We start from the raw sequence: 72,089 nt of genomic DNA on the forward strand, positions 1-72,089 counted from the left end.
TTACAATTATTTTTCTCTCATTCTTTCTTCTGAAAATATTTAATTGCTGTACAAAATATTAAATGTTATATCACTAAATTAAAAAAAAAATCTATTAGTATCACATATTGGTTCATGGTTGTAAAGTGTTATAATTAAAACTATATTAATCTTATGAACCAAATGATAATTATTTTTAATTAAATTTTTTTTTTTTAAATTTATGATTTTTTTGTTATGCGAAAAATTGATTTAAATAACAAAAGTGTAAATAAAAAAAAAAAGATTTTCTTCAATAATTCTGAAAGCTTTGATTATTTTCTCAATAAAAAATACAAATAATCTTCGAAACGCCACCTCGCATCAGTTGAATCGTGGAAATTTGAATTTTTTCCTTTCGACTTAAAATTAGTAAACTTTCATTATATTTAGTAGACAATTCAGCACAAAGTTAGCTGATTGCATGTCCAGTAAACTTTATAATAATATTTAAAACACATCCATTCATGGAGCGAGATATTATAGTTTAATATGGAGCAATGACATAAGTAGTTATGGTTATATGTGTTATAGTTATATATGCTTGTACTTAAGTATTTATCTTTTTGCATGAATTATTTAGATTTGTCTACTCCAAATGAAATTATCGGTAGACAAGCGATGTACCAGGATGACAATCACGTCACCAGCACCCCGAGAAATCATGTTTCCCTGATGCAGGAACTATGCCAAGTATCTCTACCTCTGCCTTGCTCCGATACAACTAATTATGATAACTTCAAGTCTTCCTTGCGAGGGACATATCCACCGAATTGTTTAACCTACAATTTGGAAACAGATGATGATATTCAACCATTCGGCAATACCAGCTTTTTCGCTGATGGGAACACTAACGAGCACACTTATATCGATCATCTAAAAAGGGACAATGAAGATTGCGTGGGGAAACTAAATTTGCTAGAAACAGAGCTGACAGAACATAAAGTAACGAACGCAAATCTGGTTGCCGAATTAAAAGATAGTAAGGCCGAAATTCTTCAGTTGAATCGCATTATTGAACATCAAAGCGAGAGGATAATCGAGATGAGTAATCACCAAGCATTGATGAGTTTACAAAATCACTGTTGGAATAATGCTATGAAACAAACAAAGGTAAAAGTCAAGATGATCCGGGGACTGATGGGCCTTAGGAGCAAGTGGCTAGAGAAACGAGTTCCGGGAACGGTACAAAATATCCAAACGCAAACGGATGCAGAGATAACAATTGGTAATATAGCATGGAGTGTGCAGAGTATAACTATGGATACAAAAAGTATTTCTGGTAAACATACGCAGTTTTAATTTTAAAAAAATATTTGGTTACGATATGTGCCTTATACGTAAATGCTATGTACTTCTTTGGCTACAGATTGGGATAGTATTCTCAGTTTGTATTTCTTTCCAGCTTAAGTTTTTTGATATCGAATTGTCAAATTTGCAAAATATGTAACCAAATTTGCCAACTGACTAGCGATGATGATCAAATCCAAAAACCGAAGTATTTAACATTGTAAAAATGTTGTTACTCAATTCATTTTTTGGTTTCCATCCCCCGTCATTGGATTGTATGTTCTCTTCTTTCTGACATAGCAAATATATTGATAAAATGGACCATAATGCAAAAGTTCTGATATGAAGAAGGTTACTGGGGGACATAATATCGTTTAATTAAAAATGCCGTATTTTAATATAAGACTAATGGCAAATTAAATAGTGGTATCTACCACATATAAGTGAACATAAAAGCGTGGCCATAATGGCAAGCCAGTGGTCTTTATGAAAAATATGCAATCCGATAATATGTAAATTAAAATCCTAAATTACTCTCTTGAGTTGAATGTGTAACATATTTAAAGATATTAAGTTGGTTTATAATTGTTATGTTTAATCTGACAGTTAAACTTTAGTTCTTTTTATTCACATTCAATAGTCTGATGGTTTTAGTTAACACTAAACTTTTCATATCCAATTAAAAAAATCATAGAAGCCATATAAATACATACAAAGTATTTTGTATCAAATATACTTTTAAATTGAATTCTGTATCAAATGTACTTTAAAAAAAACTAGATAAATCAGGGTAACATTAAAGTATCATGAACATTATTATATCTCCTAATTAAAATTTATAGTTTTACTAATGTAAGACAAGAAAAGAAACAAAACAATTAGGGGGTTTAGAAATCTCATTATTTAAATATTTTTTTAAAATAATGATAATAAATAACAATTAATAAAAATAATAATATTTTGTATTGGTTTGATGCATTTAATAATTTATATTGGAATCAGATGACTGCATGATTGAGTGAATAACCAAAAATGTAAATCTATTTTCAGAGTTAATCATTGGCATGTTTTCTTAAAATTATAAATTCAGTCGAACTCGGTTATATGTAATGAGGATGACGGAACTCGTTATATCCGAGTATATGTATTTTTTTCATAAACTTATAACCGTGCTCGTAATAACCGAGTTTGACTGTATATATATATATATATATATATATATATATATATATATATATATATATATATATATATATATATATATATATATATATATATATATATATATATATATATATATATATATATATATATATATATATATATATATATACATATATATATATATATATATATATATATATGTATATATATATATATTTTTTATTAATTAATTAATTTTTCATTTTGTTGTTTTTACTGTATTTTTTTAATGCTTCAACTATTGCACGGGTTTTAAGATGTTTTTTTCTAATTTTTACTTTGGATTAAAGATTAAACCTTCCATATTTATACTCTGCTATTTGCACTTTCATATTTACATTCCAGTTTTATCTTCATAAAGTATGTATTTTCCAGAACTAACTATAAATGACTATTTACTTGTATACTTAATAGTTTATTGTATGCTTAGTATAATTAATATTCACAAACTCATTTTAATGTTTACAGATAATAATGCTGTTGTTATTTACACACGAAATTCCGAACCTCTTTCAAGAAGTAAGATTCTCCAAAATAAAGTTATAAGAAAATTCAAACGTATTTGGTGAGTTTTTCATTGAACCTGATTAAAATATAAATTCATGATTAAAAAATAAACTATTCATGTTAAGAAGATACTACTACTACTACTACTTCTACCATCACGCCGTTTCTCCGCAGGGGTAGGCAGAGAGGATGGAACGCCACACTCTTCTGTCCTGACATACACTCCTCGCCTCCTTCACATCCATACATCTAGTCATACATGCCCTCCGATTACGCAGACTTTTGACACCGCCAGATTTTAGGTTCTGATTGATCTGATCGTGCCAAGTCTTTTTCGGTCGTCCACGTTCTGTTTTCCCTCTCACATTCGCCACATATATTTTCTTAGTCATTCTCTCGCTATCCATTCGCTCCACATGTCCATACCACCGCAAAGAGCAGGTCCTAAGAAGATAAAGGTCCACAATTTTGATTTTAGACCCATTACTACGTAGTTTACAGTACTAATGATGCTTCATCAGATAATAAATTACTCATTTTCAGATCCTAAATTATTTGTGTAATGTGTTAGTTTCGTACCCTGTTATGAGGTTATCCATTAGACTTCTTACACGGTGGGCGTGTATTTTTTAGAAGTTTTTTTTTTAAACTGACAACATTGTTTCTACAGTCTGTCAATTTGACGGTTGACAGTTGATTGATAGCCAGTACGTTTTGCCATTTCACCATGAATAAACTGAATGCATATTTTGCGCGTCGTAGGTTCGGTAAATGGGCCGAAAACAATATTCAGCTTGATCCACTTTTTCAACACAAAATTTTGTTCATCGATGAGGCACATTTTTGGTTAAATGGCCAAAGTAAAATGAGCAAAATTGCCTAATTCGTAGTGGAGAACACCCAGAAACCTTTATCGAGAGGTGGAGTCATTGGCCCATATTTTTTTTAAAGACGATGCTGGTCAGAATGTTACAGTCAATGGAGAGCGCTACAGAACCATCATTATTGACTTCTTCGTACCTCAGTTGAATGGCATTGATGTGACAGAGCTGTGGTTTTAATAAGATAGTTGAACATGCCACACGGCGAGTGCTACCATCAATTTATTGTGGGAAATTGATATTTTTTACCTCCAAATAAAAACACCCTATATTATCAGAAATGTTAGAAAACTAATATGTAAATATATATTATTTATATTTCTAGGTCTGCTACACTCAGCAATGTATTATTTTGGGGCACATTGGTGTGCTTCTCTTTGGGCTACGTTCATCTGTTCAACACAATGAAGTACTGTAACACCGTGAAGAATGGCTCCAATGTCCGATTCTATCCCTGGGAGTGGATTTCCATTAACGAAATAGTTTATTCTGTGTTTGACTTCAAACGCAATGGCGCCGTGCCTATATGAAAATTTGTACAATATTTTATTTCAACTCCTATGTATATTATCGTATCAAAATGCAATTTTACAGGAGACGAATTTGAATATGTTTTGTCGGTTATATTTTTAAAGAGTCCTCATAGTTTTTTTAACCAAGAAAAGAAAATTGTTGGTTAGAACTAAAGAAATTAAACAAATCAAAAAAACTGTTAAATTGACAATTTTGGCTTATAAAAGTATATTTAGAAGGGGTCGATCTCTAACTGTTGTTCATCATATTATTTAAAATTAAGAAATTAAGTCAGGATTGTAATATTTTAGCCTTTTTATAAATGCCAATTTTAATTAGTTAACTTACAAAGAAGTTTTAAAAAAGTCATTCATACGTGCCACAGAAAATTATTGTTTATATGTGTATTTATGTTATATTTTCACTTGTTCATGGATCGCACATTATTTTTCTATTGCTTAATTATTTTTTAACTTAAATGTGTAGTTTGTCAAAATAGAGAAGAAAATAATTGAGTGTGCTTGTGTACTTCTTATGGCAATACTAAATTATTTTAAAGATATTATTCAATAATTTCTCGAATTTAAGAACTCAAATTAACATGTTCATGGTTATTATTTCTATAGAATTAAAATTGTTTAGTCAATCATTTGGGAAATGACATTGTGTGGAAAATACAGTAATAACTGATGTAAAACTTAAACAATTATATGGTGGAAAAAAATAATGTGTCCCTATATATAATATGGGTATTAAAAATGTCTTAGTGAAAGTAATTTTAATAAAAAAGTGTCTAACGAATGGTGGGTATATTCTAATGGCTTTCTAATAACAATAGCAATTATACTGTGAAAACATTAGCAAATTATTATAGTTCTGATATATTTAATTTCATTGAAGTACTTTAAGTAAGTAGGTTTAATATAAAACTATTATTTTAAGTCAGCTTATTTAGATATGGCGACTTGCAACTTTTTAGGGAAAATATTGTAATGCCTGATAACACATTTGTTTTATATTTTTGATAAAAATTGTGCCAAAACATAAATACTAATAAGTGTCACTTTAATTATTCGGTAAACAAAAATACATTTTTCAGGCTGATAAATATTTATATGAATATATTCGCCAGTCAAAAATATAAAATTGGATCGAATATTTTTAATAGTCATTTGATAAAATAAGATCCAAGGAACCCAAAAATTAACTTGGGTTTGTACTGAAAACACTTTTAATTTTAGTTTAGGTTTTTCCAATTCATATATGTTATATTTTATCAAATAGATCTCTAATGTTAATTTTAAAACATTTGTAGAAAATGTATGATCTGATGTGGCATAGATATAAAAGTGGCCCAAAAATATTAAAACTGTTCTTGAATCTTCCTTAAAAGGGGCCAAATTAAATATTTGTTTAACTACTGATAAATAATAATTTTATTGTCATTATATATTTTTGTTTTTTAATTTTATTACTTGCATTTTAAATATAAAATTTTATAAATATAACTAGGTTTATCCCTTAAATGGATAAAGGTATATGTAATATATTCATCTATAAAATTTCTCTTTCTCTTTGCATTATTGGTGACTGACTACATTCAAATTTACAATCATTGAACAAATCTCTTTGGGAAATACCATAAGGGCATTTGTGCATTACACGGAATTTTACCGTCCGGCACGTCAGTTAGCGTTTTAAAACGATGATTGGCTTAGATTGGCTTGTGCCTTTGTCCAACTTTCTTCGGATCGGTGCTCTTGATCGGTGCATGAACACGTTGCGCGCAAAATTGATCACGCTAAACTGTCGTAGTCGCTTTCATTTTTCAAAACCGGATTGCCAAACAGCAAAATTACAGGTAATGCACTAATGTCCTGACACCACTTGTATCACCCAAAATTCCACTCTTTTGAGTTTTTAAGATAATTTCTTGCATTTATCACAATTTTTAAATACAAAGTACGTTTATGTAAACATATGTATTCCTTGGAAAAATTCCCTTTGGTGTTATTTTATTGTTTTAATTTATTTGTTACTATATTAATTATAATGTAAGCTATCAATATATTTTATTCTATCCATTTCTAAATGGAACCTGCCTGCAAAGTTGGTCAGAATCAACATCAACGCCCGACCAGTTTTCATTAATATCTAGTGATTATTTAATTGTACAATTTGTCTTCTTTGAGTTATTTCTTAATGCCTAAAATGTAAAACATGAGCACATTTTAGAAAAATACTATAAACATTTATTATCAAAATAGCACCATTCAATCCCGGATGGTGATTGTAATAATTGTTGGGATATGCTTAGCACAACTCATTTATCATAAAATATATTAATTTGTGGAGCGAAAACGGATTAAGTGCTTTTGAAATTTTAAAATAATTTTCTTTTATGAAACTTACCAATGTTAAACCTCGTGATATTAAAATATGTGTAAATTTGGGCCTAACTAAAAGCAAGTATGTACTTTAAAAGTAATGTGACCTCCCATCTTAACTAATAATACATACTGAGGCACTGGAAAAAGTAGGAACTATTAGCCAGTGGTAAGGCAAAATGCCACTTTGTACTTATAAACAATAAATATAAGATTTTGTTATTTCTTCAAAATTTTATAAAAAAATACATTACAGTACCTATAATTATTTTGTTTACTAATTTCTTACAAAAAGCCTCCACAAAAAATTAATTGGACTAAAAAGTGGTACAGAAATATGAAAATGGGACTATTCTTATATAATTCAGCTAATTATTTTTAATTATGTATATGTTATGCAAAAAAAACCTGTGTGTATATATATATATGGTAGATATTACTTACAATGTCGTATTTCATTATGAATCGTCACCACTTATTTATTGCTTTAAAGTTTTATGTTAATATGTAATTATATTGTGGTGCTGTATAATAACAAATAATTATAACTTAACTCTTCAGTTTTTATATTTTTTATCTTGTTAATTTTAGTAATGTTAAATACTAAGATAGATTTTATTCTTTACTTTTTTCAAAATGTTGTGTTTTTCAAATAACATGTCATTATTCACATGAACATAATTGTCTTTTAAAAAATAAAAATATTATTATAATTTTTTTATGTAATTTCTCATGAAAAATTAAATAAATTAATAAAAAAAATTGTTTTTATTTTGTTCATCAATTTACCAGTTTGCAAATATCCTTTTTAAAATTAGTGTATTTTACTGAACGTTGAAGATTTTTTTCCGACCCCTATATACAATGATGCATTGAATCATATCGACATTACTGGTATTTACATATATGGGAAAAGAGAAATAGTGGATACTATTAATTGAGAAGAAGGATGGATATATGGAATAGCTAGTAATAGCTAGCTTAATAAAATAATTTATATCAAGAACAAATTGATTGACTAGTATTTTTATTTGATTAGATTCGTTCATCTCTGTGGTGTAATGGTTAGAGTATTTAGATACCGTGCTGGAGGTCCCTGGTTTGATTTCCAGGGGGGTGAAAATAAATATTAGTGATTCAGTCTAATATTACCCTGAGGCGCAGGAGTGATTACCTTGCCTTTATGGAAGCAACAATCAAGATAACATGTCAATATGGTGCAGTACTCTATGCACCATTGGTTGCGGATAAGGGTTGGAGGAAGATTTATTATTGTGTTCTTTGTCTCTTGAGGTTCGGTGGATGTTTCCTATAGTCATTTAATAAATGAATACGCCTAGCCAGATGGCGTCTAGTGAGTTCGAAAAATACGTATGGAATGAAAAACATGACATACATATAAAAAGAATTTTTTATAAATATTTTTTTTTTAAAGTCACTCTTATTTTAATTCCTGAAAATATAGCTTTCTCATGGAAACATATTTACCGATTTTTCTGCTCTTGTATACTGACTTTTGCTCCGTCCATGTTACTGGCATCTTCACACAGGTACCTAGTAGTTTAAATATGATGATTTGAAATTATTGGTAAAGTAAATTTTAATGGTTAATAATAATGAAATAAAAACATGCGCAAAATATATATAAGAAAATTATATGTTTTGGACATGAAGCACAAATCAAATACTGTTATTTTTAAATGTCTTTTTTTTTATTCAAGGCTTAAAAAAAATAGTCTTTTTTTTATTTATTTAAATATCTGCACAGGTATTTTCATTCTTTATGTTAAGAATATATTTAATAAAAATAGAAAATGCTGCAATTATCCAATTATGTTTGTACAAATTTATTGAACAAACAATCTTCCAAGACTTGTTAGTATAATATAGTACCTACATGTTTACATCCTCACTCTCACTACTGTCAAAATTGGTAAATAAATTGATACAAAAAAGATATTCTGATTACCTATATATAAACAGCTATTGATCTCGATTTTCGCTAGTAAGACAGACTATATAATTTTATAAAATGGGATCAATGAGTAAAACAGGATTGATGGAAAGTTTGCGAAAGCCAGTAGAGGTTAGACAAAAGGTAAAAATTGTAATTTGTATTGTATTTTTGACTGTCAAAACCATAATTTAAAAAGCTGCTTAGTAAAGTTTCTTTCATTTTTTTAAAATAAAGAAATAGGTTATGTAAAAAAAGCTGGCACCACTTAGTAACGAAATAATAATACAAAATACTCAGCTCTGGTACTTAAAGTGCAATATCATTACCTTGCTTCATTTTAAGTAATGTAGTATAGTACTTTATGTACCATTGGGTGTAGATATAAGAAAAATATATTATAATTATTATACATTTTAGAGTAGTTATGTTGTATGATTTTCAAAGATTGAAAAAAAAAATTTTGGTATCATGAAATTTAAATAGACATAAAGTGATATTAATCAAGAAATATTTATTATCTTTTTGAGACAAAGAAAGAATTGGAAATGTGCTGTTGGCACCATTGACATTTTAAGAATTTTAACATTTTTATTTTGCTTGACATACCATATGTATGGTAACTTCTGTTTTTGACATTGATAAATATAAAATAATAAAAACAGTAAATATATTAAATAAGTAAAATATATAATACTATCCAGAAAAAAAATGTGCATCTAACTTATGTAAACTCAATAAGCAGAAACGTTTAGGGAAAACCATTATTAAAATTATAGGATGTGTCTAATATTTTAGTTAATATGGACATATCGACTCTCCCTACATATTCTGCATTAAGTAACAAATGGAGAATTTTTTGTGTTTAATAAGTATTTCAATAAATTTGTAAATATCTCCAACTAAGAATTAATAAAAAAACTTTGCAATACATTGCATTTTTTCTTGGACTGTATTACTTTGATTTTCTCTGTAAAATAGGATTATGTGGCTTACGATAAGTACACATAGGAAGGGTCGATTTAAAATCTGTAGAGCCAATAACTGGGGGAGGGGGGTGTGTCCATAACATCCCGGTTTACCCTACTCAAATTGTAGAACTGAAATGATGCTTAATATATGTTGCCTGTAAAAATCTACTTTATATTGTATTTGTAATGTTGATTTGTTATTTCAGACTCCTGTAGAGTTATCATGCTTAACAGCGCCGGCACCATTTGTACTCCGTCCGTTTGCAGGCCTTTACAATCCATTTTCCTTTGGATGTTCTATATTGTGTAACCATCCAGCAGATGCAGAAATCAAGGATGTAGTGAAAAGAGCTAAGGATTCATTGGTCAGTCTCAAATTTTGCTCCTTTATAGAATTATTCTAACAAATTAATTTCAAAGCAATCATTTGACAGTTTGAGGATCAAAAAGGTAGGCTTAGTTTTAAACTTATTTATCTGGCTTAGACAGTACGTACTTTACACACTTCTGCTACGGCATAGCTTGCATATCCTGTTCCAAGTATAATTTAGAACAGAAACTGATGCGAGTGAATTTAATTTAGATATATATTTTTTTTAGATTTCAGAACATAAAATTGAATTCTTAGCTGAAGAAATGGAAGCGCTGCGTGCTTCGATGCAACAAGCGGAAAAATCACATGTTAATGAAACTACAGTTGATTTTGTACCAGAAGAATTATTTCGTAGGTATGTTATGAATATGAAACTAGTTTACTCATAATTAAAACTTTTAGAACAATTCAATATCGGCATTGTAATATTAAAAGTATGCCTACAATTCAGAATAGGAGAATATTAGCTGATTCATTACTGTTATACAAATTACTTAATGGCATATGTAACTGACTTGATTTGTTGGATGTTCCATCATGCTGTACTAGGCAAACCCTTATTCTCCGTTAGAAAATTCAATACCAATGCTAAAAATAATTCTTCATTGAAAAGATTTATAAAGTATAATCAATTTCTAATCTAGATAAATTACACAGTTTATCATGTCCATTAAAAAAATATATAAATTTCATTTTATAGTTATTATCATTGTAATTATTTTATTTATAATTTACTTCCAGTCATACTTTTAAAAAAAAAGCAATAACCTGCAAAACCTCTACATTAAGAAGCTTGTCTGCAGGTACGATAGTACGGATAAGGAAGGTAAATGTGAAAAATCACAAACACCCAAACCAAATGAAAATAAATATTTCTTAGATTTATTTTGCACATGACGGGAATCGAACCCGCTATGCCAGTTTCGCAGTCGAGCGTCTACCCAACTACACCTGTCTTGATTAACCTTTTATTTGGTGTCCAAGTCTACACACATTTACATGTAATACTTATCTTACAAATATCTATATACTTATCTAACATATCGCTCACTCCTTTCAAGAACGTCATAAATCAAAAATTGTCAATTTTCAGTTGTGCATGTTTTCGGAATGCCCAGAAAATGTTATATATCCCAGCAAATAAGGCATATTTTTGACTTAATATTTACCCGCTACAGGGCAAACAATGTTGTTTTTGCATTTTAAAGAAAAAGAATTGTTTAATTGTTTTTTTTAAATATACTAAATATTTACAAACGGAGAAAAAAACTTCAGGTTTTACCTAAAAATATCTGTTGCACAGTAAAAAGATCAACAAGTGGCTTGATATTTATTTTTAATACATTGTGTTATATTTTTAAACTTTAAAAACGTTCTCCTGAATAATCCAGTTTTTTGATTTTTGACGTTCTTGAAAGGAGTGAGTGATATATCAATACTTTAAATTAATTAAATAAACTTCATTTCAAATCAAATTTATGTCTGTCTTTAATTATGAGCACTATTAGGATATATGTATTGTATTTCATAGTTTTGTTTAAATTTGTAATTGATAAATTTATTATGGCTCAAAAAACATATATTGGGGGCATCGGAAAGACATTGAAAGTAAATTAAAATGACCTGACAATAACATGACTTGGTTATATGTATCATAGGTATACACAGACGGATTCTCGCCCCTTGACACCTGCACCGACACTAGCAAGCGCAGTCTCCCGCGGGTCCCTCAGAAGGAGATGTTTGACTCCCGATAATCCTCCAGCAACGAGGCAGAAGCTCGTACTAGATCTTCGCAGAAGCCACAGTCAAGTAACTGGTTTTAACAAACTATTTTTTCAATAGTTTACATCAATCCATATTAATTTGTTTTTATTTTTAAAAGAGTAATATTTGTGTTTTTATTATTTACAAAAATACTTCAATTTCATACTATTTCTGTGAGCCTGAGTGACTCATTATTAGAAAAAGGTATAAAATTGTGATGGAGTGGGTTCAAACCGAGAAACTCTGACTCAAGAGTCCGCGACACCAACAACCAGATATTTAGGGACATTTATTTATTTTGTTTATCTGCTCAACCTTTAAAATCGTTATAAATAATAACTAAACCTGTAAATGAAAATCAATTTACTCAACCTTTTCTAGTAAAAAAATTGCTTAAATTTAGAGCATTTTGATTTAGAGTACTTTTTTTTCTTCATATTTGTTGCATAATTTGAAATCTGAATATTTTTAAAGTTTTGCTTCCTTCAGTTTTAAACTTATTAACTGACAGATTGAACTGTAGAGTGAATTGGTCAGTAAAAGAACTTCTAAAATATATCATCTTCTTTCTGGCATTGTTTGATGGTCGCTTATTTAGTGCTAGAGAAAAAATTACAGCATATTTTATTACAATCAGCATCTCTTTTCTATTGATGATGATAGAACATATAGATTCAATGGCACTTTCCATTTTCAGGAAACACTTTGTTGGCATGGTTTCCAAACATCAGAGATCAGCAGCGGCCTAGGACTTGGAAGTAGTTTAGGGGCGAGTACCACTCCTGGTAACACAGATCCTCCCAAGAAGTTGACTGTCGGAGCTGCTCATCAGATGCCTCCCCTCGTGTCCCCCGCCACGCTGTCTGTGAGGTCCCCCAGAGGAAATATTACTGATCGTACTTCCAGACTTTCAAAGGTACAAATTTTAATTCTTCTTAAGTATTTGTCTAGCTCTAATTCATTGACAGAAACTAACCCTACTGATATTTTTTAATTATTGGTTGGATGATTCTAGATCACTGTAAATCAATCACGAAAATGCATCATAAAATCTATTGGTTTAATTGTATACTTAATATGTACACTGTAAAATATGTAAGTCCCTTGAGATCTTATCTAACAATAACAAGTACACAGGTATCATGTTTATTTTATCTTTTTTGTGACTCTATAGTGATTATCTATAAACATTGTTCTATATTGATCGAAATTTACATAACTAATTTATTTGCAAAGTAAGAAATTCATTCAGTTTTAAAACAACCATGAATAAATCTAACAAAGTTTTAAGAAAAGATATTTCTTCAACGAGTAAATTTGAATTTTATTCACAAACTAAATCATTACAAACATCGAAAATAGAAAAGAAGGACCCAAGTCCAAGTAAATCAATAATTATTAGTAAGATTTCAACTAAATCTGTGTTATTACCCGAACAAAAATCAAATAGCAAGAAAGTAAATTTCTCCGAAAAGTCAAACAATATAGTTATACCTGAAGATGTTAAAACTGGAAAGAATCCTAACATATCTAAAAGTAGTGATGGTCCTCTTAGTAGTGGTGGGAAATTAAAGAGAAAAAAGAAATCAAACAGGAAAAGAAAATCTTCTAGGAAGTCTAGACAAATGGTAAATGATTATCAGAAAATAGTTTCTCCGTGGTTGGATGAAACTTCAAAAGACTTCTTCACTTACCTTGAGGTAAATTTTGCGATTATGTGGTATTTGATAATGTAAGATTTATGCAAAAATGAATGTCCGGAAAGAGTGAAAGAATTTCTTGAATGTATGTTTTTTTAAGAGACATAAAATTGGATAAGGATATTGAAAGAAGAGTAAATATAGGAAACATAATGAAATGATTGTTGAATATATTGATAACTAATAAAGGTATATCTTTGGAAACTTTACTAGCAGTACATAACGGAGTTCTAATGTGTGTGAAAATCATCAATTCCCAGGGAAAATCCCAGGGAATGATTAGTATTTTGGAGTAAACACAGTCAACTGATGATATTTTGTGTTATTTCAGAATCAGTTAAGAGTATTACAATCTAGAAATGTTCAAATTTCTACCAAGTCTTTGCCTGCTAGAGAAGACAAAAGTGATGGTTCAGAAGATGTCTTACAAGGAGTGACTGAAGATGAACACGAGTTGGTGGACGTTGCTTCGGGAGAGATGAGAAGGAGAGGAAGAAAAAAGAAGAAAGGAAATCGAGTTGCATCTGCAGTCTTGGTGTCTAATACAAACGATCCCGAGACACAGGTGATTTACTAACATCATCTTACCTTTTTCTATATATGTATTAATTTCTAAACTTTTTTTCAACAATTACACACATAACTTAAATCTATTTATAATGAATTAAAAGAAGAGACATGCCGACAAAGTTCTCTAAAATCCTAGAGATTATAATGAACTATATTTTTTTTCAGTGTACAAATCATGTATATTTATATATCATGTACTGATCATTAAAAAATTCACTTACTACATAACAGAAGAATCCAACTTTATTGTTTGCTTTAAAAAAATGTACTTGCTTTCTACATATACTGTTTGAAATCCCCGCAAGGCTAAATAGCAGTTATGGAAAACAATAAATTCTTTATTTATTGTAACTGCAGACAGTTGGTAGAATTCTCTATTGAATTGTTGGATAATATATCCAAAATAAAACAAGGTTTTTGTTGGATTGAATTCTACATTTATTTATGTATACCTTAATACGTGACGCGTTTCGTCTTCTTAGGACATTATCAAACACATTCTTAGGACATTATTGTGTTTGATAATGTCCTAAGAAGACGAAACGCGTCACATATTAAAATATTCATAAATAAATGTAGAATTCAATCCAACAAAAACCTTGTTTTATTTTGGATATATTACCCAACAAACAATAAATTCATTAAAATCATAAATTGTGTTTTGACTGATATTAATTATAAAAGTTTATGAAATTTTACACATCAAATGTCAATTCAATAAATATTATCATTATGATTATTAAAAAAATTAATTAGTCTTAATTTATAGATTGCAGGAATCGATTCTGAATCGCACAATCCTAGCGCAAGAGCATCTATAGACGGGTCTGTAGAAATAGATCACAACTTACAGAATACTTCTGCAGGTAAACAGTCCAGGGTGGTTATACAAGACTCCTTTTTAGAAGCCAGGTTATTGAAACATATTCAGAGAGAAGTAGACAATTTAGCTATCGAATCGGAATTTGACCCCAAGGTAAAAAGTCTTTTAAGTCTTATTAAGTTTTTAATCATATATTTTATCTGTGTTATAACAATTTAATAAGGTTATGGTAAATATTTTAGCGAAGATGCGTTCTTGAGGAAGCTCTTCGTACCCGGCCTGAAAAAGAATATGGCAAAGAGATGTCTCAACTTATGAAAGAATTTAAGCTTCCACCATTGAGTTTGAATAAATGGTTGCATCTGCCGAGAGTTTTTTCTAGAAGAAATGCAATTTTTTCTCTCCCTATTGACCGCAGAGATCTTTTAGGTATGTGTGAAATTGAATTAATATTTTTTGAGTACTTTCTTATTTGTATTTATTTATTTTATAGCCATTAAAGCCTTTTTACTGTATAAACAATTAAAAGAATACACAAATAACAAATTATACAGTAGTGTAAAGACATGATAAAAGTATTTTGATAAAACAGGGATAGAAATATAGGAATAACAGAATATAATACAGAAATAAAGAGTGTAATAAGAAAAAGAGTTAAACAGAATTATGCTTTCAGCATATGACATACTAATGTCAAAGTAAAATCAATGTAAAGTTTTGAGAGGGATCAGGTGTTTCCAATCGAGTTTGCATTTAAAAGTTAGGTAATCAATTTCAATTTGCAGCCCATTTTCCTAAATTGTACCTCTTAGATCAGAAAAATTACAGCAATTTGTCGTTTTCAAATTTTGTTCTTATTTTTTATTTTAGGTCTTTTGCCAATGCAATATGTTTCAGAATATATTAACGTCTCAAGTTCTAAACAGTTACTGTATCAAACAGTATTAGAACAGTTCAATCCGGACTCTTTTTCAATGCCTTTAGAAGTAAGTACAGTTGAAATTCCACTCTTCATAGTATACAATTTATTCCAGAAGGCTGTTTGAATTTAGAGATGTATGAATACTCTATGAAAAATTTTCAATCAAAGGAGTGTATAAAAATATAAGTAGTTAAAAAAAATAAATATACCAGTAATTATTTATTTATTTTACATTATTCATTACAATTTTAGTTGATCAAAGAAGCTTTACAAGTCATGATGGGTGAAACCCTATCGGAAGATATGGCAGAATCATTTAGATTACTACTTCACTGGGATAGTCTTACTTTAGAAAATATTAACAGCATGACTAATAAGAGCACTTTGAAAATAGATGGTTCAGAAAGCATGTCCATGGGAGATAATTTGGACAAACGCGATGTCAACTTGTTTGCGGAATTTGATTTTCAAGATAAAGAGGGTGTAAGTATTATTATTTATTAAGTTAATTGGAATAAATTGAAAATAAACATAGTTAAGAATATGTATTGACTTTTAGGTGAAGGAAATAGAAAATATTGGGATTCCCTTTAGGTTATGGTGTGGAATTTGTGCTCTATGTGAAAGACTGTACGCTCCTCTTCCTCCTATTCAAAGAGATCCCCCACACGAGGTAAATATATACGCATGGATTTTTTTATATGAAGCATTGAAGGATGATAAAATGTTTTTAAAAAAAGTGCCTTTCAGTTCCATTAAAAAAATATATGGGTATTCCTTGGTGATATTAATTTTTTTTGTTGTTGATAAAGTAGATACCCAGTTTAATATACCATAGTTAAGTTTATCAAAAGATTTGGTATTTTATTACTAACTGAAAAAAATATGTTTTATTATTTCAGGTGGAGGTGGCTGATTTTGATACATTGCAAGGAAAATTACAATCACAGAAAATAGATGAAAATCTTTCTTATATTCTATTTGCAATTCAAGTTTCACATGTAGATGAAGATAAAGATATTTGAAAATATTGTAATAAATTATTATGATTTATAATTTCATCACTTTCTTCCTCCATTACTTATTTCTTAAGTTATCTATGTACAATACTACATGTAATTTCCTTTTCCAGAGACTATTTGAAATTACAATAAACAGTCATATTTAAAAAAATTAAATCCCCCAATCATTCCGAGTTTAATGGTATACCATGAGGTTCAGTCCTAGGTCTTCTTTATCTTCTCTACACCTAAGATGTAAAAAAAAGTCACATGGATTGTGGTCTTACTGCTATGTGGGTGATAGGCAAATTTATTTTTATTGTCAATCAGGAAAAAAATTAACGTGTTGACTGTATTAATAAGTGCGTTGAGAGAATAGGAAAATGGATGGCTGAAAACAAATCGACATTGAACCCGTCAAAAACAGAACATATCTGGATAGCCACACCTAAACAACAGAATAAAATGGATGACATGACACTACCTAATTCAAGGAGCACCACTTCTCCAGCTTTCAAGTTCCATGGCGTGTTCTTAGATTTTCATCGCTCTTTAGAGACTCAAATCAGCAAAACAACAAGTACCTTTTTGTATCAGCTTAGGTATTTGCCTAGCCTTTTAATTTTAAAAGCATTCTCAAGAATCTTCCAGTTGATACTGCCTGTCAATTAATAAATGTGTTCGTATTATCTAGAATTGATTATTGTAACATCGACTGCAATCAGTGTTAAACGCTGCAGTGAGACAAATTTTTGAAATTCCTAAATTCAGTCACAACACCCCACTACTTCACCAACTGCACTGGTTATGCTTTCCCGAATGGTTTTTTTTTAATAAAATCTGTCTACTCATATATAAATCAATCCATAAAATGGCTATAAAGTATCTAAAAGAGCTGTGTATTCAAGACGAATGGACATCTCATGCTTCGATCGGCTACAACAACTGTTGTGGGTAGAGTGATCTTATTAGCTTGCAACCAGCGCACTAAATTTAGCAAGTGTGACTTTGCTGTTGAGGGACCGATGTCATGAAATGCTCCTCCACCAGTAGTTAGAAATATTGGAGTGAGATAATCTTTGAAATAAAAATGCGTATTTGTTTGCTAAATCACTTGCACTATCTCCTTTTTCCCAATTTATTTACAGTGAAGTGCCTTTGAGTATAGGTAGTATTTACGAAAATGGCGCTGTATAAATTATCCAAAATTATTATTATTACAAAACTCCTCCAAGTACAGTAAATCCTTCTGTAACGCTAAGATAGGTACCGCGTTATCGGAGGGGACGTTATAGAGAAGTTAGTGTTTTAAAATAAAATTTCTAATTTAAATGACTCATTAGTCATTTCCGCTAGTTAAAATGTAAAAATACAATTTAAAACATTAACCACTCACAAAATTCCCTAAGATAAAGGGTTACCTATATCAACGTTGTAGGTGGGTTTACTGTATACTAATAATAAAATTCAATGCACCAACACTTTTATGATTATTTAATATGATTAAAGAGAGCAGAATAATAATAAAATAATCTAGGATTCTGTAAAATCATTTTCTGTTCTATTAAAATAATCTTTGAAAATTACAATACATATCGGAAACACTAAATAGTAAAACAACTATGTATAAAAAAAGTCGCTGGTTGAAAATCAATAGCAGCCGAAAATAGAAAAGTACCTACCTTCTGATCCACAGAAGGTATTTACGTTGCGCCGCATCAGCGTGACATATTTAATATACTGGCAACACTTATGACACGTCCCGTCATTCGTGGCGATCGTGGATATTTTTTCGTGCGGCTGGTCTTGCTGATTTCGGTTGTGGTGGTTGTGAGTTTGCTCTAGTGAGTGTACGATTTTAAGTGAAGAAACTTTGTAGCAATTATAAATTAAAGATGACCACTAAAACAGTGAGTAAGGCTAAAGAGGCTTTCACTAAAGATGAAGAGCTATTGCTACAGGATTTCAGCAGAAACGTATCCACAAAATCATCCGCTCTATTTTATGGAAATGCCTTCATCGTATCTGCCATACCAATATGTAAGTATTTATCCATATAATATAAAGTATTATTAGTGACGGAATACTTTTAACCATGTAAATAGAAAATACATTTGGGTTTTCATTTATAAAATTGCTTTAATATTTCAAAATTTGCTTATGTGACGTTTACCAAATCGTTGTAATAACTTTCATACCGCTTTATTGTAACGGAATACTACCGGTTTTGACAAATATAATAAAGAGTTGCCACAATTTATTATATTAAATCGAATTCATTTATCAAATAAAATAAAATAAAAGTAGGTTAAATATTATACTTTAATTAATCCAGTCTGTCTTTATACAAGGTAGAATATTGTTTTATCATCCCAAATGTCCAAAGGCACTAGTGCAACTTTCATCTCTTAATTACTTATGCAAAGAATAGCCTGAAAATATTAAAAATAACATATATTTTTAGGTTAGGTAATATCTAGGTACTCAATACCTAGTATTTTTATTGGTTTATTTTATGTATACTATGCAAATTATCTGCAATATGTTCAAAAATATATATCCATTGCTTTGTATTTCAAAATAAATCAAATATTAGGGAACAAAGTGTTAGGTGAAAAAGAGAAAGTAATAATATTTTTTTAAAGTCAAAATGAATAAAATTATGATTGAAGTTCACTAAAAATCAGATGGGTTGGCTCCAGTAGAGAATTGCTGATTATGGTAAATTATTACCCGAAAAATTGGTTGGCAATATAATTAACATACTTCGGATGGGAAAGGTATTTCTACCCATTCGGTCGATTGATGCTCAAGGATGGGGAAGGTATTTTTACCTTCATTTCAAAGTCAGAAAAGAAGGAATTATCCAATGTTTTTATATGAATATTATATACCAATCAATCTCTTTGTTTAGGTCTTAACTATATGTAAATATAATTATCAAATCCTTTCGCAGCGGTCCGCACTGTAAAATATACCCACTTGAAATGTGTTAAGATATAAGACATGTAGTGAATTTAAATAAAGTTATTCTGTAAGTTATAAAAATAATTACTTCATATTTTTGGAGTAAAAGATTTGTGGCAAATAAAATGCACAGAATGCATTGCAATCCATGGGATCTAAAATCACAGGCGATCTAGCGCAGCCAACGGGGATGCTTATATGGGTGGCTTGATATTTCGTGTATTTTGAGATTGAATCCAGTGTGCAAAAGCATGTTCTAAAGACGTCCGCAAACATGGGGAGATTACTGGGTACTATATCGCGGATATACTGGCAAAAAACATTAACTCTTAAATCCCTGTTTGAATAATCCCTGTTATTTAAAGCTTTTAGCCTGAATAAAATAAATAAAGTTGAATTTACTTTTAAAACTACATAAATATGACATTTCAAACTATTTAGTGTATTTTGCCAGTTTATAGAACGTTGAAAACTTTATAATATGCATCAAGTCAAAATTGCATATTTGGGAGTTAATGTTTTTTAACAGTACACCCACAATATATTTCGGAGAATCCACATGATGGACATGTTCTCGTCAACGATATAACTTCTGCAAATATGAGGAGATTACTGGATACTATTTGTTTCCAGGGGTATTCTGGAAAATCCACATGATGGATTGTTTCTCGTCAAAGACATAACTTCTGCAAATACGGGGAGATTACTGGGTACTCTTTATTTCCAGGATTATTCTAGAGAATCCACACGACGGACATGTTCTACTCAAAGACTTAACTTCTGCAAATATGAGGAGATCACAAGATACTTTATATTTCCAGGGTTATTCTGGAGAATCCACATGATGGACATGTTCTGTCAAAGACGAAACTTCTGCAAATATGAGGAGATTACTGGATACTATTTGTTTCCAGGGCTGTTCTGGAGAATCCAAATGATGGACATGTTCTATTCAAAGTCATAACTTCTGCAAATATGAGGAGATTACTGGACACTATTTGCTTCCAGGGTTGTTCTGGAGAATCCACATGATGGACATGTTCTCGTCGCTGGGCTGGTTCGTGCTGGTGACCTGCGGCTGCACCTACCTGATGGCCATGGCGTACCGGAACACCAAGTTCCTGCTCAAGCACAAGGTGGCCGTGAAGAGGGAGGACGCCGTCAGCCGGGAAATGAGCAAGAAGCTCGCCGAGGACAGGAAGATGAGCAGGAAGGAGAAGGATGAGAGGTGACAATCATGTTATGAAATCACATAATGGAAACTAACCATTCATTCATTTTAACATTTGATAGAAAAAAATGAATATTTGTGTTTTTATTATTTACAAAAATACTTCAATTTCATACTATTTCTGTGAGCCTAAGGGGCTCATTATTAGAATTAGGTATCAAATTGTGGTAGAGTGGGTTCGAATCGAGAAACTCTGACTCAAGAGTCCGCCACAGTAACCACGGGACCACAACTCGACATTTAGGGACATTTATTTATTTTGATTATCTGCTTAACCTCTAAAATTGTTATAAATTATAACTAAACCTATAAATGATAATCAATTTAGTCAACCTTTTCTAGTCAAGTCAAATCTACTTTGCTTAAAATTAAAGTATTTTGATTTAGAGTACTTTTTTTCTTCATATTTGTTTCATAATTCGAAATCTGAATATTTTTTAAGTTTTGCTTCCTTCAGTTTTAAACTTATTAACTAACAGATTGATAACTCTGACTCAAAGAGTCCGTGACACTAACCATGGGACCACAACCCGACACACAATTTGACTCACACACTCATATTATTACAACTATTATTAATTAATGTGTAGCTCACTCTCAAGACCTACATGAGTCATTTGACTCACGACCTGTCTAGGTGGTAGGAGCTTTACCTTCTCGGAGTCCAGTAAAGGACCACCAAGTTGTCGTATTTATTTTCACCCGAGTATATTCGTGAGTGGTCTTTTGTGCGTGTAAATCTTGCCGGAGTCTACTCGGGCGTGCATATTTTTGCACATAATAGCCGCCCGAGTATACTAGGGCATGGTCCTTAAGCGGTTAACTAATGCTTATAAAAATACCCCAATATATTGAAAATAATACATAATCCCACAAATGTTTTCTGTTATATTTAAAACCTCTGTAAAAAAATTTTCCCCAAAAAATAAATAAATTCATTTGTTTTTTAGATATTTAGTTAGCTGAATCTGTTTATCTCAAGATGTGTTATTTATCATTTCAGAATCTTGTGGAAGAAGAATGAAGTAGCCGATTATGAAGCGACAACCTTCTCAATTTTCTACAATAATGCCTTGTTCCTGGCTCTCGTCATCTTCACTAGCTTTTACATCCTGCGATCCTTCTCTCCTGCAGTGTATCCTTTCTATTATATATTTTACTGAATAATTCCACGAAGCAGCAAGAGGTATTAAATACGCCAAATAATATGTACCGTAAATCTAGACATTGAAAATATGTATTACATTATTTTTGTAATTCGTTTTTAAAACATGAATGTTTAGAAATATTGTTTTTGCTGGTAGATGACGGTTTTGGTTTTTCAGACTTCGGCATTGGGATGTATGAAAAAAAAGATTTCTTTGAGATTTTTTAACAAGCGAAGGAAAGACATTTATCATTTCTATTTACATCACTCGCTATTTATTGTAAATTACTTATTAAATCCATATACACTCTGTATGTAGACCATATAGAATCAATAAACTCCCTCTAGGCCCTTCTGTTGAGTGCCAGCTTATTTACGTTCTTCAAAGTCAGCTTAGCATTCCGTTGTTTAAACGAGTACTGCTGACAAATTATCAGCAGTAGATGTTCTTGGAAGACATGTGAAGTACATGGCCTAGCCACCGGATTTGTAATTCTTTGTGACAGTTTTGACCACGAGTTATGGGTCCATGTCTTATTTCTACTTTCATCACCAAGTCTAGCCACTGCACGCTTAAATTTTCGTAGATAGAGATTTGTTTGGGCCCTCGTGAGGCCATATATCACAGCCGTATAAGAGAATAGGTATAATAGAGGCATTCAGTAGACGGCATTTGGGCTTCACTTAGTATGGTTCCAATCTTCAGACAGATTTTATACCGTTGAATTTAATGCTTACAAGTCCTAACAATCTCACTTCAAGTTCTTTATGAAGATCAATATTTTCTGTAATTGCCAACTCTCGACTTTTCGATGAGCTGCTTACTCAACACCAAGGGTTTCTTGGCATCTGATCATAGATATTCGCTAATTTCATTTATATATATTTTAATTTGTTTGTTGAAATATGTTCTATCATGGGTAGAAATGGAGCACGTTGTGCAGTGTATAAAGTAATCAATTGAACAAGCCAATTAAATGTCATAATCCCTGTAAATACTCAGACTTCCAAATAGTCATCTCAATTTCTTCATTGTAGACATGTCGGTAAAAATGTATGAACCTTTTAATTTCACAACACATGATTCAATTTGAATACTTTCCTTAAGCAAGTTCTTTTCAGTAACTATGTTGTGTCGGTGTCTGCTGCTGGAGGACTTCTGGCGCTGCTGTCTACGGGAACTCAGTGAGGACAGTATTCCAGAGCCCGGCATCACATCCATCGCAACATTATTAAGAACTATGTATATTTATTAAGTGTTTTCTCAATAAAGAATTTTTTACACTATTCTGTTGTCTTATTTGCAGGACTACACATGTTTCTATACTTAACAACATGTTTGCTGCTAATTTTAGAAAAATCAAAAATAAACATATTGGCGTGAAAGAATTCAAATCCCATGGTGCATAGGACACTGCATAAAGTCATCTCAAGTGTCAACTTTATCATTAGTATCACAGAGGCGTGTTGATCATCTCTGCGCTTCAGGGTACCAGTTTAGGGTATTACAAAATTTATATTGGAGTGAAAAAATACTTTCATTATGATTCCTCTGGGAATTGACACAGGATATTCAATTGATTTAACTCAGAAGCGGATAAAAACATTGGATTATATTTCTATGGATGCCTATATTTTTCAGTTCTCTGTTTCTGAAGGATAAACAAATATTGAAATCTGTAAATAATTGCAGCATAGTAAAAAATCCACAGCAATTATATTAAATTAATATCGGTAAAAAAATATAAGACATAATTGCAAATTTTAAATTATACATTACTTTATCACAATAAAAAGCCTAAAATATAAGGTGTCATGATTTTTGAGGATCTATTATATATAGCGACAAATTTGTTAAAAAAATAAAGCTCATGTATTTAATATTTTTATTTGCGTATTTACAGTATTTTTTCTAATTGATTTTGGACAGTATAGTTAATACAAATAAGACATTTGTCCTTTTTTTACTAAAAATTAAATTACATCTAGTCTAAAGTAATAGCAGCCACAAAGAATCACAAATATAAAATTTACTGTTAATTTTTTTGTCAAGAATTTTATAAAATAAGGGATGATTTTTATTATAATATGATATCAACACATTGTAATTAAATCTTTCCGACGTATTGAAGTCATAAATTTTAAAAGTAAAAAATATATCTGATTCAAATACATTTTATGCAATCAATACTTGTACTTATTTACAAAATAAATCAACAGAAAATAATTTCTAAATGGCCAAATAAGTGTCATAAAAAGATAGATTTGAGGGCATTGGTGACAAAAATCTAAGATCCAATGCTTAACCATAAACAGTATAAAAGAAAAAGACCACACTATTTGTAAAATACATAGAAGCATCGTGTTATATAGGAATATTCATGGATTTGTCTCAATAAAAGAGAAATCCATAAGTTTGTTACAGGGTAAAAAAATCAATAAATTTTCTACAATACAGAATAAAATTTTGTATATTTAATCCTATATAAAGGAGAATTCATAGATTAGTTTAGATTACGAGAAAAATCATTGCAATCCTCCATATACGAATAATTTCTACGTATTTTGCCATCAACAGATAAAATATTGTTTGAGGAAAGTGTTGAAAGTGAAAGAAATGTGGCATTATTTTTATTACCAATGCCCTCGTAAATGGTCAATACATTTTTCTTTACCACATATTTACATGACTAAATCTGACGAAAATCTACTCAGGATCACTAACTTCTATCGTAAAATAATTTATCTTAAAAGTAAGACAAGGTAGTAGGAACATTTACAAGAATTGAACATTTTAAATGATATTTTGTGAATCTACTTAATGTAATTCAAGACAAAATTTTGACCATTTAATTATCAAAAACTATTTGGATAATCTGTGAAAAATACTTTTTTTATTAATACAATTTTAAAACTGAGTAATCCGTGATATGTTCCTAGATTAATATATGTGTGGTAAGTTTATATAACTAATGCTTGTTTTCATATGAATGCCTTAATTTTTTTAATCACGGTTTCATTTGTTTGTATGCAGATGATAAGTACATCCATCTACCAAAACTTGATCCATGCAGACAATAAGAAAATTAAAGTATAATGATTTTATACATATGCTGAGACCATTGTTTAAATTTAAATTAATGTTGAAAATTATTCCTGCAACCACTAAAATTTTCATGCTGCTACAGAATACAATTCATTGTATATTGAATAATGCGACACTATTACATTTATTGCACACAATATAGATCAGTAAAGTCTTATTATACTTGTTGAATTACTATCGTATTAATCAATACATCATTCCGGGGTGGACTCCTTCATTCCGTTGGAAGTAAACATTAGGATTACTACTAAATGTCGGCTCCAGCGTTGTGTACATATTGGCTTCGTCTGATCTCATCAAGAGCCCTGAAAAATTGAAAAAAAAATTACTTTAAAAAACTTATGGTGTGGATTTGAAGAAAATCGAATGAAAATATACAGAAGGGTTACAATTATCATAGGTCACATTTATCGTAGTGCAGGTTGCAGATTTGCACATAGAGAAAATCTTGTGAATTGACTACCTTTAAGTTTGTTTTGAAATTCATGAGTATTACTTACAATAATGTTAAAATACTAGTGGTATAAATTATGTATATATAACACATATTGCATTATGTATTTAATATACATATTTATTGAATGGGATATATAAAACCATCACGCTGCTTCGGTATATATGTGGGATATAATATGTTCATACATATATGGAATTAAATATTTAAAAAAATATCTGTTTATATCTAAAGACAACTTTGCTGAATTATCTTAATTATCTATAAAATCTTCTCATATAAATTCTGTTAGAAATTCATCTAAATAATGATGATCATATTCTTTTCCAGTGAAACCAGACTCGACATGCAAATTTAAAGAAATGTGTGTTTTTAGGCTAGACCAAAAGAAATAATAATTAAAAAGATAAATAAAACAAAATGTTGGAAGAATCAAACAATAAAAGAAAAGAATCAGTGCTTTATTTAGTATTTAGAATAAGATTTATTATATTCTGACCCACGGTCACAATTTAAAATATTTGAAATGTTTTTTTACATGGTTGCCCATAATATTATTAAAATAATATCCATTATTCTTTCTCTCTAGAGATCTCTAAATTAAGCTTGCAATAAATCTAAGGATGCATGTCTGAAATACCCTAGCGATATTACACATGCTTTAAAAATCGACATTTTAGATAATGATATTTAAGACAATTAAATACAAATTAATGCGTAAACGTAATATCGCTGGAATATTTTGTGTAAAAGCAAAGTATGGAAGAGAGTGCATATTTAAGCTGTAAATTTAAGGGAAACCTTTGCTTGATGAGATGTGTGCCAATATGAATAATAATAGATAATGTCTAAATATTGTAAAGTGTTGTATATATGTAACTGTGATAAAAAAGTTATTTTTAATATAATTTATCCCAGAATAAAATATTTTTTAATTCAATTTTAACATGAAACATTGCTTGACAAGATATTTAAGTTAATTTAAAAATGGGTTTTAAATGCAATCAAACTGTATGGGAATTTAATTTATTATTAAACTTCTGAAACTGGTATTGATAATTTATTTGTTAAATTGAATTTCAAGTTAATATATTCAATCATCATTTATTGCTGGCTACTATGCTGGAGGTCACGGGTTCGACTCCCAGGGGGAGGCAAAACACATATTTAATAAATAAGTATTATTTCACTCTAATATTTATTCAGTATAACCTGGTACCTAAAGCGTAGGACTGATCACCTTGCCTTCATATAATAATAACAATCAAGTGAACATTTCATTAATTTCATGCAGTGCTTTATGTTCCATTGGGTGGGGATAAGTTAGTGTCAGGAAGTTTATAAAACACATTACAATATTCATACATTATTTACTATACATGATTTCTTTCTCGGACATGTTTATTAACAGAAAATACTAGGCACTCAAATTTTATACATTATTACAAAAGTAGTACCGTAAAACGGGGCTACTTGAACGTTGATGTGTTACTTGAGCCCAGTACAATTTTTTTTTATTTAGATGATTATTTGGTCTACAATAATGAACGTATCGACATGATTCATTGTTTCCCTGACAGGTGACACTTATTGTCACGATACATTCATTATTGCAGACCAAATACAGATTTAAATATTTTTTTGTACTGGGCTCAAGTAACACATCAAAGTTCAAGTAGCCCTGTTCTACAGTATAGCTCTGTTTAAATTTTTGTATTTCATGTTTGTTTGGCAGATATATTGAGTTTGGATTTGATGTAAACTTGTGTATTTATCGGGTCTAGAGGTTCCTGAATCCGGCACCGTTTAATGCCAACTTACCTGGAGTGAATCTCGGCGGATAGTAGTAGTGACAAGGGGGTGCATAAGGGTGCAGGGGTGGCATTCCAGGATAGCAGTACAGTCGTGCCAAGGCCGCCGGATACCGATCTGTGAAGCATCCTTCCGTCAGACATTTCAAGTGCAAACCCTCATATTCCAGTGATATTACGCTCTTAGCAAGTGCGAAAGAGAAGGATTGCGGAAGTGTTTATGACACAATATAGGTGTATAAAATAAAGTGTTATTTTTTCTTGCTGATTTTGTATATCGTAGTCGTACAGGAGAAAGTGACAAAACGTAAAATGTTCAGGAGGGCCATTTAAGTCACTTTTGCTTGGCAAGAAAATAAACATCAATGCACTTAGTCATTTTGAACAAGTCAGTATATTATGCTTCCAAGTTTTAAATCCTTTGGGATTTTTTTCAGTGCAATATTAAGCTAGTAAGATATCAAATAGTCAATGATCTTGTTTTTGTAAAAAATGCACTTGGTCACTTTCCCCTGTATGACTACGATATAACTTACTCCTCTCCTTATTTATAAGAACGGATAATTACTTATTTTGTTTTAGTTTATATTTTGACCTGAAGAAGGAAGCATAGCTTCTGAATTAGTCGTCATAATAAAATAACCTCAAGTGGTAATAAACAAGGGTTTTTCTTTTACAATTTAATACATAATAATTTTTTGTGAGGTTAATGTCTTCATTCTTCAAACCCTTATCCGCACCACAATGGTGCATAGGGCACTGCATCATATAAAAACAGCTCTGTCAAATATTTTAAAATATCGTGGCATTCAATGACAAATATTTGCACTCATGTACACTCTAGCAGATTTATCATTTATTTTTAAGTCTCTAGTATTCCATTTTTGAGATCTCAACATAGATGAAGATAAATTAAAAAGAGCGATATGATAATTTCTTCTTTAAACTCTCATCCGCACCCGATAATGCATAGGGCACTGCATCATATAAATGCAGTATTATCTTGATCGTTTACACATGAAGGAAAGGTGATCAGCCCTGCGCTTCAGGTACCAGTCCGGGGTATTATCGAATAATTATTAAAGTGAAAAATTAATAAAATGGATGAGGCACAATTAACCCTGGAGTGCTCTCATGCAGTCAAATCAACTATACACATTCTAGTAGTGGCACACTCAGCAATTTTATTATCTAACATATGTCTTCTTCTAACCCTTATCCGCACCCAACGGTGCATAGGGCACTGCAACGTATTGACGCAGTGTTATCTAGATTGTTACTTATATAAGAAAGGGCAAGGTGATCACTCCTGCTTTTCAGGGTAGTATTAAATAAATATTAGAGTGTAAATCACTAATATTTATTTTTCATATTATTTTTTGACATCTCATCAAAGATGAAGAAGAATATGGAAGTCTGGGCATTTACAGGGCTGACGACCGTCATAGGCTGGTTTAAGTGATCATTTTACACACGTGTAACATTCACCAATTCTACCCATTATTGACAACCACACTACTCAAATTCTTGGAAGTTCCATATATATGAACCAATTTAGATGTCAAAAAATAACTCCTGTAATTGAAGATAATCCAGATTTGTGAACAAGTATTTGGACATACTCAAAATGTTGTAAATATTTATTTTCACTCCCTCCTGTGAATCGAATCTGGGACCTCCAGCAAGGTAACATTAAGGCTTTAAATAGGTCAGAAGGGGAATTTCTTTGAAAAAATATATGACGGACTTAACCTTCATGCAATGAATATATATTTCTTGAATGTTTTTCGCAGATACTTTGTGGCACATTTTATAAACTTTGTAAAATCAAACAACTTTGTTTTAAACACTTTTTTTTAATTATATTATTAGTACACTTCAATCAACCGGTTTCGACAAGAACTTTGTCATCATCAAGGTTTATAAATTCTAAAACATTAAAATATAAAAAAAAAACATTAAAATAGGTACTCATAGTTAATTACATTCCCTTACCAAAAACTTCCACACACTCCGTACACCATATGAAAATATGATTTAAAAATTGTGATTTAAACCATATTTAGGAGTTTTAAAAATCATATTTTTACATAATATTATTAGTATAATAGTAAGGGAATGTAATTAACTATGAGTACCTTCCTATTTTAATGTTTTTTTAGTATTTTAATGTTTTAGAATTCAATTAACCCTGGTGATTAAAGTGTACTTATAATAAAATAAAAAAGTGGTTTAAAACAAAGTTGTTTAATTTTACAAAGAATATATATTTTTTAAGAAGATGACATTGGGATAGTTGGGTTTTCCACCGTCATATTATCAAATAAAATATGTATTAAGTAAATATGATAATAATAAAAAAATGTTATAATTTCTGGTACATTCTCAAACAATAGGATAAAATGTTTTGTTGTCATTTTGCCAACTTAGTTACTTTCGAAACATTACGTTTCTCTACGCTTGCGCGCCTGATTCAGGGTTAGACAATGTAACAAGAATAGGCACTTTTGTAATAATATAATTGTGTTATTGGATTCAAAACATGACGTTGGGTAATCTTACTGAAATATGTCGACAACGTTTTTTTTAGAGAATAGTGCAGTAAAAACAATACAGAGTATTATTATTACATGTCTTCATATTATGTGATGCTTTTAACAATAACGGACGGCTAGATTTAAGAAACGTTTGATTAAAAAAAAAACTATATCTCCGAGAATATTTTTTTTCCTTCAAAGAGTTGGAAATATTTATTTTTGTGATAAAAATGGAAATTAACTAGGATAACTGAAGAATCGAGTCGCGTGTTTCGAACCCCGAATCCTCTAAATATAAAAGAGGGAAATTAAATGAAGAAAAATAATTTTAATGTATTTTAATAATATATGCACATAATCATATAGACAGGCTCCGTGGCGTAGTTAGGTAGACGCTCGTCCGCGAAACTAGCGTTGTGGGTTCGTTTCCCGCCAAATGCGAAATTAATTCTAGTAATATTTACTTTCAATTGGTCTGGGTGTTTGTAATATGTTTTTTGCATCTGACTTTCCTATCCTTACTATCCTACCTACTGACAAGCCTTTAAAGTAGAGACTTTGTGGGATATTCCTTTTTTTAAAACATGAGTTTAATCATAAAAATGTTCCCTAATGAGCCATTACAATTTAAAAAAAAAAAATTTTTTTCGTAATTTATTTACTGAAATCTCTCAACATAGATGAAGAAGAATATTATAAGAATATTTGGACACACGGAAAATATTGTGATTTGTTTACGCATATTGCGCACGGTTGTGACAGCCCTGTTAGTGACTGATATGATAAAGCGTGCGTGAAGATCGATGACTCTTGCTACAGTTGGCATTATTTCATCTAAAAGAAGTCGAATCGTCTTGCTGATGTAGCAATATATTATAATAAATACATAACGACATTATTTTCTCGCAACAGCATTGTTAATTTCCATCTTAAATAATTCAATTACACATTTTGGGAGTCCGTTATTTCGGTCAAATCTAACCATTACTTAACATTTTTATACGAACTGGTTACATTATACTCTAATTTAGAGTACGATGCACTACTACTGTTAATTTAAGTAAAAAATAACTACAAAGCTGTTGAAACAGGGTAGTTGCTTCCGTGTTATGAATTATAAAAAGTGGTCAAAACAAAGTTGTTTTATTTTATAAAGTTTATAAAATGTGCCACAAAGTATCTGCGAAAAACATTCAAGAAATTGAAGAATTTACTAAAAATCGGTAAATATTTTCTATGTCCTCTTTCACAATTTATTTTTCCGGAGTAACGATTTCATAGAAAAAAACAGCTTTAAATAACCTGGGATTTGCAGAAATGTAATAAATTAGTACAAGAAATAGGTAAGTGAATAATGCATGTTTCTTTGGATTATATCCTAAAAATATTTGTCAGATTTATGTAACAAAAATATTTGACAGATTTATGTAACAAAAATATTTGTCAGATTTATGTAACAAAAATATTTGTCAGATTTATATAACAAAAATATTTGAAACATGAAATTGGCGTCATTTCTAAAGTCGTAAATCGATGACCACGTAATTACTTATTACATATAACCCTTAACCGCACCCAATGGTGCATAGGGCACTGCATCGAATTGACGCAATGTTATCTTGATCATTACTTACATGAAGGCAAGGTGATCACACTTGCGCTTCAGGAACCAGTCCAGGGTAATATTAAATAAAAATTACAGTGTTAAATCACTAATATTTATTTTTACCCCCCCCTGGGAATCGAGCTCGGGGCCTCCAGCACGGTAGCTAAACACGCTGACCATTACACCACGGAGGCGGAATATGTACATATGTATGGACTATGTACTAAATACATACGATATTTATATATATTTTTTTAAAGCTACAAAGAAACGTAAGAAAATTTATAATCTATAAAGAAACATAAATGATGTTTGTATAATATTTGTGTAAATATTATGAATAAATATATTACAAATGGAGATCTTCAAGAATGGTCAATGTTTACCAAAAATCTATAATGTAAACAAATCGCTTACTGTTGTTTTACAAAACCCAACAAATAAGCTATTCTGCATATATATTTTAAGCTTCATAGAAATATTAAAATGTTTTTTATGTGTTTTTTTTTCAACAAAAATATTTCAATTTCATACATTTCTGTGAGCCTAAGCGGCTCATTATAAATAGGTATCAAATTGTGGTAGAGTGGGTTCGACCGAGAAACTCTGACTTAAGAGTCCGCGGCACTAACCACGGGACCACAACCCGACACAATTGTTTGTATATTATTTTTGTGAAAAGTATAAATATATTTTTATTTAAATGGAGTTTCATCAAGTAATGTTTAATATATATATATATATATATATATATATATATATATATATATATATATATATATATATATATATATATATATATATATATATATATATATTTAAATATATATATATATATATATATATATATATATATATATATATATATATATATATATATATATATATATATATATATATATATATATATATATAAATATATATATATATATAAATATATAAATATATAAATATATATATATATATATATATATATATATATATATATATATAATATATATATATATATATATATATATATATATATATATATATATATATATATATATATATATATATATATATATATATATATATATATATATATATATATATATATATATATATATATATATATATATATATATATATATATATATATATATATAGGGTCCGCCAAATAACTTTTTTTTTTTGAAAAAAGGGCGCAAAACATCGAGTGTAGCTTCGGCTGTGTGGCACGTAGCGCCGTCTTGTTGAAACCAAATGTTGCCAATATCCTCCTCTTCAATTTTTGTGAACAAAAATCCGTTCAAATTGTTGAGAACGACGGTGAATTGATGTTGATGGCGCTTCACGCACACTTTCTGCCACAACATCGATATTCTCGGGTGTACGCACTGTTTTTGGCTTTTCACGCTTTGGTTTATCGATGAGGATGCCAGTTTCTTTCACTTTTTTCACAAGATAACGAACATACGGAGCTGACGGTGCTTCTCTTCTTCCAAAAACCGTACGCAATTTTCGCACACATTCTGCAACATTACCATGATTTTCAAAGTAATGTCGCAATATTTCCCAGCGTTGTTCAAGCGTATACACATAACCATATTCGCTTAGCGGAAGGATAAAACTAATTATCTGTCAAATCAGACATGAGCTAAGTGTTACCATTCACGAAATAAGCACTAGTTGAAAAAAAAAACTTTAGATGGCGGACCCTATATATCTTAAGTATATGAACATTTTTTTTTGCTGTTTTACGAAACCGATTTCTTTCGATATACCGAATAATACTTTAATTAAATTGAATAAAAAAATAGAATTGATAAATACCTATGTATATTGGAGAGATGTGATAAATCGATATTCGGTAAATGCCACGGTCTGATTTGTAAAGAGGTAATTTGGTTAACAATTCAGGTCGCTTAGTAAAGATTATTTTAGGTAAGTTGGTAATAAATTACGACGATCACAAATTGAACGGAAATCAAGAACTCCATTTTTATGGTACTTTACTTAAATTAGTTGTTTAATTTCATTTTTAAACTTAAAAAGATAAAACGCCGCCATTTTTATGCGTTTTTAATGGATTTAACGTCATGAATTTTTATGTTATGCAACCGGAATGATAATGCATTTTAATGAAACGATTTAACAAAGTAAAATTGTTAATGTAACTAAGTAACATGGTTGAGAGTTTTTTAAAATGAAAAATGCATTATGCAATAAAAAAGAATTATGCTACATATTCTGATAACAATTAATACTAAATCCCTTACCGCACCCCAATGGTGCATAGGGCACTGCTTCATATAAACGCAGTGTTATCTCGAACGATTACACATGAAGGAAAGGTGATCAGCCCTCCACTTCAGGTACCAGTCCAGTGTAATATTGAATTAATATTAGAGTGAAAAAATCACTTATATTTATTAAACCATTAACATACTAACAATTAATTTTTATGATATTATTTTTTGACATCTCATCAAAGATGAAGAAAAATATGGAAGTCTGGGCATTTACGAGGCTGACGACCGTCATAGGGTGGTTTAAGTGATCACTTTACACACGTGTATCGTTCACCAATTCTACCCATTATTGACGACCACACTACTCAAATTCTTGGGAGTTCTATATATATGAACCAATTTAGAAACCTTGTTCTTGAATCACTAGAACTTCACTAAAGACATCTATTGGTGAGATGTAAAGAAGCTTTTTACTAAGCAGAAACTCAACACCCAAAAGCTTAAACCAGCCTATGACGGTCGTCAGCCCCGTAAATGCCCAGACTTCCATGTTCTTCTCCATCTTTGATTAGATGTCAAAAAATAATATGAGAATAGCTCTTGTGTTTGGAGAGGGATTTTATTGATTGCTTATGCTTTATAATAATTTCTTATGTATGGGAAGCGAAGCATGGAGTTGCCAAAAGATGGTGCAAGTAGACTGAATGTCGAAATTCGATCCCTTAGACGAATGTGCGGAAAAACGATGCATGATAGATGTTCGAATGGTGAAATAAGGAAGGAATGCAAGGCTGAGATGAGCACTATCGCCAAAATTAAGAAAGGTGTGTTGAGATGGTTTGGACATGTGGAACGAATGAGCGAGGAAAGAACGGCAAAACAAATTTGTGTGGTAAGGGTAGTTGGAAAAGGGAGCTGAGGAAGACCGAGGAAAACTTGACATGATCAGGTATATCAAATACTTGAAAGCGGCCGGGTCAGGAATCGAAATAATCGGCGGGTTTATATGAGGAGATACATTTATGTGGAAGAGGCGAATAATATTTGCAAGGACAGAGTGGTATGGTATTCTATTCTCTCTGCCTACCCCTGCAGTGAAGCGGCGTGATGGTTAGTTAGTTAGTTAGTTAAAGCTACTAAATATTCATCGGCTTGTACTATGCAGGGGTGATCAAACAGGGCGCCGAAAAGGGAACCGCCATCATAAAATTCATATTATATGATGTCGTTTCACAGTTAAAATTATGTGGGTTTGGAAATTAGTTTTAGAAATGGTTTGGATAGTTTTAGAAAAGGAATGGGCACAACATTTAGTGTTGGATATCGATTATTAAAAAAATAACCAATGTCGTCGAATGATCAATCGATTATTGGCATAATTCAAATGATAATCGGAAGAAAAATGGAAATCTTGATGCTCTTAGAAAAAGCGTTGGAGCAAAATTTGTTATCGTGAAAACATTATTTCTTTTTAATTATTTACTTTTAACTCATTTAACATTTGTGATATTTTGTAATCGGAATGTTATATTACAATTACCTGTTTTATTTGTTATTCACTATTGTAAATGTATTTTTGTTAATGTTCTGTTAAATTTCCAAATAAAGAAAAATAAAATAAAATAAAATTATACATAATGTGTAAAAAGGCAAGGGGCACTGAATCAAGCGGAGATCTTGATTGTAAATTTTGTGGAGGTAAGATGATCAATCTTGTGCATTCGGAGTCACTTCAGGATAACATTATATTAAGGCCCAGTATTCGATAAATCGCAATGTAATTTTCATTGAACCCAGGTGACATATCGACATAATTGAACTTTTTTCTTAAAACAACGTTATTGTATTTAAAAAAAAAAGTTTTTCTTTGAAAAAAACATATTTATGGTTTTGAAAAGAAAAGAGTTATTGAAAGGTAAGGAGTTGAAACTAAATTCTATTATTGCCAGTAATAGTGATCCCGGTAATAATCGAACCTGGGACCTCTTCTGTCGCCTCCGTAGCGTAGTGTTTATCTTATTTTTTCATCATGCTTTTGATGTTAGCGTAAATAAATAACCGTGAATTTCAAGAAGGTATACCCACACCATATTATACGTTTAAAAAATAATTTATAAGTATCTGGGAAAAATGGGAAGGTAGATGGTAAATTACGATAAGAGGAATTAATTAAAGATGATCAGTAAGTAGAGGTTTGATTCCAATCGATGGCTGCCTGAGATACAGCTAAAGACCTTGTGAAAAAGGTTGTGCAATGTGTATTATAAAAAAGGAAAATAATAATATAAGTTGTAGCAGGGATGGTCCACCATTCATCGAGTCAGATAAGTTTGTTACGACTTCCTGCGCAGATGAAGTGATTAACTTCCATAACGATTATAATTCTGACCCTCATTCGACTGAAGACAAAACATACGTACCTACTTACTACTATATATATATATATATAGATATATATATATATATATATATATATATATATATATATATATATATATATATATATATATATATATATATATATGTATATATATATATATATATATATATATATATATATATATATATATATACATATTCTTATTCGTGCATGTGATATCGCTCACTCCTTTCAACAACGTCATATTTCAAAAATCGTCAATTTTCACTTGTGCATGTTTTCAAAATGGCCCAGAAAATGTACTATATCTTTATATTTTTTTAACTTCATATTTACCTGCTACAAGGGCAGAAAGTGTTGTTTGTGCATTTTGAAGAAAAGGTATCGTTTAATAACTTTTTTTAAATATGCTAAATATTTTTTACATGGAGAAAAAACATTTCGGATTTCACCTAAAAACATCTGTTGCACAGTAAAAAGTTCGATATTTATATTGTATATATATATATATATATATATATATATATATATATATATATATATATATATATATATATATATATATATATATATATATATATATATAAATATATATAAATATGTATATATATATACATATATATATATATATATATATATATATATATATATATAAATATATATATATATATATATATATATATATATATATATATATATATATATATATATATATATATATATATATATATATATATATATATATATATATTTATTTATTTATTTATATATATACATATATATGTGTGTGTGTGTATATATAATTAATAAATAATAAAGTAATGTTATAATTATAAAGTATTAGTGATTTATCCATCAAAAAAATAGATAAAAAAGGAATATTCTTCTTATCTGCGCATTATCTTTGATAATTACCGACTAAATTGAAGCAATTGAAGATAAAAAATAATAATTCATATTTGAGAATTCCATGTGAACAAAGTCGTCATTGTATGATTCATGGGTACGATTAAGAAATTTTGAGTGTAATACAGCTTTTAGATGGGAACAAGACACGTCAGTTAGGAATATGGATAGAAATTTGCCACAGAGATTGGAACAATGGGATGTTATTTCAACAATTTGTTGTTAATGGGAATGTATGGTCTGCGGTCTGCACAAACATATTAATGTATGCGCATATTACATATGGATATGTGTGGATACTTTGTATGCTCTATCTGGCCCGCGGCAGTTCAAAGAATAAATGAAATGATAATTATATTATTTTTTGACATCTCATCAAAGATGAAGAAGAATATAGAAGTCTGGGCATTTACGGGGCTGACGACCGTCATAGGCTGGTTTAAGTGATCACTTTACACACGTGTAACATTCACCAATTCTACCCATTATTGACAACCACACTACTCAAATTCTCGGAAGTTCAATATATATGAACCAATTTAGAAACCTTGTTCTTGAATCACTAGAACTTCACTAGAGACATCTATTGGTGAGATGTAAAGAAGCTTTTTATTAAGCAGAAACTCTTATATTAGTATGTGAGATCCGAATCCTGGATTATAATCACACACATGAGAAACGCCAGAAAATACCATTTTCATTTTTATTATTAAGCTTATAATTTGACCAGATAATTTATTTACAACATTTTGAGTGTGTCCAAATACTTGTTCACAAAATCTGGATTATCTCCAATTACAGGAGTTATTTTCATATTAATTTTAATATGAAAATAACTCCTGTAATTGGAGATAATCCAAATTTTGTGAACAAGTATTTGGACACACTCAAAATGTTGTAAATGATAATTATATAAAAAAAACCTGAACAAAAAAGGAAAAAAATAGGTTAAGTTTTTGATGTTCCTAAAATGATTGTCCGCCTCCGTAGTGTAATGGTCAGCACGCTCGGCTACCATACTGGAGGTCCGGGGTTCGATTCTCAGTGGAGGGTCAAATAAATATTAGTGATTTTTTCACTCTAATATTTATTCGATATAACCCTGGACGGGTACCTGAAGCGGAGGGCTGATCACCTTTCCTTCATGTGTTAATGATCAAGATAATACTGCGTTTATATGATGCAGTGCCCTATGCACCATAGGGTGCGTATAAGGGTTTGAATGAAAAAATGAATGAAAAATTTATAGGCCAATTCCATGAAATGGGTTTATTTCGTCGGTGTGGACGTAAGGAGCGAGAGAATGAATTGAAACAGAGGAAGACTGAGGTGAAATTCGTTTATGATCAAGTATTTCAAAAACTTTATATTAAATAATCGGGCGATATGTATGAGGAGATGCATAAATGTGAAAGAGGCAAAAACAGAATTGTGTAGCGTTAAATTCTCTCTACGGCTGCGGGGAAGCGGGTGATGGTTAGTTACTTATGTCATGGATGTGGGGTTTTCCTTATATTACTTATTCCAGATGTTTGGCAATAACGACAACTCGATAATATTAAGTTTTAAAATACAACATTTTGAGTGTGTCCAAATACTTGATCACAAAATCTGGATTATCTCCAATTACAGGAGTTATTTTGATATTATTTTAAATAAATAAATATAGAAGTTATTTTGATATTATTTTAAATAAATAAATATAGAAGTTATTTTGATATTATTTTAAATAAACTTATATGAAAATAACTCCTGTAATTGGAAATAATCCAGATTTTGTGAACAAGTATTTGAACACACTCAAAATGTTGTAAATAAATTATCTGGCCAAATTATAAGCTTAAATAATAAAAATGAAAAAGATATTTTCTGGCGTTTCTCATGTGTGTGATTATAATCCAGGATTCGGACCTCACATACTACTAATAAAAAGAGTTTCTGCTCAATAAAAAGCTTATTTTCGTCTCACCAATAGATGTCTCTAGTGAAGTTCTAGTGATTCAAGAATAATGTTTCAAAAATTGGTTCACATATATAGAACTTACCAGAATTTGAGTAGTGTGTTTGTCAATAATGGGTAGAATTGGTGAATGTTTCACGTGTGTAAAGTGAGCACTATTTAAACCAACCTATGACGGTCTTCAGCCCCGTAAATGCCCAGACCTCCACATACTTCTTCATCTTTGATGAGATATCAAAAAAAAAGTTTTAATATTGTCAGATTAGCGAGATTTACCGGACTTTCATTTAGCTAACAATCGAAATAGGGACTTCAAGATTTCTTCCATAATGAACGGTAACTTCTGCATTAGGAGTGAGGCTTCTTTACCGCGAATTAAAAGCGCACATTATCCACTTTATGATTCCTTTATTGCCTATCAGTATCCCGGTTAATCGCGGTTTCCCGGTATTGTTCGCTGGTACGGCTGCTATGGCGGTAATTACCGGGTAAAAGTGAGTGAATAATGCTATGGGAGGCTTTATGGCACCGCGCATGCGGGAAACGAAAGCGGTATAAGGAGTCAATTACGAAAACAATGGCCAAGATCAAATAAAAAATGCACGGTCGAATGTGGAGGCCAGCTTATATGGCAACTGGCTAGCTGTTGATAGGAATATTTTCACGATATATTGTTTATTGATTCGACATTAAGGCGGGGTAATCGATAACCCCCAACTTTATTTTCTTTAAACCCAGGTAACGTTAAAGGTAATTGAATTTTTCGCTTAAAATACCATTTTTCTATTGAACAAAATAAGTTTTTCCGCGAAATAAATATTTGGTTATGATAATAACAGAGTAACATTTGACGTTATAGATTTTTTTATTTATTAAAAACACTTTTTTTTCTATTGGAAAAATAAGTTATTCTTCGAAACACATATCGCTCACTCCTTTCAAGAACGTCATAAATCAAAAATCGTCTATTTTCAGTTGTGCATGTTTTCGGAATTCGCAGAAAATGTACTATATCCCAACAAGAGTGGCATATTTTTAACTTAATATTTACCGCTACAGAGCAGAAAACGTTGTTTTTGCATTTTGAAGAAAAGGTATTGTTAAATTATTTTTTAAAAATACTAAATATTTTTCAAATGGAGAAAAAACCTTCAGGTTTTACCTAAAAAGATCTGTTGCACAGTAAAAAGTTCAATAAGTGGCTTGGTATTTATTTTTAATACATTGTGTTATATTTTCAAACGTTAAAAACGTTCTCCTGAAAAATCAAGTTTTTTGATTTATGACGTTCTTGAAAGGAGTGAGCGATATATGGTTGTGAAAATAATATAGTAACAAGTGACGTAATTGATTTTTTGCTTAAAAACCATTTTTGTATTGCAAAAATAGTTTTGGTTTTATTTAAATATATTGGTTTGAAAATAAAAGAATTATGGAAAGGTAGGGAAGGTAAAAAAAATATATAAATGTAATTTTTTAGTATATATTCGAAATTAAGTATTTCGGCTCAACACAGGCTATGTCTAAAGAACCAAAATGCAGGTAAATTATATGTACATGTATATTTATTCAATATTACCCTGGACTGGTACCTGAAGCGGAGGGCTGATCATCTTTCCTTCATGTGTAAACGATCAAGATAACTCCGCATTTATATGACGCAGTGCCCTATGCACCATTGGGGTGCGGATAAAGGTTTTATTATTATTATTATATTTAAGAAACATATATTTAAAAAGCTCTTCCAGCCGCAGCCGATCGCGTACTGAATTGTATATTTGCGAGTAACCCTTTACTTTGTGAAACAATGTGCTTACACCGAAATCTAACGTTTGTATATCAGAGTTATTTCACATATCAAATAAGAGTCATCACAGTTACATTATTCGCAGTATTAAATGGGAGTCTATAAATTATAGTGAAACTGAGTTACGAGTATAATAAGGCGAAAATAAATGTAGGGTAAATACCTATATTTAGATATTGGCCTCTGAAAGTAACTGGCCATTTTTTTCATGGTAATCAATGCAAGACATCGTCTTTTAGAGTATTAGATATTTCACATTTATGTAAAACACTGTGATTTTCTTAATTTAAAATAAAATATCAATAGTTTGATTGTGGAAGAGAGCATTTTGGGTATGTCCCAATACTTGTTCACACATCTGGGCTTTCTTCACTTACTGGAGTTATTTTTTTTATACAAATAAAATATTTAAAAAAATGCAATCGATTGGTGGGAATCGAGCCCGCGATGCCAATTGCGCGGTAGATCGTCCACTCGACTACGCTACAGCGTACTCGTAATATCGTAAAAGAACGGGGAATTGGCACAGAAATATTTATTGTTTATTTTAAATACGACCTTTCACGAATATCGCTGATTTCAAATGAAATAACCATTAATAACTTTCTTATTTTAACGATATATTTAAAACTATATCATATATTACGAGTACCTATACATAACTGTGCGCATGGAAGTGTGTTAATATTTATGTTGGAAACTTTTCGTTTTAAAATGACGTATTTTAATATAATATGTATACATAAATAAAACATATTTCGCTCACTCCTTTCAAGAACATCATAAATAAAAAAAAAATATTTTTCAGGAGAACGTTTTTAATGTTTGAAAATATGATACAGTGTATTAAAAATAAATATCAAGTCACTTATTAAACTTTTTATTGTGCAACAGATCTTTTTAGGTAAAATCTGAAGGTTTTTTCTCCATTTGAAAAATATTTACTATATTTAAAAAAATAATTTAACAATACATTTTCTTCAAAATGCAAAAACAACACTTTCTGCGCTGTAGCGGGTAAATATTAGGTTAAAAGTATGCCGCTTTTGCTGGGATAAAGTATATTTTCTGGGCATTCCGAAAACATGCACAGCTGAAAATTGACGATTTTTTGTTTATGACGTTCTTGAAAGGAGTGAGCGATATGTGAAATTGAGAATCTGTACTCGAAAAGCATGTAAGTATACTAGTTAAATGTATAAGCCATATCTTTCCTACAACATTTTCTCCAAAGTTATGGTTATTGGAACTGAATCTATGTATGAAACAACAAAAAAAGATATAATATACAAATAATAAACTATTAGTAAAAAATCGATTATTGAACAAATTTTTTTGTATCATCCGTATATTTCTTGTACATAATAAATAGGTATATGATTTTTGTGAAAAATGTAATTTTTTATTGTTCTTGTTTTGTAAAATAAAAACAAAAAAATACTTAAAAATGATCGATGGATCATAAAAACAGCTTGATTTTGAGATAAATTATAATGATGATACTAAAAAAAATAATTATAGACAAAATAAAGATTCGAAAAAGGATATAAGTAAGGGGAAATTCTAAGAATTGAATTTCTGAACGCGGGTGACCGCGCAATAGGTCGGACGTTCCTTCACGCGCGATTTAAACAAAATACATATGTATAGGAATATATTTTTTTACAGAAGATTTTTATATTTTTTTTTAACTCCTTACAAAGGTAATGATTTTCTTAACTATTACTATTTTTTACTATTTTTACTAGTATTTGACGAAAAACTTATTTTTCAATACAAAAACAGTATTTTAAACATAAAATTCAATTATGTCGAATGTTACCTGGTTTTAAAGAAAATGAAGTTGCGATTTATCGTAAATTACGCCTTAAGGATCAAATTTTATAAAAGGAGTGACCTTCATCCTGAGTTTCTTCACTTCCGTCACCTGCATCATATAACACATTCCTCTCCAAAAAGGGAGGATACTAAATATCCATGAATCTATCCATGGATATATCCATGAATCAGGAGTGCAGGACAGATCACCCTCTTGTCATGTAATTGTGGTCGAGTTAACCGCATGTGGTGCCCTATGCACCAATTTTATAAAGACAAAGGCCACTAGCAGTAGTACGTTACTTTTTGAAAAGGTACCTACTCTATTATACGAGAATGTTTCTAATGATTGCATGCAATGAAAATCGTTTATGAAATTGATTGTTTTATAACGGAATTATTTAACGCGAGAAAAACCGATTTGCGTTAAAATACCTGTAAGTAGGTATATACTTGTACTTTAACGTTTTACAATATGTTGTTACGATTCAGTAAACCTGAGAACTGTGTTGCGTATTCTAAGGCTGAAGTTTTTGGGTGCCGTTCACAAATTAGTTTTTTGTAAGTATTATTATTAAATTGTACAATTTTCTCTTTTAGTTAGAATTAAATTCTACATTAAAACCGAACTGGAGTGGAAGTGAAACCTTGGCGGGTGTAAATTGTGTAGAAATTAAGATTTCCACGGCTGTTGTAATGATATCAATGTATAATAGGCTTCTACTAGAAGAACCGTGGAAAATGGTGTTGGAATTATTTTAGTAGGTGGTCATTTAAATAATAAATAAATCGAATAACGTGATGTTATTTGTTTTTTTAGAAACGGGATGGAGAAAAAAGAATTGAAAGACCTTATTTCCCCGAAGTATTCTTATTTGAAATACATATATATATATGTACATCATTTTGAGTGTGTCCAAATATTTGCTACAAAATCTGGATTATCTCCACTTAGGAGTATTAATTACATTATTTTGTGAATGTTACACGTATGTAAAGTGATCACTCAAACTAGCCTACGACGGTCGTAAGCCCAGACTTCCATATTTTACATGTATGTTGAGATGTCAAAAATAACAAATGTGTATACTATTGTTACGTAAAAATATGTCTACGCATTCGGATGTACAATACATGAATTTTTGCATTTTTGCATAACATTTTCCGGGCATGAAAAAATGATAGTAGTTACGCGATATTCATGAATATGAAATAAAAATGAGCATACAAGCTATACATAGGACAGTCGGGAAAGTGTAGTAGGTACTCACCGGCAGGGGGTGGTGGCACGGGCTGCTTTCGGGCCGAGGTGGGCAGGGCGGGTGGCGCCGGAACCGTCCCGACCACGCCGTACTTCACGGGCTTGAAGTGGAAGAAGGAGGGCGAGTAGCCCGAGCCGGCGCGGCTCAGGGAGCTCAGCCGCTCCTCGCGCTCGCCGGCGCCCGGCCCGCCCTTGCCCAGCGCGGCCAGCTGCCGGCCCTTGGGCGCGAACATGACCAGGAACACGAGCGCCGCCGTGAGCGCCAGCCCGCCGCCCAGCCAGCCGTCGCGGTGGCGCGGCGCGGCCAGCAGCGCGCCGCCCGCCCAGCCCGCCGCCAGCAGCGCCGCGCCGCCCGCCGCCCACGCGATATAGCCCGCCTCGCGGTGGTTGTCCCGGATGCCGCGGCTCTTGGCGGCCAGCACGCCCACGAAGGAGCCCAGGAAGGCCACGTACACCAGCGAGAGCAGCAGGTCCCCGAAGGGCGCGCGGCACAGGCCGGGCGGGGTGGCTGACACGAGCGGCGGGGTGCCTCCCAGCCACTGCGCGCCTATGGCCACCTGGATCATCACCGCGAAGAAGAGCAGCAGCGCCTGGTAGGGCGCGGGGAGGTACACGCCCCCGTTGAGGCTGATGAGGAACACGCACTTCACGAGCAGGGCGGAGAACACGAGCGCCAGGGAGACGCCGGCCCCGAAGCGCACGGCGGCGCACGTGAGCGCGGAGGGCGCGGCCGCCAGCAGGGCGCCCTGGGCCGCGCAGCAGAACAGACCCAGCAGCAGCATCTGGCCCAGGAACAGGTGCCGGCGGCTGGGGGCGGCGCGCCACACCTTGCACAGCACGAACACTTCGAAGGCCGCCATGGCGAGCATGATGAGGGACGACAGCCCGAGCAGGGGCAGGGCCCAGGGCTCCCTACGCAGCCCGCCGGACGGAGGGGGCGGAGCGGTCGCGTTCACCACGGTGGCCACCCGCTCCTCTTCTTCGGGACGGGTAGTGGGCGGCGGGCGGACGAGGACTAGCGGCGGGGGCGGCCTCTCGGGGATGACGAAGAACTCGGTGCTCATCTCGAGGCGGTGGGCTTCCGTCAGGCCGGCGTGGCGCTCCGGTGGCGCGGGGGGTACCATCTCGTAGACGTCGGCGTCTCGCGGCGCCAGGGGCGGCGGCTCCGCAGTGGTGGAGGGCGCGGCGCGCGGCGGCTGTCGGGGCCCCAAGCGGTCCCCGAAGCGCGCGCGCGCCCCGCGAGCCAGCGAGAGCAGCGCCAGCAGCGCTAGCAGCGCGCGCGGCCGCACACTCCGGCGGCCCATGCTGCACTGACACGGTCCCCTGGCCGGGCCGGAGCTCCTCCGGTCCTCCCCCTCCCTCCCGCTCCCCCCGCCGCGCCCTGCCCCTGTAACAGAGACAGAATGAATGTCAACGCGCGGTAAGGCAACATTACCTCACTCCGCGTGGAGTGATGCAACGACTTTTCAATTAAACCGCGAGAGGGTATATAGTGCACAGTCCCCTGTCCAGTTTCTCGTTAAATGGCTTTTTATTCTGCCAGTGTCAGAACTCGAACTTGACTTCTTTATATAAATAAATCAAACGTAATTAACTTTATCCGGTTCAAAATAAACATGTACGCGGTTCGTATAATTTGGTCCTTGCGTTTCAAAAACAGCCATATCGAAAATGGAGAAAAACAGATTTTTTTATAAGATTATTATTAGAATTTCGGTAATTTTCAGAATGCCCGAAAAAGATATTTAAAATGAGAAAATGACTAATTTCGGAAGACACTATTAGAAATTTTCACTTTCATCCAAGGAAAAATTGAAAATTCTTCTCTTCTTTAACCCTTATACATAAGGCACTGCATCGTATTAACGTAGTGTTATCTTGATGAACTAACATGCATATGAGGTGATTGATTATTCCTGCGCTTTAGTTACCAGTCCATCGAAATATTAGTATGAATATTAGATCGTACAGTCATTAATTTTTACTTTAAACCCCCTGGGTAACGAACCCGAAGTCTTCAGAATGTTATATATACGCGCCATACGCGCTAACCACTTCACCAATAATCAATGATTTTGAATAATTTAATTCAACATTACTTTATTTCCGCTTTATCAAATTATTGACAAATACAGATATTGAATCTGCGTAAAATCTACAATATATTCAGTGTTAATCTGTAAGTAAAAAGTTCTGTCTTCTTAAAAGGAAATTCCTATGAGTGATGGTAGGTTCGTAAATTTATTTGTTTATTTGGCTATTTAGCGCTTTCATCCATCAACAGAAATCTTTTGTTTGGAAAAAATACAAAACAGGCTATTTTTTAAATGTACCTACAGAAAATATTTATGTAAGGAAATGTATTTTAATTTAATTTTAATTTTAAATTTAAATTTAAAAAGTGTTCCGTCGGTAAAACAATGTGCGCCAGAGAAAAACTAGGATACGTTATGTCAGTTTTAAAAAGGACTTAATGATAAACTTGTGTGTCGTTTTTTTGTTTTATTCATTCAAAATCAAATCCTTTAGGATTTTTTTCAGGGCAATATTATGCTAGTAAGATATCGAATAGTCAATGATCACGTTTTTGTAAAAAATGCACTTGGTCACCTTTTTCCGTATGACGATATATATAAATATATATATATATATATATATATATATATATATATATATATATATATATATATATATATATATATATATATATATATATATATATATATATATATATATATATATATATATATATATATATATATATATATATATATATATATATTATATATATATATATATATATATATATATATATATATATATATATATATATATATATATATATATATATATATATATATACATATATATATATATATATATATATATATATATATATATATATATATATATATATATATATATACGTACATATACACACATATACTCGTATGTATACATACGAGTATATGTGTGTATATGTACGTATATTACATTATGCACGATAGATATTTAAATGGATAGCGTTCAAGCCACAGTTGACGGTCAGAAAAATAGAAGGCAAAAGATGTACGTAATAAAATTATACATAAATACGTTAATAAGTAGTCATTAAAAGCTCTGTGCAAAATACTGTATCATAATATACCTACTTCAATAGAAAATGACTAAGCCAGTAGGGTGTATTCACGCAAGAATACATTTACTTATCCAGGGTGTATCGTTAATACAAAAATACTTATACTAAAAAAAACGTATTTACTTTTTTTCCCCATATTAATTTATACATAAATAATGAATAAAAACATATTATTTATTGATTCGGCATTAATTTTATGGAATGGCAAAAAAATAAACGCTTGCATAATACCACTTATTTAGTTTTATTTTATTACATACGACTAGTTTCGAAAACTACATTTGTCTTCATCGACAGGCCATTAGTAAAACAAATTTTATTTTGCTTCAGTTTTATTTCATTGTGATAAACGATCAAAGCAACATTACATCAATTTGATACAGTGCCCTATGCACTGTAGGATGAGGATAAGGGTCAAAAGTTGCATTCATAATTTTTCAATATTTACAAACATATCTGAAATATTTTTTTAAAAATATATATAAAAATGGTTTTTGATCAATAAATATTAATTCACAACACTTTGAGTCTGTCCAAATACTTGTTCAGAAATCTGGATTTTCTCCATTTACGAGTTATTTTTATATTCTTTGGACATCTCAACATAGATAAAGAAGAATAATGAAGTCTGGGTTTATAGGGCCTGTCTTAGGTAGCCTATGACAGTCGTAAGCCCTGTAAATATCCAGACTTCCATATTCTTCTTCATCTATGCTGAGATTAATAAAAAAATATAATAATATTTTTTTTATATAAATCGCTCTAAAACCTGTCCTAAATATCTTATGACAGGTCATAAGCCGTGTAAATACCCAGAATTCCATATTATTCTTATTTTACTTTATATCGAGATATCAACAATTAATATTAAAAGAAATCGCTCTATATTTGTCCTCGGTTTATGCAGTATAGATATTTATATATTATTAACATATTTAGTGCGGTCACAAAGCTTTTAGAATAAGTATGGCAAAAACGTTTAAGTAACTTCAAGTCAAATTGTTAATAAAATGTTTAAGTAAAAGCATTATTATGGCATGTAACACTCAATTTTAGGTGCTTTGCCAATAAATATTTTATTTTTATTAAAATATTATTTTTTCACTGCAGTAGCACTTCAACAAGTGATGTTATGGATTTTAAAATACAGACTCTACTCTCAATAGCGCGATATGTAAATTCGTTGGACGGGTTAATTTCAATACATTATTCATAGGCTCTGTGATTATACTACTTTTAGTTCTATTTGTAAACATCGATCTTGTACAGAAGCTATGGTAACAACATGCGAAACATGGAAATTTCGCGTTATTACACTTACGACGTTGATGTTTTTCCATCTTACGTAAAGAGAGAAATGTGATGAGCGCGGTTTATTGAAAGTTTGCATATTTGTTTTGGTAATAAAACAAAGCAACATAAATGAGTGTGTTTCATTAATTGATTTGGCACTTTGTGGTAAAATCAATCCATTTTTATTAATTTTTTACATGACATATACAACGTTTTCTTAAAATGTACTGTGACACGTGTTTCGATGCATTTTGCTTCATTTTCAAACACCGTATACGGTGTTCATTCCATCGGAGACTACCGGAGAAGTCTCTTGTCAGCTAACGCCTGATTTTCATAAAAAAAATATGCATGTTTAATATTATTTTGTTTATTAGAATATAACATTTTGAGTGTGTCCAAATACTTGTTCACAAAATCTGGATTATGTCCAATTACAAGAGTTATTTTCATATTATTTTTGACATCTCATCAAAGATGAAGAAGAATATGGAAGTCTGGGCATTTACGGGGCTGACGACCGTCATAGGCTGGTTTAAGTGATCACTTTACACACGTGTAACATTCACCAATTCTACCCATTATTGACATTCATATTCTTCTTCATCTTTGAAGAGATGTCAAAAATGATATTAGAATATATGTGTATGACACACGATGGACCGATCAATTTAAGGCAGTAGCAGGCACCTCGGTAGTCGGATCGCTACGCGCAGCACAGTAAAGGGATAACTGGAGAAGAGTCAATGCTTCTGCAAGGGTCACAACCCTCAGCAATGAGGAATAAGACGGAGAAGAAGAAGAAGATTTCTTTATTTTATCGACGTTTTCCTCATTATGCGAAGTTGAAGGCAGTCCGCAACGAGGCAAATCGTCAATGGCTTCGCGACCCTCCTTGAATACTTTGTACCATTCAAATGATCTTTTTGTGGATATAAGACACTCGCCATAGGCTTTTCCAATATTTTTAATACTTCCAGACTTTTAATTTATAGATTTGGCGTTTGATTTGATTTACGATGTACGTGTCGGGTTGTGGTCCCGTGGTTGGTGTCTCGGACACTTAAGTCAGAGTTTCTCGGTTCGAACCCACTCTACCACAATTTGATACCTATTTCTAATAATGAGTCGCTTAGGCTCACAGAAATAGTATGAAATGGAAATATTTGTGGAAATAATAAAAACACAAATATTTATATTTTTTAATATTACCTACAAAGAATTTATTTTTATTTTTTATATATTAAATATTAAAATCAGACACTGATTTTTAAAGTCTACTAAATTGTATATTATTATTAAAAATACATAAAAATAAAATTGAAATTTATGACAATTGTTTCGCCTTGTTATGGCGTTTTCAATCTACTGTGAAGATTAAATGGGCTGAGGGTCCTTATATAGCTATAAAATTCTAGGTACCTACTTACGTAATAGTTTTAGTAATAATTTATGGGAGAAAACAATAAATGCAGTTTTTAATAAGGTTTTTCTTATTTTCAAACTTCTACTCGTATTATGTACAGAAACTATGTTAATATAAAATAATTAAGCGATGATATTATCATTACTACCAAAATGATAATATCTTCTGCTTTCTCTTTTCTTCGATGGAATGGTGCATACGGCACTGCATCTGATAGAGGCAATGTTTACTCGATTGTTAATTATATGAAGGCAAGGTAATCAAATCTATATTTAAGGCACCAGTCTTATTATTATTTTTTTAAATAGTGAAATACCTCTTATATTTATTTTATTGGAAAGGAAATCAAACCGAGGACTGTCGGTACGGTAGCCAAACGTCCTGACCTCTACATTATGGAGATGAAGTACTATACTTCAAATATAATATTTTTTCCCTTGGGTACCATTTTCTTTTTACGGTAATGCAATATGACACAAATACAGGTTTTGTATTTATTCAAGCTTCTTCACATCCCAGATAACTAAAAGTTACTTTCCAATAAAGCTTTTTGTATCTTAATCATGTAATTTAAAATCGAATTTTAAGGTTAATTGCTATGTATTGTAATTAAATAAATTAAAAAGGGCAAATGCCATTGTCGTTTTCCATTCTCGAATGCGTTGAGAAATTTATATATATTAAAAGGAGACCTTTTAACATGACAAGCCGGGTATGGATTAAACCATATATGTACAATTTCAATGGTGTATGAAACATTTTATGACATTGCACATACTATATGCGATCTTACGAAATAAATATATTATTATCCTATCAGTGCACACTGTTTAAGAACCGATAGTAAAAAAGGCAGGGCTGAAATGTAATATAATTTCGTTCAATATATTTTAACAGACAACATTAACCTGTCCGGGACTGAGTTTCTGCGGACAAAACTGTATCTAGGGAGCCAATTTTTTTGCGATTTTTTTTAACTTTTTTATAATTTTATATCATAGTCGGCGCTATAATTAACATATTGTCTTGAATATTTTTTTTATTAACACCAGTAAACTTGATTTATCGAAACTTCGATAATTTTGCTGTAAAGCATGTTTTAAAATGTTTTTAAATAAATCATGTCATAAATCATGTTTTGTATCGGCCGTACATGTACGGCTATACTCCCGGACAGGTTAAATCCCGTATTAATTTTAAATATTTTTATCGTATTGTACAAACTGTGATGTTTGTTTTGGATAATGATTTAAATTAAATATGACAAGTGTTTTTTTTAGTTTTGGGATAAAGCTTTTATTTATAAAAAAATCCAGACCACGCAGAATTTATATTTAAATAAAGAAAAATATAAGAAAGGTACCTACACCAAAATGGATAAGTACACACAGCTCTTTATCTATGTAAATTAAAATTTAAATGTTATTTTTTTACAATGGTGTTCATATTGCCCCAGACAAGATGGTCCGATGACGTTAGGAAAGTGGCCTACACTGGAAGAGAGTCGCGTCCAACAGACAACTGCGGAAGACCAAGAAGGAGGCCCTTGTTCAATGCTTGACACCAGAAGAAGGCTGAAGTAAGTATTGTTGGGTAATATATCCAAAATTAAACACGGTTTTTGGATTGAATTCTACTTTATTTACATATCGCTCACTCCTTTCAAGAACGTCATAAATCAAAAAACTTGATTTTTCAGGAGAACGTTTTTAAAATTTTAAAATATAATAAAATGTATTAAAAATAAATATCTAGCCACTTATTAAACTTTTTACTGTGCAGCAGATCTTTTTAGGTAAAACCTGAAGGTTCTTTCTCCATTTGATAAATATTTAGTATATTTAAAAAAAATAGTTAAACAATACCTTTTCTTCAAAATGCAAAAACAACACTTTCTACCCTGTAGCGGGTAAATAATACATACATATAAATACATTTTGTGGGCATTCCGAAAACATGCACAACTGCAAATTTACGATTTTTTATTTATGACGTTCTTGAAAGGAGTGAGCGATATATCACTCACTCCTTTCACAACGTCATATATAAAAAACTTGACTTTTCAGAGAATCGTTTATAAAGTTTAAAAATAAAATGAAATGTTTTAAAAATAAATATCAAGCCACTTATTGAAGTTTTTACTGCGCAACAGAACTTTTTAGGAAAAACCTGAATGTTTTTTTCCATTCGAAAAATATTTAGTATATTTAAAAAAAATTAAACAATACCTTTTCTTCAAAATGCAAAAACAACACTTTCTGCCCTGTAGCGGGTAAATATTAAGTTAAAAATATACCGCTTTTGCTGGGATATAGTACATTTTCTGATCATTCGGAAAACATTCACAACTGAAAATTGACGATTTTGATATATGACGTCGTTGAAAGGAGTGAGCGACATATGGTATTACTATAGTGACGTTTTTAAATTATTGATTTTTGAAATCTCAGGTCCGTCAACTATACTTGGGAGTAGTTGTCTTTGTCTCGGGCAGTTCTAAACAACTCCTCGACGGTTCTGATCCCCATCCAATCTCATATATTCCGGAGCCAAGAGATCTGTCCATCGTCGACCTCGACTCGTCGACCTTCTATTTTGCCTTTACGATTAGGTGTAATGTTGTTTTTTCTGCTTATTGTAAATGCAAAAATCTTATTCATCTTCTTCTTCATTTTCTAGATCCTAAGGATATGTTTGTGCCTCCGCTTGTAGCTCTTGGGATGTTGACTCCCACCTGTCTTTCCACCTTTTTGGAGGTCTACCTGGGGGTCTGCGTCCTTCAGGGATTCCTTGAAGGGCGATACGTGGAAGTCTGTCATCTGACATTCTGTTTACATGATCACTCCAGTATCGCCTTCGTTGTCGTCCCCACCTCACGATATCCTCCGTCTTACACATGCTCCGGATGTCGGTATTTCTTACTCGGTCTCGCAATGTGTTTTCGGTTATGGATCGGAGAGTCTTCATCTCGGAAGTAAAAATAATGTAACAAATCAATTGTGTCATATAGTATATTGAGTTAGGATCTACGAGTAGAGTGATTTTTTCCAGTTATGGTCAATCGTCGATGAAATATGATTAAACAGATAACGAACATCATCCTGTATGTCAGGGATAGTCAAAGCGTGGGCCGCGGTCGACTGGGTGAGCTGGAACTATTCCAAGTTTGTGTGTATGTACCAAAAAGCTGTTTCCAGCGTGCATTCTGATACGACATAAAAAATAATACTCAATTTGATTTTTTTATAACATTGTTAACATTATGAGGATAGTCTCAAATATACAGTACAGCAAGGAGCGGGCTGCACAAGAAGCTGTGTTGTTCACGCACAATTTTTTTAATACATATTGGATTTAAAAATATATATATTGAAAAAAAAAACTATTTGAAATTCCTTACTTTTCAACAACTTTTTTCTTTACAAAACTATAAGGAGACCATAGTTTTTCAGTACAATAATAAGGGTTTATGCAAAAAATTCAATAACGTTAAATGTTAAAGGCGGAATTATATATAAGAGAATAAACACTTAAATTAAAAAAATATTGTCTTATTTGTAAAATATTTTATTTTATTAATAAACTAATTAGTTTGTAAAAAGAAAGCATTATTTTCTGTTACAAAAAATTGATAAGTGTGGTTGGTGGTTAATCATGAATAGAATGATGGATGTTACACGAGTATATCACTTGAACCAGGCTATGACGGACCTTAAGTCCTGTCAATACCCAGACTTCCATGTTCTTCATCTTAGCTGAGATGTCAAAAAAATGTATATATTTATTTGAAATTTAAACTTATGTTTTGCTTCAAAAATCTAATTTTCTTAACACTTGACACATACGATGTTATTTATTGATTTGGCGTTTAATTTGTAGAACTCCATTTTAATTTATTCATTAATTTTTAAATCAAACACAGATTTTTTGAGTCTACTAAGTTGTATTTTACTAAAAAAACAAATAAAAATTAATATTGTGACAGTTGTTTCCCCTAGTTATGGCTTTAATCTTCACATTCGTTTGAAAATGCCATAACTTAGCGAAAATATTGTCACAATATTAATTTTTATTTATTGTAACTGCAGACAGTTGGTAGAATTCCATATTGAATTGTTGGGTAATATACCCAAAATTAAACAAGGTTTATTGGATTTAATTCTACATTTATTTATGTACATGTTAATACGTGACGGGTTTCGTCTTATGAAGACATTATCAAACCCTTGTGTTTGTGTGTTTGATATGTGTTTGATAATGTCTTAATAAACGCGTCACGTATTAACATATACATAAAAAAATGTAAAATACACTTGTGTTTGTGTGTTTGATATGTGTTTGATAATGTCTTAATAAGACGAAGCGCGTCAAGTATTAACATATACATAAAAAAATGTAAAATTCAATCCAATAAACCTTGTTTAATTTTGGATATATTACCCAACAATATTTTTTTTTGTTTTTTAAAAAATAAAATACAACTTAGTAGACTCAAAAAATCAGTGTTTGATTTAAAGTTTAATACATACGATGTTGGTAGACATATTATTTAAAAAAAAAAAAGTTGCCCGTAGTGATCGAAATTTTGGCGACCCTGCAGTATATGAATTTATTACTTTATTGGTTGTGTGGAGTCTGAGCTTCCATTTAATAAGACAAGTTAGAAATATTGCATGCGAAGAGGATTAATAAATAAGTCGAGAAGCTAAACGTTGGTCAACTGATTGCATCCTGAGTCCTGACCGTTTCACAGACTGCAGGGAAGGGTTCCACCAAACGGGTTGACAAACAATGTAGCCTATTATAATTATTATCGTAAGCAATATGATACGTTACCATATACAGGGTGTAATCGTGAACGCGAAACGTTGACGAAAGTCATTTTCCTAGCAAAACGATACTTTTGGTAATTTATTATATTTTATGTAATCTTCAGATCTTTGGACATAATAACAAGTCCTTTAAAGGTCGTCTCAGGAAACCATACTTCTTTCTATATCCATATCTGCTCGTTGTGTGGAGCATATGGAGTCCATTAGTGGACTTAATATATAACAATTATACAGTATACAAAATATTACATATAAACTCCAACTCTAAAATTATATAATTGAAATACGATATTCGGTACGTATTTCAAAAGGATATGCACTTATTAATTTTTCAAACATATTACATACATAAGTCACATATATAATACAATATGACCAATGAGTAATTTCCATTACTCATTTTGGGACATGGGATCAAGGTTAACAAGACTGAAACACAAATAAGAATTTAAAAAAAATTAAAAAAACAAACAAAACTAACATAGGGCAAAATTTAAAATATAAAACAATAAACGGGTATAGTAAATAGGCATATAAAAAACATAAGGTAAGAAGCATGTTTGACGGAAACAAATGTATTTTTTTAGTTCATACATTTTTGATCCCTGACTGGGTTCTATTTTATGTATCGTAGTCATAAGTGACCAAGTGCATTTTTTAAAAAAACGTGATCATTGACTATTTGATATCTTACTAGCTTAATATTGCCCTGAAAAAAATCCCAAACGATTTTAAACTTGGAAGTAAAATATATTGACTTGTTAAAAATGACTAACTGCATTGATGTATATTTTTTTGTCGAGCAAAAGTGACTTAAATGGCCCTCCTGAACATTTAACGTTTTGTTAGTTGGTCACTTTCTCCTGTACGACTACGATATGTCAGGAAGCTGGTTTATTTAGGTATATGTAGGACTTTTTTCCATGTAACACGGTGGAACGGCGTTCCGACACCTTTTTTCACGGATATATATTTTTTTATTTTCCAAATCAATTAGACAAAATAATGTTTGTGCTTACGTAATTACAATCTTTATTTTCAAAATTCGTAAAAATGATTGAATATGGTATTGTAATGAATATTTAAATGGTACTTGAATATTTTTTTTGTGAGTTTCAGGACCTTTTTTGTTTTAAAAAAAGGGACTGGGTATAGGCAATATATTGCAAGGGCTTTACTCCAAATTAGTTGTGTATCGTTTCCACATGTGTTTTATTATGTCCTCGTGCATTGTTAAGATGAATTTCTCTGTTAAAAATCGGTTTGGTGATGCTGTGAGTCGTTTTAAACATTTTTCATATGTTATGAGTATGTCCAAAGGTATTATATAAGTCCTCAAATAAATGTCTTTAATATGAGTGATGTACGATATTAATTCATTTTATAAAAAAAGGAACCAAACTGGTAGGTATGAGAATATATATTATATATTTTTATGAACGGATATTTTATTACACGCTGTATTTGTCATACTAAATGGAGTTAAGATGGTACATACGTTCCTATTACTACCCATCCTTTGTAAACGTAAGCTCTTATTAGGTATTCGACATGCGTTCTGCCCTATAAATAAGGCTTAATCTTTCATATATCACATTCTAAAGCTCCTTGGATGCAGTCTAATTATTCAAACGTAACTGAATGCCTTCAAACCTACTCAAACAAATATTTTAAAGCAATAAATTAAATCAGTTTTTAAATTTAGAATTAACTTGGTTGTAATAATAAAAAAGATCATAAAAAAAGTACCTCAGATAAAGGATTTTTAAAAAATAATAATCGTGCCAGTTTAAATATTTTGAATTAAAATCAATCATTAAAAACTCAATGGAAATTTAATAATTTTAATATATCTACGAGTATATTTGGTCCATGTACGTATGATAATTTATAGATATTTTTCTTATAAATTTAATCACTTCCTAATTTCATTTAATTTTGGAAATACATTCGTATAATTTTGGATATAAATTTCAGTTATGTCTACGTTTTAATCTATTTTTTTATAAAAATGTTAGAAATGTTAGCATATAACCACTCACTGAGATTTTTGATTACAGGTTTCGATATTAAAAATATTAATAACATCAGTTGTCATTTGTTTGTCGACAGATTATATAAATTTTAAATATTTTCATTTTCAATAAATCTAATATAATAGTAAAATGTATAAAAAAATAAAGAGAATATGTTCAAACGGAGTAAGCTTAATAAATACTTCATCAAGTTCTCAACTGGTGAATCAGCCATTTTTCCAAGCGTATCGAAAATCGTACCCACATGCGGAAGGTTCCAAGACAATACAGGTTTCAAGAATCAATCTCATATGAATGTTCAATAAACGGCAGAATGGTGGACGTTACACAAGTATATAAAGTGATCACTTAAGTTAGCTAAATGCCGGTGTAAGCCCTGGGATGCTCAGACTTCCATCTTATTTCATATAAAGAGGAACGATAGATATTTCATATAAAGTTGGAAAAACTATAAATTGTAGAGAATAGCTTTACTGAAGACTGGCAGCGCTGTTAGCAATGTTTGAATCAATTTAGTGCACCCATAACTTAAAAATTAATTATTTAAAAATTAAATCACGTTTATCTTATGCACCTATCAATCATAACAGCCTCAAACGTCACAAAATGGTTTCTGCTCAGTGTGCGATCGCAGCTGGCGTACACCTGTCTGGTTTAATGAATGAACGCACTTCATAATATTATTATAGTTAAACGAGTAACAAATGAATATCGTAGAGTAAAGTTCATTACAAGATGGAAGGCATTTTACATATTGGATATGCTGAGCAGAACTGAAGAGGGTTGTACGTGTAGACTGAAGTACCTTGTATTATATTTATGGTAGATGGCTCATCGTAAGAATGAATAAGTTAACTAACCAGATTTTGAGACATGGATATTTTATTTGTAGGATTTGATTTCTGTGTAGTCTTTCATAGGTTTTTGGTGAAAATTTGAGTTAATAAAAAATAAATGAGCAAAATAATATTTTATTTTAAATCTAAAAAAATAACAAAACTTCATCAACGAGGTATTTAAAGACGTTTTTGACGCACAGAGAAACAAACTACAATCAAAATAAGTTACAGATTTTAAAATTTTGTTTAATTCACGCAAAAATCGAATATGCTAACACGAAAAAATACAATGAATAACAAAAATCTTAAAATAAAATAATCGGAAAAATTAAAAACGCAAGAAATAAAAATGTGAATTATTAAAAAATGGGAGAATCAAAAACTGAAGAAAATGATAAATTAAAAAAAAAACATTGCAGCTGTAGAAACTATGTATTGTACATATATATACAAAAATACAATTAGAAGCTCTAAAGGCTATTCAATATTAGTCAAAAATACTTTTTACTCTTGACCCGAAGGGTATATTTTTTGGCCTTGAAAGGCCTACCACCCATTGGCTAATGGCTCGAAGTACCCACCCCTGTTTTTATTATTAGCCTAAATGTTTTTTACCAAAGAAAAAAACAGTTACATTTTTATCACTTTCTCTTCTACCGGATGCAGATGACTAATTTTCAAGTTACTCAACATACTATTTGGCATACCGACTTGAAATAATTAATGAGTTGATTATTAGGAGAACATAAGTAATGCAGATTACGTGGGAAGCCTTTTCGCATAACGTATGATACGTACTTCATTGTAATGTTGATTAATGCTCTGCCCGAGGAAAAATGTTATTCATTAAAAGAGAATAAATTAATAACCAGCGGAGAAATTAACTCTTATGCCCAGACAGTGTGTTGTACTTGAAAATTTACATAATACATTATTCGATGGTGATTGCTGCGTTAAAAAGAAGAAGAAAAAATACACACTTAAAAGTAATTTGCTTATTAATACTATAGTAAGTAACCTTCTTACTTTTACTGACTACTCATCGAGTTACTGTCTACTCATGGCGCAACAATGTAAATTTGATTTTTTTCAACTAAAAAAATAAAGATTTTTTTTTGTCAGTGTGAATAAAGTGTAATAAGTCAGAAGAATTTGCCTGAAAAGTAAAAGTTCATTAATGTACAGAAAAATAAATGTTTAGTAATGGGCAGAATGGTATGTACGTGGTATGTAACTAGTGCATAAAATATTGTTTTAAAGCAGCCAAAAGTCCTGTATATTTGCTCATTCTTTCAAGATTCCATCTAAAAAACAACTTTTATATACATATTTTTGAATATATAACTACACGTTTATGTATATTGTACACATATGAATATAAATATTCATATACGTACATACAAACATATATATATATATATATATATATATATAAATATATATATAAACATATATATATATATATATATATATATATATATATATATATATATATATATATATATATATATATATATATATATATATATATTATATATATATATATATATATATATATATATATATATACATAAATATATATATATATATATATATATATATATATATATATATATATATATATATATATATATATATATATATATATCGAAATGAAATAATTCAAGAGTTGTTGGGATACAATTTTTATTATTAGGTATTTTAATTTTATTTTGATTTTTAAAGGAATAACCCGCAAAGCCTCTTTTCGAGGCTTGTCTACAGGTGGGATGGTAAAGATAGGGAAGGTAAATGTGAAAAATACATCACAAACACCCAGACCAATTTAAAATAAATCTTTCTTGAATTCATTTTGCACTTGGCGGGAATCGAACCCGCGACGCGTGTTTTCCAGTCAAGTTTCTAAAATTTATGCCACGGCGCCTGGCTAAGTTTTTTTTTTTATTATGCTTATGTTTTGTACTGACACTGTACTGATTTCCTAGTGGAATTGAATATTTTATAAAACATATTAATAACTATATAGTTTTTTTCACTAATATTTTATTTGACCAGCGACCGACAAGCAAAAGAAGAAAAAAAAACTGGAAGCTAGTTTTTATTATACAATATTACTGCATCGTAACTTTAGTCAATGGCTTTATTGATTTGTTTTAATATATTTAAAAGACGTTAAACTTTCTTCATATATTACAAAAAAAGTAAAAAAAGTATTGCGACTGTTAATTGTATGGCAGAATTTCTCTAAAATATATAAAGGAAAATACTATTAACTACTTTCACAATTCGATCATTTGACTATGCAATAGAGAGGCGTTGGAGCGTATTTGAAATTCATTATTTCAAACGTGCAAACGGTATAAAATAATGTAGATAAATATTGCTCGCCTTCGTGGTGAAGTAGTTAGCGTATTTGGCTTCTGCGCATTTTGTCCCGGGTTCCATTGCCATTTTTTCACTTTGTTATTTATTTAATTTTACCTCAGACTGCCAACTAAAACGCATACCAAATCAATGTGACGTCATATCGATACGATGCCCTATGCACCATTGGGAGATGAAGTCAGATGAAGAAAAAGACAAGAAGTCTATAAAAGAAAATTAGCAGATTCAAAACCATTTTAATTTAGAGTTTCAAAAATCTGTACTTATATGCCAAATAAACATCATCACTTACCGTGTTTTGAGTTTGGACAGCCGTATAGGCTGTCCAAACTCAAAACACGGTAAGGGACATTTTTTTTGTAGTACGTTTTTTTTTCATTTTTGCACTAAGTAGATTCTACTTAGTCCAAAAATGCAAAAAAAAACGTACTTCAAAAAAAATGTCCCTTACTGTGTTTTAAGTTTGGACAGCCGTATTGTCAACATAAAATACAGTCTTCCTTGCTTCATAATTAAAGTTTATATGGTACATACATATGTATTTGTATGTATATATTTTTAAAACCTTTTTCCCCACCTCAATGGTGCATAGCGCACTGCATCATATAAACGCAGTGTTATCTTGATCGTTAACACACGGAGGAAAGTTGATCAGCTCTCCGCTTCAGGCACCAGTCCAGGGGAATATAGAAGAAATATTAGAGTGAAAAAATCACGTATATTTATTTGGCTCCCTCCCTGGGATTCGAACCCGGGACTTCCAGAACGGTAGCCGAGCGTGCTGACCATTATACTACGGAGGCAGATGTATAAACCAATAAATTTGTTTTGTATATTCAATGTAAAAAAAACAGACAAAACAAAATTGTATATTTGACTAACCATTTAAAATACCGATCGCATATTAAAAAAAGAAGTGGTGTTAGGTGAACTAGGTGAATTAGGTGAAGTTTAAGCTCTATGATAAAAGATTGGCTAGTTTTTTTTTTAAATAAACCTTCACCTCAATTAAATTATAATAAAAAGGATTAAGAGAAGGACGGAGATGTATTAATTAATTTTACTGACCGTAAATATAATAATAAACTAAGATCCAGGGGTCTAAGTTGATCTCGTAACCGATGGAAATATAAAGTAAGAGAGAGAGAAAATTAGACGCGTTAAATCAAAAACAGATTTTCTACAAAAAAACACAAAGTTTGTAGCGTAATAATATTGCCGGTAACCAAAAAAATTTCTCATTTAAAATTACCAAACAATAAGCATGCTTGTATAAATGTAAGAAGAAAACAAATAGGTAAAGCACGTTTGATATTTTGCTCACTCCTTTCAAGAACGTCATAAATCAAAAATTGTCAATTTTGAGTTGTGCATGTTTTCGGAATGTCCAGAAAATGTAAAATATCCCAGCAAAAGCGGCATATTTTCAACTAAATATTTACCCGCTACAGGGCAGAAAGTGTTGTTTTTGCATTTTGAAGAAAACGTATTGTTTAATTATTTTTTAAAATATACTAATTATTTTTCAAATGGAGAAAAAACCTTCAGGTTTTACCTTAAAAGATCTGTTGCACAGTAAAAAGTTCAAGAAGTGACTTGATATTTATTTTTAGTACATTGTGTTATATTTTTAAACTTTAAAAACGTTCTCCTGAAAAATCAAGTTTTTTGATTTATGACGTTCTTGAAAGGAGTGAGCGATTTGTAAAAATAAAAACAATACTTTTGTAAAAAAATGTTCAAAAGGTAAATAACAAAAATATAAAAAAAACATAAGATTAAAAAAAAACATGAAAAGTTATTTCATTTTAGGTTCATTTTATTAGACACAAATTATGATAATAATAAAAAAATGTTGGATGATATTGTGTTTATTTTTAAAAACATCTTTATATTGTTGCGTATTATCCAATGTGTCATTTTTATTTTATTAAACTTTATTTTTACCAAGTACTTTTTGGTTAGTAAAGAATAAAAAAGTTTTACTGATGAATTGAAAGTCGATTTTTTACATTTCAAAAGATGTTTTACTCGTAAGAAGTAAGAAATAAAGGTTTGTCACGTTTAATCACTTTCCACGACCATGAAACAAGACAATATAAAAATACATATTTATAACGTTGTTATAAAACATGAACCACGACAAAAACCGCGAAAAACAAAATGTGAACTTTCAGGGGCTTAATCATGAACACTATCGCAACAATTAAGTATCGTCTAGGAAAGTTTAACTTTAGTTCTAATCTTAACAGCGTAAGTATTTTGACACCAGTTATCGACACGTACAATATTTTCAAGGAGAAAACGAAAAATTTTTGATTTCCTCTTTTAATTTTGAAAAATATTTCATTTGCCATAAAAAAATAATTTGATTAGTAATATCGGCTCATTTATGCAAAATATCGCAGAAACCAGTTGCTTAAAATGGTATTTTTAGTTTAGTAAATAAAGTCAAAACAAATGGAAGGATAATCTAGAAGAAATTTCTATTCTCGGAGTATTTTGAAATCAATCAAAAGCGTATGTTTTTTCTAAATCAAGCGTAATTATATTTTAAGCTGATTTTCTAAAATAGAAATATCCTTCCCAATTTGGGCTTTACGATATTTTGACGTGGAGCAATAAGATTACTTAAAATAAGTTAATATATTAATATAAAATTATTTTATAGATATATTACAATTACTTAACAAAGAAATAAAATTTAAATTCCTTTTATAACAATTAAGTAAAATTAACAAATTAACTCCCGGGCAGACCACCAAAGAGATGGGTCAATAGCTGGGAATCGACATCGCAGGAGGCTAATCCCTCCTTAAAACAGGCAACAAGGCCTACAATAAGATGAAGAAGAAGAAGAAATTAATAAATCATTACAGAAAATGGTTTTTCATGTTACAGAAATACAGAATTTACTTGTCGATATGATAGTGTTCAGGATTACGCCCCCGGCCTTTTTACGTCGATAAGTTATGATTCAAGAGTGCATTTTTACTTCGGAATTTGTCAATCGCTGACGGGGACAATGCAAGTACGAGACTTGCAAGTAAAATGGCCGCTCAGCATCGGGAAATTGATCCCAGGATGCATTTGTATGCAGCACCGGCGCGTTACCGCTGAGTTATCTGCCCATCTCCGCGGGAGGATGAAAAGCCGACAAATATTTCGACAGTGGTTTAATATCCTGTATTGAGTGTAATGAATTCCCACTGAAATAAACAACTGCTCGCAAGTACCTAAGACAGACATTTCGTGTATACTTTAGGCTTAATAAAGATCGGTAGAATCGTAAACGACATTTATATTTTTTAAAAACTAATAAATAAAACTAAAACATCATTTTCAACCACTTTTATTTTTCGTACTTTTCTCCAACCGGTTTCGACAGAAACCTTGTCATCTACAGGGATGGAGGTGATAAGGTTCTTACCGATACCAGTTAGAGAAAACTACAAACATAGAAGTGGTTAAAAACAAAGTTTTTGTTTTATTTTATAAAGTATAATAAATCAAAGTGTTCACAAAAAACATTCATGATTTTTTGTTATTTTTTAAATTTTTGATTCAAGTTTTATTATAACGAAGAATGCAGCAAAGCAAAATGATGAAAAGGGTTGGCAACTGAGAGTTATTGTAGTAAGAATTATAAAATAGTTTTCTCCTCGTGCGTATTATGATATCTTTTTAACAAATTAGTTAAAAATAAGAAAAAAATATGAAAAAATCTCCAGCAATCAAAACAAATAGATTTCTTAAATTATACACACACACACCCACGCACACGCACACGCACACACACACACACATACACACACACACACACACATAAACACACACACACACACACAAATAAGCTTGAGTCTTTTACAAGATATCAGGTTCCCAGGACGATCACTGCTAACAATTCGTTCGAGAAATTCATCAGTTCTCGTCTGGACTTCGGGACGCGGACCTGACATAGGAGGATTCAGGCGAGCTGACAAAATACATATGAACCCGAAGGCAATTTGTGGACTCCATATGTATCACGAACATATAAATCCTTTTTTACTCGCACCACACCCGGCTGCGAGAAGGTTTAATTTTTAAATTTGGAATTAGTCTGGAAAACCAGTCTCTGACAGATGATGTAATACAGAATATACAAATATGTACTCAGTGAGAAAAAAATACAAAAATACAGTGGTAAACGAAGGTAAACGCGTGGGATATGTAAAAGTGCTCATACAGCCTTAATACGTGGGTGATGATGCCAAATGTTATGTTTGCCAAATATTTGCACCGAACAAAATAAATGCAAAAGCTCTGTCTGAAAACCGGTATTTTGAAGCTTTTTACAAGTCTTCTAAAACCGAATCAATTTGTTTTCATATTTCGCTCACTCCTTTCAAGAACGTCATAGATAAAAAAAAACTTGATTTTTCAAAAGAACGTTTTTAAGGTTTAAAAATATAACACAATGTATTAAAAATAAATATCAAGCAACTTAATGAACTTTTTACCGTGCAACAGATCGTTTTAGGTAAAACCTGAAGGTTTTTTTTCCATTTTAAAAATATTTAGTATATTCTAACAATAATAAAGCAAAAACAACATTTTCTGCCCTGTAGCGGGTAAATATTAAGTTAAAATATGCCTGTTTTGCTGGGATATAGTACATTTTTTGGGCATTCCGAAAACACGTACAACTGAAAATTGTCGATTTTTGATTTATGACGTTTTTAAAAAGAATGAGTGATTTGTTTAATTTTTTATTTTTAATTTATTTGGCTTAACAGCAGCAACATATATACATATAAAACAAAACATAAAAAGAATATAAATTAAACAAGCCAGTTATATTTACCCACAGAAACATATTAGGTACAAAATATTTAGTGTAGATCTAGCAAATGAACACGTATCTATGGGGGCAAATGTGCATGTGTATGAAGTGTGTAAGAGGGAATGAATTGGATTTACAACACTTTGAGTGCGTCCAAATATTTGTTCATTAATCTGGATTATCTGTTGGAAGTTTTTACTTAGACATCTCAATACGGATCGAGAAGAATATGGAAGCCTGGACATTTACAGGGCTTTCGACCGTCACAGGCTGGTTGTCATCACTTTACATATGTGTAACATTCACCAATTCTAAACATGATTGAAAACCACACTACTCAAATTTTGGAAGTCATACATATATGATGTAGCTCGTGACGTTCTACGATTGAGTTCACAATAGCCATCTTTATTGGCTTGAGAAAGCTTTTATTTTGCAGAAACCTTTTTACTTGTATGCAAGATCTAAACCCGGATTATCTTACATACTGGGATACGACTTAAAAACTGATTTAAGTTTTTATGCAGCTTATACTTTAACTTCAAATAAATATAAGTGATTTTTTCACTGTAATATTTATTCAATATTACCCTGGACTGGTACCTGAAGCGGAGGGCTGATCACCTTTCCTTCATGTGTAAACGATCACTGCGTTATATGACGCAGTGCCCTATGCACCATTTGGGTGCAGATAAGGGTTTTATTTATATACTTTAACTAGTTATTTTATTACCAAAATTTTGTGTGTCCAAATACTTTCACAAATTTATTTAGATTGGCAGTGACAGGGACATTGATAGATATTTAATATAAATAAATTCACAGTAAAAAAGGAAGAAAATATAACATTTTCAATAATTTTCGCTATTACTTTCATAAAAAAATACTTTGCAAGTGTGGTCTGACAGGATGCCTAGAGCCTATATATCAGAACCGGGAATGTTTTGCGAAGCTTTCAATTATGTATATGTATGTTCACGTTTCATGTGAGAACAAATACGTTACTAGCGTTAGATTGCTAGCCATTGCTGGGTACAATTAGTGATCAAGATAGCAGTGCATTATATTGATGCAGTGCTCTATGCACCATTGTATGAAGATGAGGGATAAAGAAGAAATAGTATTATTTCAATAACGTCTATTGTAATCAATAAAGTATAATAAATTGTAAGCCCTAAGTAAGTCCGCCTCTATTGTGTAGTGGTTACCGTATTAGGATACCATGCTGGACGTCCTGGGTTCGATTCACAGGCGGTTGAAAAGAAATATAAGTTTTCAATCTTATATTTATTTTATTATCACCATGGACTGGTACAAGAAACGCAGGACTAATCACCTTCCCTCCACGCAATTTACGATGAGGATAATACTATGTCGATACAGTGCAGTACCCTAAACACCATAAGTTGCAGATAATGAATTTAAAAAAGGAAGAAATTGTTATATTTTTAAACCAGAATTTTATTCCTAAGTTGTTATCCGAACTTTAAACTTTTACGTGAAACTTAAAATATTGAAATTTGCGAAAATATTTTATTTTATTTTCAAAATAAATAAATTATAAACACCCTGTACATGAAGTATCACTGGTAATGTCGTGTTTACGCATCCTTTAACAATTTACAAGGAAACACTAGATTTGTTCTAGTAAATTGTGCACAAGGTTCCAAGATTGACAGTACAAAAGATGTAAACTGGGGTTGTTTAATGCCTAACGTCACCAGACTGACATAGGTATTCAATTTCATTTGAATTCATGTTCGAAGGACCAAAATGATGGATTTTGATACTTGGCGCTTTTCACATACAGGATGTATAAAATAAAACACATTTATTACGATTTTTTTTTCATATTATTTTTTGACATCTCATCAAAGATGAAGAAGAATATGGAAGTCTGGGCATTTACGGGGATGACGACCGTCATAGGCTGGATAAAGTGATCACTTTACACATTCACCAATTCTATACATTATTGACAACCACGCTACTCAAATCACATAATTACATAAGAAATCAAAATTTCAGATCAAGTTGACAAAAAAAATGGTTGAAAATTGCAATAATTTTTTGACAAGCGGTCGATACCGTCAACTAAATGAAAACAAGTATTAATAATGTTGAAATTTTAAGAATTAAATGTTAATGTCGGTTTTATATATTTTTTGGTAAGTGTACATGTAAGAAAAACCATAGAAATACATAAAATATAAGTATAAAAATTAAGGGCGTAAATGCTGATTGATAATATAATTTATGTAAAGTAAATCGTGGGTTTAATTTTGCTTATACTTTTGTAATTAATATATATATATATATATATATATATATATATATATATATATATATATATATATATATATATATATATATATATATATATATATATATATATATATATATATATATATATATATATATATATATATATATATATATATATATATATATATATATATATATATATATATATATATATATATATATATATATATATATATATATATATATATATATATATATATATTTTTATATATATATATATATATATATATATATATATATATATATATATATATATGTATAGGTAGAGTGATACCGTCTTCTATCCTCTGTGTCAACTCTTCTTGGACAATTGCGATTTGGTTTTTGAATTGAAAAAATATATATTCAACTCATTTACGAACACCCTAAAGTATTTCTTATAAATGGTGTTTTATTTCAAGTAGTCATTACAGCAATTGCAGACAAAACACAGATAGATTAATGAAGGAAGCCTCAATGTGCATGCTGTAGATACGAGTAATTATGTACATTTATTCAGGTATTACTTGAGATTTTATCCATGCAGAAATTATAATGGAATTAAATCATTGTAATTTATCATTTTTATCTCATTATTTTGGCCCTTTAAAAAACGGTGTGTTGCTATTTTGGTAGAGGTAGGATTTCACTAGAGACATCGGTTTTGATTATAAGCTAAAATAATAAAATTAAAAGGATATTTTCAAGCGTCACTCATGTATGTGATTATAATCTAGGATTCAGACCTCACATACTAATAAATGAGTTTCTGCTCAGTAAAAAGCTTTTTTTCATCTCACCCATAGATTAACGTAGTAAAGCTCTAGTGATTCAAGAATAATGTTTCAAAATTGGATCATTTATACAGAACTTCAAAAATTTTATTAGTGTGGCTGTCAATCAATGGTAGAATTGGTGCATGTTACACGTTTGTAAAGTGATCACATAAACCCGCCTATGACGGTCGTAAGCCCCGTAAAAGCGTAGATTTCCATATTCTTCTTCATCTACGTTGAGATGTCCAAAAAAAAAAAAGAAAAAAATACTGTCGTCAGAATAATCCATCGGTCCATCTGCTGAATCTGCCCACGATTTACGATCGAACAAACTATTACTGCATACTATAACCGACTGCGCGACTAAATGCAGGTTAAAAATGCATTTTATCTTTAAACCTCGGTCTGTGATAACGAGCGGTTATCCGAAACGCCGCCATAAAGTACTATGTAAATTAACGCGTAGTTATAGTTGACTGGGCTGTTGAATATTTAGCAGGGCCCTAAGGAACGTAAAATCGTGATATTTATTGCCTATTATTTTAATGAGATATGAAGTACGTAGGTACAAACTTCACCTATAATTTCATTGACTCATGGCTTCCCATAAATTTCGTCTCGCATGATTTTAATATTCCCTGCATTTTTGTGCATCAAGGTTTTTAAAGCAATTAAAAAAGGCATTCATTTTTCATTTCCATTAATTTATTTTTTATTAAACTTGTTATTTCTTTAAAAATAAATTGAGTTATAAAATAAAAAATAGATAGAGGAATAACCGTTAGCTTGATCTTATGTATGTATATTCTGTTCTTACTTAATTCTCACTTACAACATTTTTCAAAGTGTCTAAATACTTGTTCATAATTCTAGATTTTCTCATCTAAGTTATTTTCACATCTAAATAAATGCATCTGGTAAATAAAAGCTTTCCTCAATCCAACATAAATTACTGTTGTGAACTCATATGTTCTGCACAACATTTTGAGTGTGTCCAAATACTTGTTCACAAAATCTGGATTATCTCCAATTACAGGAGTTATTTTTATATTATTTTTTTACATCTCATCAAAGATAAAGAAGAATATGGAAGTCTGGACATTTACAGGTGAATGTTATACGTGTGTAAAGTGATCACTTAAACCAGCCTATGACGGTCGTCAGCCCTGTAAATGCCCAAACTTCTGGGCATTTAATTTAAATTTTTCTTCATCTTCATCATTTTCAGATGTCAAAAAATCATATGTACTGTATCACGAGATTGATCAATATACCTAGAAATTTCAAAAGTTTTAAAAGTATGGTTGTCAATCATGGGTAGAGTGGTGAATGTTGCATGTGTGTAAAATGATAACATAACCAGTATATAGCAGGTCATAAGGCCTGTAAATAGACAGGCCTGTAAATAGCCATTTTTCATCATCTCTGTTGAGATTTCATAATGTAAGAATACAACTATAAAGTTTATTCACATATATTTTATTTGACCAGTTACCGGGTTTTGTCGTAAACAACATCATCAGACTATTGTCATCATCGAGTATGATGATGTCGATTACGATGAACCCCGGTCACTGGTCATATAAAATATATATGGAAATTTTATATAGTTTAAAAAAATAAAACACTCTCCTTATCATCCATTGCTGACTTTATGTAATACCACTTTCTTTAAAGTGGTATTACACAAAGTAAACAATGGATGATAAGGAGAATGTTTTATTACTATACCACAAAGTAATCAATGCTTTTAATATACAAACTATATTTTATTGTATATTTATTATTTTGTTATTCATTTACGGAATTGCTGTCTTTTACAAAAAAATATAAGAATATTACATAGAAAATAATAAAATATGATATTTAAAAAAAAAAATTAATAATGAAAAAAGAAGAAATAAATACAAGTAATAAAAAAATACAAAACATGGTGAATTTTTTAATTGGTACAAATAAAGGAAGCTAATGTACATTATATACATTTTAAGGATTGTTAACTTTGTGTTATGCTAATATAACACTTTCCTTATTACTCATCATTCACTTTGTGTAATACCACTTTAAAAATACCATATAGTTGTTTATGTCAAAATGCAGTTCCACCACGAAATGTCAGCACAAAACGTAAATCTAATAATTTTATGTTTATATCTAGTATTCACACATGTAGAAAGTTTCTAAAGGCACAGTTTATATATTGTATTAATAGGTAAGATCGATATTATATTCAATCGTGATACCCAACAATTACCGGGCAATATAAAATTTCTTAATACGTGCTAAGCGATCGTAAATTTGTTTTTACTGCCCGAGAAATTATATTGTTTTAGACGAAAGTGCCGGTAAGAGGTGGAGAAATATAATATGGAGATAGCTTTATGGTATTTTGAAGATGAAATGAGTTACAGCGGTTAGTATTATTTCTCCTGACCGAAGGCCATCTCGAGTGCGTTACAAACGCACACATGAATGGAGATTTAATTGTTATTTATATCTAGTTGTAGGTGTAAGTATTCTCTCTTTATAACTTACGACCATATGAGTAGATACATGGTTATCGGGAGGATCAGAAAATTTGTAAAAGAAGGTTCTGTTAACGAGATTTACCAATAAAAACGTCTATGACTACAATAATACCTGGTGACGACAAAATAAAGGTTTGAGAAACTTTTAATCGTTGAATTGAAGCATTAAATCTCATTGTAACTATTTCCGGTGAGCTGATCTTCTCACATCATCTCTCCGGAATTTCACTGTTTTTTTCTTTACAGTACTTCTATGTTTATATTTCGTTATTTTGATTATTTTTTGGCTTAGTATTAATTAAATAGCACCTTTATTTTCGTTAAGCCCTGTTAACATTTGACGTAAGTAATTTTTTGGTCCTTCTTAAAACAGTTTTTATATTGTTTTTCTTCTAAATAAATGTATGGTTTTTAAAAGAAAAGATTTATTGAAGGGTAAGGAGTTAAACAAATTATAAATATGTTTGTTCAATACATTTACTAAAAAATAAAAAGTAAGTCCAAATTGATAAAAATGGGCGTGAACTAACGTCCGGCTCTACGCGTTGTCAGAAGCTAACTGAATTTTATGATTGCGAGCACGGCCATAATAATATGTAGTTGTAACCATACTATAATTGGCTAAATAATGTACCCTTTGCTTTTTTTTTACATCTCACCAATAGATGTCTCTAGTGAAGTTCTAGTGATTCAAGAACAAGGTTTCTAAATTGGTTCATATATACAGAACTTCCAAGAATTTGAGTAGTGTGGTTGTCAATAATGGGTAGAATTGGTGAATGTTACACGTGTGTAAAATAATCACTTAAACCAGCCTATGACGGTCGTCAGCCCCGTAAATGCCCAGACTTCCATATTCTTCTTCATCTTTGATGAGATGTCACAAAATAATATGAAAATAACTCCTGTGATTGGAGATAATCCAGATTTTGTGAACAAGTATTTGGACACACTATAAATGCTGTATACCCTTTGCTTAGTCAACCTGTAGTAAAAAAATATTTGAAGATGAGGTTTATAAATAGAGTAATTCTGTAACCACGCCCCTAATCCTTATATTGTATGTACTTATATTTCGCTTTAATTTACAGGATTCATTTTATAATAGAATTTGTTTAATTAACTTTATTGAAATTTCGAAGAATTGATCCAATGAACCATATATTTTATGTCAGCTATTGATTTACGCTCTCGCGTTTAGAAAAAAGGGTTCTTATTTTATCCTCATATTTCCCTCATCGCTGAGATAAAATGAGTAGAAATAATTATAACACTAATAATTTATTAACCTATGTCTACATCTATAGTCATTTATCGCTCACTCCTTTCAAGAACGTCATAAATCAAAAATCGACAATTTTCAGTTGAGCATGTTTTCGAAATGCCCAGAAAATTTACTATGTATATCCCAGCAAAAAGGCATATTTTAAACTTGAAATTTACCCGCTACAGGGCAGAAAGTATTGTTTTTGCATTTTGAAGAAAATGTATTGTAAATATAGGTACTAAATATAGGTATAAAATCTTACTTTATATTTTGCAAATGGAGAAAAAACCTTCAGGTTTTAGCTAAAAAGATCTGTTGCATAGTAAAAAGTTCA

General features: G+C 31.0%; 4 protein-coding genes across 6 annotated transcripts; 3 read left to right on the plus strand and 1 right to left on the minus strand.

The window, feature by feature from the left end:
- The first annotated feature begins 604 nt into the window (after positions 1 to 604).
- Positions 605 to 7,557, plus strand: LOC148308456 (uncharacterized). Of its 2 annotated transcripts, none has more exons than XM_088261669.1 (3): positions 605 to 1,300; positions 2,980 to 3,076; positions 4,225 to 7,557. In XM_088261669.1, exons 1-3 carry the CDS (start codon positions 640 to 642, stop codon positions 4,427 to 4,429), a joined length of 963 nt encoding a protein of 320 aa, XP_088117795.1. In that variant the 5' UTR covers positions 605 to 639; the 3' UTR covers positions 4,430 to 7,557. The 2 variants fall into 2 exon arrangements, with proteins under 2 accessions (XP_088117795.1, XP_088117796.1); XM_088261670.1 differs by having other exon boundaries at positions 605 to 1,246.
- A 1,274-nt stretch (positions 7,558 to 8,831) lies between these two features.
- On the plus strand, positions 8,832 to 16,932 carry LOC148308457 (uncharacterized). Its single transcript, XM_088261677.1, has 12 exons — positions 8,832 to 8,897; positions 9,931 to 10,089; positions 10,325 to 10,452; positions 11,756 to 11,909; positions 12,562 to 12,780; positions 13,896 to 14,129; positions 14,904 to 15,110; positions 15,200 to 15,386; positions 15,828 to 15,943; positions 16,132 to 16,362; positions 16,439 to 16,552; positions 16,782 to 16,932. The coding sequence occupies exons 1-12, from the start codon at positions 8,832 to 8,834 to the stop codon at positions 16,902 to 16,904; spliced, it is 1,938 nt and encodes a 645-aa protein (XP_088117803.1). The 3' UTR covers positions 16,905 to 16,932.
- Positions 16,933 to 18,653: 1,721 nt separating this feature from the next.
- LOC148308458 (translocon-associated protein subunit gamma-like) lies at positions 18,654 to 23,512 on the plus strand. The gene is made up of 4 exons (XM_088261666.1): positions 18,654 to 18,920; positions 20,856 to 21,075; positions 22,082 to 22,213; positions 23,348 to 23,512. The coding sequence occupies exons 1-4, from the start codon at positions 18,776 to 18,778 to the stop codon at positions 23,412 to 23,414; spliced, it is 564 nt and encodes a 187-aa protein (XP_088117792.1). The 5' UTR covers positions 18,654 to 18,775; the 3' UTR covers positions 23,415 to 23,512.
- A 585-nt stretch (positions 23,513 to 24,097) lies between these two features.
- LOC148308459 (uncharacterized) lies at positions 24,098 to 45,425 on the minus strand. Of its 2 annotated transcripts, XM_088261667.1 has the most exons (3): positions 44,116 to 45,425; positions 27,607 to 27,714; positions 24,098 to 25,636 (listed from the first exon to the last, which is right to left on the minus strand). In XM_088261667.1, the coding sequence occupies exons 1-3, from the start codon at positions 45,407 to 45,409 to the stop codon at positions 25,518 to 25,520; spliced, it is 1,521 nt and encodes a 506-aa protein (XP_088117793.1). In that variant the 5' UTR covers positions 45,410 to 45,425; the 3' UTR covers positions 24,098 to 25,517. The 2 variants fall into 2 exon arrangements, with proteins under 2 accessions (XP_088117793.1, XP_088117794.1); XM_088261668.1 differs by lacking the exon at positions 27,607 to 27,714.
- Positions 45,426 to 72,089: the final 26,664 nt, after the last annotated feature.

Source organism: Brachycentrus maculatus, unplaced genomic scaffold, assembly GCF_059751285.1.
Source record: "Brachycentrus maculatus isolate JH-2025_06_01 unplaced genomic scaffold, ASM5975128v1 h1tg000165l, whole genome shotgun sequence".
Classification (NCBI taxonomy): Eukaryota; Metazoa; Arthropoda; class Insecta; order Trichoptera; family Brachycentridae; genus Brachycentrus; species Brachycentrus maculatus.

Coding starts and splice junctions, on each gene's coding strand:
- LOC148308456 (XM_088261669.1), top strand. CDS start 640: ATGTACCAGGATGACAATCACGTCACCAGCACCCCGAGAAATCATGTT. Junction 1,301..2,979: donor GGATACAAAAAGTATTTCTG/GTAAACATACGC, acceptor TAATGTTTACAG/ATAATAATGCTGTTGTTATT. Junction 3,077..4,224: donor AGAAAATTCAAACGTATTTG/GTGAGTTTTTCA, acceptor TTATATTTCTAG/GTCTGCTACACTCAGCAATG.
- LOC148308457 (XM_088261677.1), top strand. CDS start 8,832: ATGGGATCAATGAGTAAAACAGGATTGATGGAAAGTTTGCGAAAGCCA. Junction 8,898..9,930: donor CAGTAGAGGTTAGACAAAAG/GTAAAAATTGTA, acceptor TTGTTATTTCAG/ACTCCTGTAGAGTTATCATG. Junction 14,130..14,903: donor CAAACGATCCCGAGACACAG/GTGATTTACTAA, acceptor CTTAATTTATAG/ATTGCAGGAATCGATTCTGA.
- LOC148308458 (XM_088261666.1), top strand. CDS start 18,776: ATGACCACTAAAACAGTGAGTAAGGCTAAAGAGGCTTTCACTAAAGAT. Junction 18,921..20,855: donor CGTATCTGCCATACCAATAT/GTAAGTATTTAT, acceptor ATTTGCTTCCAG/GGTTGTTCTGGAGAATCCAC. Junction 22,214..23,347: donor CGATCCTTCTCTCCTGCAGT/GTATCCTTTCTA, acceptor AGTTCTTTTCAG/TAACTATGTTGTGTCGGTGT.
- LOC148308459 (XM_088261667.1), bottom strand. CDS start 45,409: ATGGGCCGCCGGAGTGTGCGGCCGCGCGCGCTGCTAGCGCTGCTGGCG. Junction 27,715..44,115: donor CGTGCCACCACCCCCTGCCG/GTGAGTACCTAC, acceptor GATGCTTCACAG/ATCGGTATCCGGCGGCCTTG. Junction 25,637..27,606: donor TCCGCCGAGATTCACTCCAG/GTAAGTTGGCAT, acceptor TCAATTTTTCAG/GGCTCTTGATGAGATCAGAC.